Source organism: Momordica charantia (genome assembly GCF_013281855.1).
Source record: "Momordica charantia cultivar OHB3-1 chromosome 9 unlocalized genomic scaffold, Mcharantia_2.0 BLBB01000009.1, whole genome shotgun sequence".
Classification (NCBI taxonomy): Eukaryota; Viridiplantae; Streptophyta; class Magnoliopsida; order Cucurbitales; family Cucurbitaceae; genus Momordica; species Momordica charantia.
The window spans coordinates 7443529-7515617 of NW_028275167.1; the positions used below are offsets into that span (position 1 = coordinate 7443529).

Consider the following 72089-nt stretch of genomic DNA (forward strand, 5'->3'; position numbering starts at 1 on the left):
TCCCCACAGACGGCGTAAGTTGTTTATGCTTGGATTTTGGTAGACCGATTCACTCCGAAATCTACACCAAACTCGATTATCAAGGGACCAGATACCTGCAAAACCGAACAATCCTAAACCGATGTGACTTGAGTCACACTGGCTCCGATGCCTAAGTCAGCTATGGGAGAAATCACTAAGCAAGTAAGGCACTTGAAAGTGTAATTTGGCTTATCTTCAATGGGTGGTTCCCTCTCTATTTATGGTTGATCTTCCTCCTAGGGTTTCACGAACTCCAACCCTAGGTCTTCTCCAGATAGTCGGGCTCACTGGGTCGTGACACTTATGGGCGCTTTAATCGAGGCTTGGGCTCGAACATCATTTGATTGGCACAGGGACCGAGAGAGAGAGAGAGAGAGAGAAAGGTCAAGAACCTGTTCGACCTAAGGCCGAGAAGGGCTCGAGCCTCGGCATCGAGGTGGGATCGCCTCTCAAGTGGGCCGACCCCAACTGTCGGTGGTCTCGGTTGTCCTTCTTGTATGGTCCATACCTCTATCGTCATATGAACCGTATTGCTCCATATAACATATGATAATGTGTAGTCATGTATTGGAGTTATATAGGTTTGTTGATATTAGTGTTGGGTGGATATTAGGTAACAAAATGATAATTGTTTCAGCATAAAAATGTGAGGCCAACCGAGCCGAGCGATTCAAAATTAACCCGACGAGTAGTGAACATGATAAGGACAAGATTTTGACCTAGATAAAATTGAGGTAGGCGATAACCTGCATATAGAGAGAGAAAAGACACCAGTATGGTGCCACCCTACAACACTCTGATGCTTAAGTTGGTGAATGAGCTGAAGAGGAGAGAAGATAAAGGAAATACTTGGGAGAAATTTTATCCACTCAAAGGTTGTGCCCTCTTGTATTTATAGGCTCATAAAGGTGGTGAAATTCCTTCCGGCCCAAGGCATCTCTTGTGGAATCAAACTGGCCGAGGATGAGGTGACTAGCATGGCCAACCTGCCTTGGTTGAGGTGTGCCAGCTATGGCCGACATGTGTGTCAGCTTGGTCGAGGTGCCTTGTTGGCCGAGGTGCCGACTTGTCTCATAGCCGAGGGTAAGGTGCTGTGGTCGTGTTCGAGGCCGAGGTGGCCACCTTGTCATTGAGGCCAAGGTGCCATGACGTAGTCAAGGATGAATTGACATTGGCCATCGGCCGACCGCATTTGTGGTTGAGGTTGAGGTGAGTTCCTTAGCTTTGTGGTCGTGACAGAGGCGAGTTCTGCACTTATCTGCTCAAGGGAAGACCGCGTGAACTCGAGCTCTTCGAATAAGCTCATCCTCTCTAAGAGAAGGCCTCACGTGAGTGAGCTTTTTGTTCAGGTAACCCCAACAATAATAGTAACTAAAATAGTTCTATTTTGAAAATTCAAAACACTAAAATAGTTATTTTTAAAAGGTTTAACGATTGGAATATACATTTTATAACTTTAAGAAGATTATAGTTTTTTTTTAAGACAAAATAGATCAGACTTAAAGGTATGAATTAGTGAAATTTAAACATTGATTTTAAAATCATTCATAAACCAGAAAAAAAGGAAAAAATCTATAAAATTGTATATTCTCCATTTCTAGGAAGATTGTCTCTAAGATTCAGTAATCTAAGCATTGTTTCTTCTAGCTTGCTCGTATTAATTTGTGCTTTATTACAGGTAGTCATTCCTCTATTCTTCTAAATCATTTCAATGATACTTGAATCTTAAGTTGCAATCATGTCTCGCTGCCCAATATAGTGATTGGTTCTATGTTTCTCCTATATTTCATAATTTTCGGGTTCAAGTGCATGTTCATCCATATGTTGGATTTTGGCTAAATATTATAAGAGGAAATTGTACCATAGTAAAAAAGTACAAGGAGGGAGTGTACTTCAAGTGCTTTAAAAAAGAGGCTCATGCCTTTGAGTTTTATTCATTTCAATTGAAACACTTTTAGATTGGTATACTAACTCTAGTTAACTGAGTGATATTTGCTATAAAAGAATATTTTATGTAATTGGGGTCGGGGACAGAAATTTGTGTAATTGTAATAATTTTTCACATAGTGGATATTTCTTTTGTTAGTAGTAGTTTTTCTCCAGTTTGGAGTATTTTACGTAAATTTTTGTGTTTTCTTTGTTGTTGTGCTTTCTTTTAATTTTTCAGATATTTTTAGCTTATTCCTGTGATAGAAATAGATGGTTTTTCCCCATAAAGTAGTATTAGAGGTTTAAGTTTGTAGTTTCTTGAATTTCTGAGTATACTATGTGGTTGCAGCATTTTCTAAACTTTCACATCATAAAAGATTTCTTGAAACGAGCTACGGTTCTATGAACAGTGTGAGTTGTTCACTATTTGCAAATTCGTTAAGAGTGTGAAGCAAATATGTTATTCTTTATGAGTCCAGTGAAGATTGGAGTAGAGAAAGTCTACAGAAGAATCAACTTTGGCTTATGGCAAGTGCAAGTTAATGATGTACAGATACAATTTGGATTACACAATGCGTTGAAGGGAAGACCGAGTGATGATACAGTGGAGTCCAACAGAGGTTCTAAGAAATCCAGCCTGAATGATGAAGATTGAGAGGAAATGGATTTGAGGGTTGCAAGTGCAATACAAACAGGTTTAGCTAAGACTATCGTTGAAAATGTGTATGAAATTTTGACAACCAAAAAACTTTGGAAGAAGCTCGAAGCGTTGTATCAGACAAAGAGCATCTCAAATCAGATGTACCTGAAGGAGCGTTTCACACATTATGAATGAAGGAAGGTACGAGAATCTCATATCATTTAAGTCTTCTCATTAACATTTTTTTGAGCTGGAGTCGATCAAAGTGAAAATCGATGACAAAAATAAGGCACTCAAGCTCATCTTGTCACTTCAATCTTCTTATGAACACATGAAGCCAATCTTAATATACGGGAAGGAGACTTTTAATTTTTTAAAGGCTACTTAGTAAACTTTTTAAAAGTGACAATTTTAGTCCCTATTTTCAAAACTTTAACACAAATTCTATACATAATGAAAACTCTTTAATATAAAGTCATGGTTACATTTTGAAGAAATATATTAAATATAGTTTCATACTGACATTGTGATAGAAATGAGATTCAAAATAAAATTAAAGGATCAAATAGTCATTTTTAAATAATACAAGAATCAAAATCAACATTATAAAAGTATAGGACCAAATGGAGTAAAGTTAAATGGACAAGACAAACTAATGCTTAAACCTAAATAAAAGGAGCTAGACTTTAAAATCACTTTGGTCACTAATCTTTTAAAACTCTCCTTTTGCTCGCAATGAACTAAAAAATTCTCAATTAAGTCATCGGGTAGAAACATCATAAACTTTGTATACAAATGGTTTATTTTTCTTTAAATCATTATTTTGTTAACATATTTAAACACTTAAATATAAAAAAAAACAACCAAACAGACACATAGACATGCTACTAGAAATAAAAACCTACTCACGAGCAAAATTTGACCAATCAAAAGTTTCAATACTACTCTTACCTTTTATAAACATTTCAAAACTATCATTCGAGCAAACATCTGATAATATTTTGAATAAAAAATTGATATGACAGAATCTGAAACGACGTGATTATTAACATGGTAATTAATGTCCCAAATTTGTCTTAAAAGGTCTTATTTCTCTATTTTCAAAAGAGTTTGCTTTTTTTATTGTCTACTCTAATTTTCCTTTAAAAAAGAATCTTAAGCTTCCACGTTAATCGGTACATTGTTTAATATCAAAATATTAACGAATGTTTGCACAAAGCATAGAATATTTTTGAGCTTCCACATTTATTACTATATTGTTTCGCGTCAACTTTCAATTCAAAATATTAACGAAGGGTCACAATATTTTTGAATTTTTGAAACGTTTATGAGATGATAACGTTGTTTAGGGGTAACTTTCGTAATTTTGCCCAATTTCTAAAACTTGATTAGAAAACATAAAAATACATTTTTTTTATTACTTTTGTTTTAAAGAAAAAAGGAATTAAATATGTCGTCATGGTGTGAAGCCTTTGTATGATTCGGCTATATTCTCAACGCCGCTTATGGAAACGCCCGCCAAAAGTGGGCCCCACGTCATTGTCCCCGAGGAAAGTGAAACAGAGTAGCCGTTGTAAAAGCAATCCAATCACAACGTGCCACGTCGGCTATTGGCCTTTTAAGAGGGTGACACGTTGCCCAAAGCTCAGTTTTTGTTTTTATTTATTTTATATTTTTACTGCCGTGCTTAAAAAAAAACACTTTTTTCTTTTTTTCTTTTTTGGGTGAAAAAAAAGAATTTTGCTAACTTGCGCATTGGTGAGGAAAGTAGTCGGTGACTGACTGACAGTGTGTGGGGTCCACAGGGTCCCAAAAATGGTTGACTTTAACAATTTATCTAATAAAATCGGATGGACTCTCCTTCGTTAAATACCCAATTTTTGTTCATATTTAGTAAATTTTATGTGTAATTTTTTTCTTCTTTTGATTTAAATATTATTTAAGTCGTTTTATATTTTAATTTGATTCATTTTAGTTCGTGTATTTTGGAAGAGATTATTTTGGTCTCATATTTTTTAGTTTTTGTTTATTTTTAGTCTTTATATTTTTAAAATGTTCGTTTTCGTCCATGTATTTTAAAAAATTGATTAATTTTGTCTCTATTTTAGCATAAATTTTTATGCACAATTGAAGCCCTTCGATACAAAATTATGGTTGGTTGTATTTCAACGAATTTAAGCGTCTGATAACCATTTTGTTTTCTATTATTCCTTTTTTGTTTTTATTTTTGAATTTTTTTTATAATCAATTCAATTTTTTAAAACATTTTTAAAATTTTAAGTGTTATGGGACGACAAAACTAGACCCGACAGACAAAATAATTCACAAGTCCATGGCCCAAAGCATGACCACATCCAAGACATGACCAGATTCAGGGCCTGACCAAGTCTAGGACATGACCAGCCCAAGGCGTGACCAGATCCAGGACATGATCAGATCCAGGACATGATTAGATCCAAGACATGACCAGATTTAGGGCATAACTAGATCCAGGGCATCACTAGACCCAAGACATGACTAGATCCAAAGCATGACCAAATCCAGGGCATGATCAGATCTAGCGCACGACCAAGTCAAGGGCCCCGCACGGTCTCGGAGTTAAAGGTACGCTGAAAACCTTATTTTCAATACTCGACAAACTTTCGATTCTAACTTAGATATCAGAGTTTGTGTAGCTAGCAACACACCGGTGTCCAATGCTATTTATTTTGCAGGCTGACGTCTATTCTCGATTTCATAATTAACAACTTGTGAGAATTTGGCGGAATCTTGAGAGGTCAAATTTTTGCATCAACAATTGGCGCCGTCTGTGGGAACAACTAAAATCTAAAAGCCAAAACAATCAACATGAATTCTTAGGAGGATAAGCACTGCTCCGACGATGAATGTTATTCAAGGAAGAAGGTGAATCGAGAACTGCTCATGCTCAAGGAGGTCCTAGGTGAAACAAATCGACGAATTGCGGAATAAAAAGAACCAGGCGAGAGCCAGGAGCAACAAGGGAGCAAATTAGCCTCTTTGAAAGATAATGTCAAGATAATGCAATAGGATATATATCTACTTCTGATCAGGCTCGAACAGTAGGAGTTGAGACAACAATATGGTGTGAGACAATCTATGCTAATCCGAGATCCGCAAAAAGTTAAAGCTCCAGAAGCCGAAGATGTTGAAGAGTCGACAAACCATCCACCAAATCAAAGCAAATTGAAGATGGGAGGAAACGACAAGCCGCGAGATGATGTTTTCAATCGACTAGGTCCAGCGACCATGCAGCAACAGAAGTTTGTGGCGTGCATCGGGAGCAAAAGTGACCAGGATGGCAGAGTAGATCTTAAACACACCTTTATTGACAAAAGATTGTAGCATTGTAGACAGGAACGGACTGAGAAGTCGCAGAAGCCCAAAGAAAAACGAAAATACAAAGGGTGTGACCAAGAAAAGATCGTAGATCAGGCGGACTAAACGTTCACGGAGGAAATTATGAAGGAAAAAGTCCCACCGAAGTTCTAACTTCCAGCCATCAAACAATACAATGGTTCGACAAATCCTATCGATCACCTCGACGCATATAGAAAATGGATGGACATTTACGGGGTGACAGAATTCATCAGGTGCAGGGTGTTTTCCTTCACATTGACTAGTTCAGCCCGCATATGGTTTCAACAATTGAAGAGGAAGTCAATCTTCTCCTTCAAAGAACTTGCAAGCGCCTTCGTCATACAGTTCGTTGGAGGGCGGAACAGAAACCGACCCATGGCATGTCTTCTCACCATAAAACAGAAGTCAACACTTAAAGAATACGTGGCTTGATTCAACAAGAAAAAGTTGCAGGTCGAGGGTGTTACTGATGGAGTGTCCCTTCTCGCTTTCATGTTCGGTGTGAAAGACGAGAAGTTGTTATTCTCCTTTAGAAAAACGACCCCAGCTCCTTCTCAGAAGCATCAAGTCGTTCCCAGAAATATATGAGTGTAGAGGAGCTACTCCATTCAAAGCAAGATTACGACGGGAAGCACGGTCAAGCAGAGCACAGTAGGTCTAGAGAAAAGCAACCCAGATCAAAGTGGAAAAGAACTAACAGTACTCAGGATTAGTCGGGTCAACGGGACCCTCCATAAAGGTTTGAAAAAATATACCTCGACGACAGTTCCACTTGAGCAGGTTCTAATGGAGATAGTAGACAATAAGCTACTTAGATGGCTTAAAAAGATAGAAGGACCATCTCACAAGAGGACTAGAGGGAGATACTGTCTCTTCCATCGAGATCATTGTTATTCAATACAAGACTGTTATGTTCTCAAAGAAGAAGTAGAAGATCTCATTTGAAAGCCTACCTCAAAGAATTCGTGGAGGACCCTAAAGTAACTACGAGTTGCGACCAGGACGACAAGCCCCCCAGGGAGGTAAGAACAATACTAGGTGGACCGGTAGGAGGAGAATCCGGCAAAATGAGAAAGACATGTGTCAAGGAGGCTAGGGTAGACCCGGGAGGTTATGAGATTTACTAAACCATTTTTGCAGGACAAATACCAAATATCGAGTTTTCCAAAGGTGAAGTAGCCAATTTGCATTGCCTGCATAATGAAGCATTGGTCATCACTTTAAAGATAGCCAATGTTAAAGTTCATTGAATCTTGGTGGATAGAGGCAGTTCTGCAGATATATTGTCCCTGAGTGCATACGAAGCTTTGAGACTGAGCGATGGGAGGTTAAAAAACAGCCCAACACCATTGATTGGGTTTGACGGAGAACATGTCATACTTGAAGGGAGCATAGAACTACCTGTGACGTTTGACAACAGATCAAGGAGCATTAGAAAAATGGTCGAGTTCCTTGTCATTAACTACGCCTCATCTTACAATGCGATATTGGGTAGACCCATCATACACATGTTGAAGGCAATACCCTCCACATATCATCAATCCATCAAATCTCCAACACCCAGAGGGGTGGGTGGAGTTAAGGGGGAACAACGCGTGGCACGAGAGTGTGCTACCACTACTACCTTAAAGAGCAATAAAACAAAGTGATGAGCATTTTTCAAACTTTCTTTTTCATAGCAACATTTAGTTTTCTTTTGCATTTAGTTATTGATTGCTTAGGTTACATCTATTTTCTGATAATTGCATGTTCGTTTCATGATAGGTTAGATTTTATGTTTCTAAAATTATTTGCTTGTTTCTGGTTTGAATGAATTTCTTGCCTTTAAAATTTGGTCAATTATCTTTCTACAATTACTTGAGCAGTTTTTCTTTATTTAAAATATACACTCCTCAAGTGAGGGGTTGGGTAAGTTAATCAACGACAAAAGCTGATCAAGGAACTTGAATAGGGACGAACCAGAAGCAAGCCAATAAGCTAGAAGCAAGTCAAGGAAACAATAGAACATCAATGACAAATTAAGCCTCAATGATAAAAAAACCCAAAGGTATTGAAAAATGCATGCGAACGAGCTTAGCAAGGTTAAAACTGAAAGCGGGCGAATGAGTCAAGCCAATCAACGAAACCCATGGTATAAAAACATTGGTAAAAAGCCAAAATAGATTCAGAGACTCAAGTGTGTTGAAGGCGAGCAAACCAACCTAGCTAAATTAGAGTCCAAGGCCAACAAACGACTAACGGTTAAAACCAATCGTACAGTAGAGCCTAAGAGACTTGATTAAAAGCTAATTACGACAAAAAAAATATGGGGGTTGTTCCATAAAAATGGTCAGCCCATGAACAACAAAGCCTTCGAAAACCAAACAATAAGTACTCTCAATATAGAAGTCTAGCACTTTACATATGCTTATTATCTTCTATTTTGAGAGTGGAGGCTACTGTTATGGGAAGACAAAGCCAGACTCGACAGGTGAACTACATCACAGGTCCATGACCCAAACCATGACCAGATCCAAGGGATAACTAGATTAAGGGCATGACCAGGCCGAAGGCGTGACAGATCCAAGGCATGACCAGGTCCAGGACATGATTAGATCCAAGGCATGACTAGAACTAAGACATTACCAGATCCAAGGCATGACCAAATACATGGCATGACAAGATCTAGGGCATAACCAAGTCCAAGGTCCTACAGGGTCTCAGTCGACCAAGTCTTGGCTGTCCAGGTCCTGGCCGACCAGGTTTCGACTGACCAGGTCCTGACCGACTAGGTCTCGGCTGACCAGGTCCGACTACTAGAAAGTCTACTGCAGGCCACCGGTCCCTTGGTTCAACATTCAGCCCACAAGATGCCTACGGATAAACATGATATGTTTCCTAAAGGCATTAGAATTCGACCTCTATAAATATAACAGTAAGTTAAACCCTAAAGATACGCTGAAAACTTTATTCTCAATACTCGACAAACTTTGATTCTAACTTAGACATCGAAGCCTGTGTGGCTAGCACCAGCACCATACCGGTGTTCAATGCTGTTTGTTTTCTAGGTTGATGCCGATTCCCAATTTTATTAATAATTGGTATGAATTTAGCAGAATTTTGAGAGGTCAAATTTCTTCATCTACGTTAACTAAATTTTAAAAACTCAAAAAAGTAGTTTTTAAAAATATATTTCTTTTTTTTTTATTAATTTTCAACTTTTTTCTTGGACATATTTCTCTATAATAAATTTCTTTGTTACTTTAAAATTTTTTCTCCCTTAAATATATCTCTCTACAAATTTTACTTTTTCTTTCTAAAATTCTCATCTATTATGATATTTTATATATTTCTCTATCTTCAAAATTTTCATCTCCATCAAAGGTATTACTCTCGTTTTTCTCTCTCTCAGAATTTAATATTGTTCCAAACTTTTTTCTCCAACAAATTTACCTTTTTTTATTTTTATTTCTCTTTCTAATATATTTTTCTACATAAAATATATCTCAAACTTTTTTCTCTATCAATTTTTTTTTACTATAACTTTTACTTCTCTTTTCAATTATTTATTTTCACTTTTATCCATCTATTTTTTTCGCTATAATTTTTCTTTCTTTCTCTAACATGTTTTTTATTTCCTCAAATTTATTATTTTTCTCTAAAATTTTCTATTTTTGTCTTTAACTTTTCTCTCACTATTTTTTTTCTCTAAAACTTTTTATTCATTTCTCTAAATTTACTCTCTTCAAAACAATTATCTTTAAAAAGTTTTCTTTTTATCTCTCTAAACTTTTATTTTCATATCTCTATATTAGAGATGACAAAAATCTCCACTTCAAGAATACGGAATGCATTTTCCACCATGCCCCAACCTTGTTCCGGTTCTGTGTTAGATTGATCCGAAATCTTATTCAAATCCAATATAACACCTATGGATATATAAGAAATGTATTGAATCTTTTAAATAGTGAATATATTTTTTATGAACTATTTTACTAAATTATGAATAAAATATTTAATATTTATTATAACTAATTATTTATACTAGTAAATAATAATTTGTATATCCTTATTACTCTTTTTTTATTTTTCTAAGTTCTAAAAATAATTAAAATTAATTAGTAAATCGGTAATCTTTTCCACGAAGATCTCTGTCCCCGGACAAGGATTCCTCGACTTAGACCTTTATTCTCAAAATCAGAGAATGAAGTGGGGTCGGGAACTAAAAATTTTCATGAAGACAAGGGTGGGAACGCATGTCCGGCTCCCACCCCATCTCGTTGTCATATTTAGTCTACTCTCTAACTTTCTCAAAATAGACAACTAAACATGATTATCAAACATGTTTCTTCTTCTTTTTTTTTTGAAAAACAAAAAACAAAAAACAGTTACCAAACATATATGATTTTTGTTTTTCAAAACTAAAAACAAAAAACAAAAAACATAAATCGTTATCAAACGGGCTTTAGTAAGTCAAGTGTCAAGCTAAAAGTATGATCACAAGAAATGAGATAAAAATAAAAATGAAGGGACCAAAATGAACGTTTCAAAAGTATTGGAACTAAAACATACAAAAATTAGGACTAAAGTGAACACTTTGAAAATAGAACAAAATAAACTAGAGTCAAAAGTACAATAACCAAAATAGTTTTATTTATTTTTGGAAAGGGAACCAAAATAGTATTTAAATCTTGTTTTTCTCAAATTTTTTTTTTTTTTACCCATGTACTTAGGGATGTGCATCAATTTTTATACTAAACTTTAAATTTAGTCTACTTGTCAAAGCGAGGAGCTAAACGGTAATTGACATATATCTCCATCGAGGAGAAAAATTGCATTGTTTATCTAAATTTAAAATTTAATTAGATAAAATTGAAAACCTATGGTAAAAATTGATATATATTATCAAGTTTAAGACTTATTTTTATGCCCAAAATTAGTTTTAATTCCTTAAAAATGAGGTCATTTTTATCAATTACTCGAAAAGGAAGTTGTGAGAAATTAAATTCTTTTTTTTTTTTGATAAATGAGAAATTAAATTCTAGTGGATGACATCCGCATAAGGTTCTGTCTCAACTTATCTTATTGGTGTGGGTTAAATTTGTAAGACCTACTCAATATTGGGTTGTTTTCTTTTATAGAAATCTATAATTTATAATTTAATCGGTGTAAATCTTATTTTGGTCCTTGTAATTCTCGTTCTGATATTTTGAAGTGTCAATTTTGATATTTGTACTTTTAAAAGGATGTCCATTTTAGTTATGTAAATTTAAAATATCTATTTTGGTCAATTTTGATATTTGTACTTTTAAAAGGATGTCCATTTTAGTTATGTAAATTTAAAATATCTATTTTGGTCATGTATTTTTTTGACATTATATTTTCAAAACATCAATTTTGGTTCGTTTTTTTTTATCTTATTTTTCAAGAACAATTTCAACACAACACTACACTCAATAAATTTATAGAAATATTGTCAAAGATTTATAATAAAGAATTTTCAATGTAGATAAAATTTGGGTTAAGAATTTTCACCAAAATGATAACTTTTTAAAAATATATATACCAAAATAGATATTTTAAGAACTTAAAAAAACAAAATAGATTTTCGAAGTTTTAGAAACAAAATAGAATTCAAAACCAATGTTAAATTATAAATTCACTTTGTTAAATTAAGTGGTATCCATTATATAATTAAATTTCTAAAAAAAATGAGATAGATCCATGAATTTCAATTTTAATTTTATCAAGTCTCTACCATCAACATCATTACTTAACACGCTAATTAAACAATTGAGTAATGATTTGGCATGAAGTGACAATAAATGACTGAAGAGATGAGATGAAGCAAAAAATATCAATTGGGTAAGTAGTTGTTGGTCATGATCGTTCTAAACTAAATTTGTCCAATTAGTATGTCATGTCAATATTTAAGTAACCGTATTACTTTTACGGATAATAAAAATTATTATAACGAAAATAATAAAAATAGAAAGCCAAATTAAATTTTTTAAAATTACGTCAACCCGAACATAATTCAACAAATTAAAATACCTACCTCAAATCATAAGATCGTGAGTTCGAACTCTCACCCGATGTAGTAAAAAATGATAATCACACACATTATATAAACAATAAGTTTACAATTACAAAGCCTCATCAAAACACTACCACACATCACGTTTCTTTCTTCTATCCTAATTTTTGTTGATAAATAAATTTAAAAAAAGGTTGAGAAATCAAAAAAATTAAAAAAAGTCTCTTAAAAACCCTCATCAATTTTATCAAACATTTTCTTTATTAATTGTTCGACTTCGAGACCTTGAATATTTCAATATTTTTAGAAATGAATATTTGTCCTCTGTTAAGGATCCCACATTGAAAAGAAAAATGACCTTACAATTGTTTATAACAGACATGAGCTACTCCTCATAGTCAAGTGGAAGACCGATGAGCCAAAAGAGCCACGATTTTGAGGGGACATGTTAAGGATCCCACTCTTCACCATTGGAAGAATTTTCACCTCTTCCATGAATTCTTTGCTTCTATTGTAATAAAAGATTCCCTTTTTATGTGGAAAAGGCCCGTATCAATAATTATCCAGGGTGTCTCGAGATGATATGTGGCCTTAGGCGGCAAAATTTTGAAACGAAAATCTTAATATGACTAATTTTTCTGTGTAACTTTATATGATTAGATGCTTCATTTTCAAAAATATCATTATCTACCGTTTTTGTATATGCTTTGATTTATCTATACCTATTATTTCTTCTATTATTTTATCATTTTTATTACTTTTACTTCTACTAAAAAAATTTATTCATAACATTTTTTTCATATTCAATCCGTTTTTGTAGCACATTTTTTAGATTCAATAAGTTTTTATATTTTATGTTTTCTTAAGCTTTTCATATCCATATTCATTTTTTTTTATAGACATCTTAATATTTTATATTGAAACAAGTAAACAAACATAAACAAATCTCAAATATTTATGTACTGAACAATATGAAATACATTTTCAAAAAAGTAAAAGAAATGGAACGAAAAAGCTTAAGATAATAAATTTGAAGCTTTGTTTTCTATTATTGACAAAATTAAGTTAAAATTAGTATAACCTACCAAATATATTTGAGTCTTTTTTTAAGAGAATCTGAAAATGTTTAATTGTGAAAAAAATAAATAAAAAGAGAAAGAATACAGATGTTCTAAAATTGGGGAGAGTTTTGAAGGATTATGTTTTTTTTTTCTTTTTTGAATGAAGTTTGAAATGTTTTAAACATAAAGAAAAAGATAAAACTAACAAATTTTGAAGGTATCAAATTAGAATTGAGAGTTCTTTTGTATATGGTTTTAAATATTTAGAACCTCATTTTTGGAGAATGGAGTGTTAGTATCCGACAAATTTATCGTGAAGTCGATTCTTGTGTAGATTTGTTTGCTAGTCAAATAGTGTTTATTCCCTTATGTTTACATATTTGTGAAGTGCCTCCTAATAATTTCTTTTTCCCTATTGATTACATATGTAATTTGGTCTTCATGCCCTTTTTTCGTCTTATTATTATGGGCTTTAGTCTCATTTTCTTCCCAAAAATTTAAAAATTAAAATCTAGAGAAAATTTAAAATCTAGAGAAATTTATATGACAGATTGATTATGGGTTTTATATTTAATTAAAGATTTTTTTAAAGAGAATTATATTTATTATTGGTTTGTATTTTCAATATTATAAAAACAAAACCTATGAAAAATATATTATTTTATATTCCAAAGTATATTTACAAGTAAAAACTAAAATAAATAGATAAAAATATTATATTATATTATATTATATATACTAATACATGAAAAATATGAGGTCCCATTTGTGCAATTCAAAGAGACTATGTATGCTCTCACAATCCTAGTTAATTTAGGCAAAGTTATCGATGTCGAAGACTGAAACTAAATTATTGCATCAACCAGGCATATTTTATATTTCATTACTACTATAAGCAGATTCGTGACATGATTCAACATTTTTCTCTTCCACTTGTTTCCTTAAGCTTAGTTGATATATTTCATTACTACCATAAAGCAGATTCATGACATGATTCATTCTTCCACTCGTTCCCTTAGCTTCAAGAGTTTATATATGCATTTTATTCTAATATGAAATTCTTCTGGGGAATTAAGACACGAAGTTGTAAGTTCAAATCATCACCTCCCCTTGTTTCCTCAAACTAAAAAAAATCACACTTCGAAACAGGATTCTAATAATCACCAAAAGGGACCCTAGTAAATATTATATATCTTATTCTTATTCTGATTTCAGAACGTTTTGGCAAACATCAACAAGATTCTAATTTCGATTCCAAAAAACATCTGGTAAACATCAAGGAAATATATCATTCCAATTTCTACTACTAAGTAAATGGGATCTAAGTGATTTAATTTATTATGTTACTTTATGGACACAAAAAATGAAGGTGAGAAAATTTTTTCATACTACTTTATTACTAGAAATTTAACCCAACAATATTGCAAGCCAGAGCACAGACATAATAGTACAATAACAGCATTACAATGAATTTCTGGTGGCTCAACCTGAGCTTCAGACCATTATTACAGTGAATTTCTACCAATCTGAGAATAAATAAATTTAAAAAAAATGCTAATCAGGTCTTAATCATCAAGATTAATATCTATCTATCCATAGTGGCTCTTCCTCCGCAATGCTTGCTACTGACAATTGTTCGCTAGTTTTCTCGGCCTCTCGAAAAGATGGGGGAGGTCAAAACTTCGCAAGTATTCTTTAGGGATAATCATTTACCGAAGTACACAAAATCTATATTATACTGCTTTCATGAGACCAAACACCACACGACCATTTGAAATTCAAGGCAATGCAGAGTGACAATCTTGTTGTAGAAAATTGGAGGGCAGGTATCTGCTACAGTCAAGTACTACAAGGGCAGGTCCTCGAAAAAAGTTTAATGTTAAGCAATCGAATCGAAGCGTACCAAATTGTTGTATATAGAGGTATTGAACTAAGTGTTGGTGAGTTCTGTTGAAGGGCAACCCCCATTCATGTTGGCGGCTGCCATGTTCCTGGTCTGAATGTTTGGCCAGATCCCACAGGCTCGGAGGACCTGAAAATAAAATCATGGGAACTTTTTTATACATAATTAACGTATGTTATTTTTTCTTTAGCCATATAAAACACAAGCCAATTGTAAGAATTTCTTATATATATCTAATATTGAAATGATTTCTATGTACCTAATATTGACATATATGAGTCGTGAGTGTGAGCTTTTGACAAATGACAAGCATGTATCCTGACAAAAATGAAAAATCAACTTACTCTGGAATTGGTTTCTCTTTGACGGCTTCTTTTTCTTTGGAGTTTCTGTGGTTGAAGCAAAGATAAATCCACATTATAAGAGGAACGGTTAATTGGATTTAAACACATTGCATTAGAAATTAAATACATTGCAGCAAAAATCTTAAGATGCTTTAACCCCAATCAATGCCTAAAAACATCATAATATCGATTACCTAGCAAATCTCGAGACAAATAACACCTGATTTGGCCCATTTCAAACTATTAAAATTGAACTCCTAACATACTACTGAAACAACTTGAGGAGTAATGAGAAGAAAATAAAATAGAGAAATGGCAGAGGAGAGCTACATGGAAAAGAACATCTAAGAGATTTCTACCAATGGAGTGACTATAAAATTGAGTAAAAGAATATAAGAAAGAGCAAAAAAAATTAACTAATATTTATCTCATTCAACAAGAAAGATTAATTCAAAATGAATGACTCACCTTGGGCTATTCCTTGCAGCCGATCCTTCTTCATCTTGGGCACCTTTTTGTGCAAGAAGTACCAAAATAAATGAACCATCGTTAGCATCCAATCAATAAAATATACTCTGATCCAAAAGAAATGACAACCATCAATTTTGGAGAGAGTACCAGAAAATAATCATCAAACAAAAGAAGAAAAAAATTAGCTCATTCTAAGTTCTTCTGGTAAATCAAATACTTTTTTGCAAGTGCTATAAATGAGAAGTCCGGATTTCAATCTCAATAGCCTTTTAACAAAATCAAATTTGTTGAGACAAAGGCATTGCCTTTTTCTCTTGAGGATGGAGGGGGAAGGAGAGTAAAGGGATAAGAAAATACATTATTAAATCATATGATACCTTCTGAACCAGTTGGAAATTGTCGAATAAAGCTGTTCAAGTCAGGACCTGCAACTTGATCTATGGAGCAAAAGAGTGTTAGCATGGCAATATGCGGCAAATGAAGAAAGCACTTTGAGTTTGTCAACGAGCAACTGACCAGCGCTGATGACTTTCCGTAAATTGCCTTCTCTAGAGTTTCTTTCCATCTCTTGTTTCTTGAGAACTAAATTAAACATAGATAACCACCAATAAGACCTTGTTAAATCAAAGAATACGAATGACATGATTCTTCTCCCAGAATCAAATAAAATTCAATTTGAACTACTAATCATATGTTGATCACTTCAATACCTCATAGTAAAATTAGGAATGGGATGGTTAACAGAAAAAGAGTGGAGCTAGATGAATGTCCATTAGAATCTTAAAGCATCTCATAAGAAGATCTACTAAGGCAGATAAAAAAAATTTTTGGAAAGAATATCTCAAATAAGATTATTAAGTGGATCATCTGGCAATTTCAAGTACAATGCATCCCTTTCTGCCTTTACATGAGTCACAATTTTGACAGAGAAAAGTTGACAATTCTAAATACATAATGTGGAAAACATGTTTTGCCATGAACAATCCAAGGAATAAAAAGAGGATTATATTAAAGTGTCAACATACGGGTAACATTTTGTCGCACACGTTCACGCCTAGCTTCCAGCTCCATCATTTCCTGAAGACAATGGCAAAAGGACCATCTAAATATCAAATCATGAGTAGCACACCAATTGCCAATCTTTTGATCAATCAAGGGGATGGAAAAGAGATTCAGTTGGTCTTGGAAGAATCTATTGAGTTACCTCTGGGGTTGGAGCCTTTTTACGCTGCCCATTTAACCAACATATCCATTCCACTACAGAAATAAACATATACGCAATCATCATTCCTCCAAAACTACATATCCAGCACATCTGAATAACCATTCAAGTTTCCAAAATTGGTATTTATATATTAAACCCCGATTTACAAAATGACACAATCAGATGATTCAAATAAAAGAAGTGTCCAAGATGAAAGATCTTGAGCTAGAAATGGTTACCTGGAATAGACGTTGGATCATCCTCACCCTTAAACACCACCCATCTCTTCTCTTTCACTAGCAAACCAATGAGTGAAAGTAGTATGAGCTGTATACGTACAGTGATAAAGGTTCATCATATAAGTAACAAACGCAAGTATTTTCTCTCTATATCCCTAGAATATCGTCCATTTTAGTTTCAAATAATAAAAGCCCAATTGATTATACAATCCAATATTCCAATTCAAAGGCATACACAGAGCTCAACACTTAGTGGAGCATAAAAACTCGGCTGAAATCTAGCTAGAGCAAGAACCTCATTCCAATCATGTGCAGTGTGTGTTTGAAGAATGTGCAATTTAAGGGGATATAGAACTACTTACTTAAACCATCGATTTCTTCTTTTCTGAAGAAGTATTTGTTTCCTGATTTGTCCACTCCCGCCATAGTTCTACTGCTGAAGAAGCTGGCAATTTTCCCGAAAAGCTTCGACATTATCTTCCTTCCGAGCACAGTTTTCACGAAAATTACAGAGCACTCATACCCTAAAAGATCTCCTCTTCCGCGTCGAGAAAGATTGTGATCTCGGTTGGAAGGTTGTAAAGGAAACAAACGCAAATTTGGGTTCCGATCGCGCTCTCTCTCAGTTAAAAACCTTGAAAGATCCCTCGAATTCGTTAGTCTTGTTCCCAGAGATGACAACGAAGAAGAAGAAAGAAAGTGGGAAATTGACTCAAATGACCCTTCAAGTTTATGGAAGGTTCAAATGACCCATCCGTTCAAAATGTGCACAAATGATCCACTTGAATATTTAATTAAATTTAAAAGGAAGCAAAATTACAGTACTACCCCTAAGTTCAAAAAATCAAAATGTTATGCTCTCCTTTTCTCTCTGTTTTCGCTTCCCCTTTTTCTTGGCAATTTGTATTGAAACAAAGTGAAAGAAATTGATTTAATCATCGAGGTAAGTTTCGTTTCTTTTACATTGCTCCGTTGATTTGAATGGTTAGGGCTTCGTTTTTTGCATGTTGAGGAGTTGAATGGTTTTTTTCAGTCGATTCTGTTTTCATATGTGTAGATGAACGAATACATGAATGTTAATGAATATATTAGGTATTTTCCATCGATTTCGTTGTCCGATTTTACTTTTTTTTTCGTTCCATGTTATTTGTTGATTTTTCCTTTGTTATTGTTCTGTTGAAATTGAGGTCTGTGAGATGTTACGTTGATAGTAGTTCAGTTGTGTGGTGGAAGGTTGAAGAAGAAGAAGAAGAAACGTCACTCTTGTTAATTCTCTGTTATTTTTCTCGGGTTCGACCTCGGGCGAGGTTCAGCCCAAGGTATTTGAAGAGGCTCAACCTCGAGGTTCAGACTCTTCCCAATACCTCTGGCTCAACCTCGCCCAAGGTCGAACCCAAGAAAAATACCAGTAAGCATAAACTCTTGAGCGACTTTCAAATTTCAATCCTTGCTCGAGGTTTCTAAGCATCTGGAAAAGTCCTCGGTTTCAACCTCGGGCGAGATTGCACCCGGGAAAATTTTCAGAGGCCTACTAGAACCTCGAACAAGGTTTGAAATTTCTTCCAAACATCGCTCGAGGTTGAGTGTCTTACAATTACCTCGGGCTCAACCTCACCCGAGGTCATTCCCGAGAATTTTGACAGAAACTTAACAAACCTTGAGCGAAAGAACAAATTTTTTCAACCTCGCTCGAGGTCCATCTCACTTCGCGCCAGTTTGTCCTTCTTCTTCAACCTCCCACCACAAATATTATAAATAAACCTCACATCCCCACACACAGAGACTAGAGACCTCAAAATTGACATAATAATATACTCAAGAATCAAGAACAAGGAACACACAAATAGTAATCAGTTTTCCTATTTTTCAAAACATGAAAGACACAAGAAACAAACTTAAATCGATGCAATGTAATTCTTGTATTCGTTCGTCCAAACACCGGAAAACAGAATCGATGGAAAAATAAAACATTAAACTCCTCAACAGCGATGAAAATCGAAGCCCTAGCATTCAAATCAATGGAAAAGAACAAAAATTAACAGAGAAGGAGATGGAACGAAAGTGATTTCAAACGGAGAAGACGATGGAACAAAAGCGATTTTGAACAGAGAAGGAAAAGAGAAAGAGACGTTCGATAAATGGTTTGATTTTTTGAACAGAGGGGTAATTGTGTAATTTCATTTCTTTTTAAATTCAATTAAATATAAAACTGGGTCATCCAAGCACATTTTGAAAGAGGAGGTCTGAGCATTCCAAAAACTTATGAAGGTCATTTGAGCCAATTTCCCGAAGAAAATGTAGAATTAGTTAAACCTCAAATGGTAAAATTAAAGTTAAAATTATAGAAAATACCTTAATATTAAATATTGTTATAATAAATAAAAGAAATTAAATTTTGTTAATTTTTAATTAAAAAACATTATCGCAGTGAGGAATTTATAATTAGCTAAAAAAAAAGGGTATACATATATGATTTCTATTTCAATTCTATATATTTTTAGTAAACAAATTTTTACTTCCAATTCTAGAAATTCATGGTAAACGTTAAAGGAATAGCATTTTTATTTCGATTGATTCCATTGATGGCAGGTGGCAAGCGTTTTTAAGTCTCTTCCCAGTGTTTGATTTCTATATAAATTCAATATTATAATTTTAAGCACTTTTGGATTTTTTTTTTCCATTTCAATGTTCTTCCAATTTTCTATATATGGTGAAACTTCTTCGGTTTTTTTGGTTGAATGGCCCTTTCCCATAGTCCCAATTATAGGTGTAAGTTGGTCGGTTCGAGTCGGTTTCCGTAAAAACCCGACCCGACCCGAAAATGTTCGGTTTTTAATTGGTTTGGGTCGAATTGGGTCGGTCTGATTTCGGTTTTTTTTTTCTTCTTCTTCACACTTTGGGTTTCTCCTCATGAGCAATAGAATGACAAAAAAGCAAAAAACAAAAAACAAAAAAAACCATTCAAATAAAACTTTCCATCTTCAAACCTTGAAAATAAAAATCCATATTCCAATCTAACCAAAACCTAGCTTCAAAACCCACCTTCTACAAAATACATCAAAACTCATCTTCAAAATCAAAATCACCTTCAATATACAAAAAAAACCCAACTTCAAAATCAAAATCACCTTCAATATACAACAAAAACCCAACTTCAAAATCAAACCCACCTTCAAAATATAACAAAAATACACAAAAATCCACCTTCAAAATAAATAAATAAAGACCTCCATCAAAACCCATCTTCAAAATCAAAAGAAGATATATAAAAAAAAAAATCAAAACAAGAGAAGAAAGAAAATGGAGGTTTTCCCACCGTCGTGAATCTTTGTCACTGTCGCCTCTAATTTGTGTTGAGGGGGGAGGAAGAGGATTCAAGGGAGGGAGGGAGAAGTGGGAGAGAAGTGGGAGGCGACTGATTGAATAAAGAAAGAGGATGAAGAAATAGGGTAAGCGGGGTTAGTTTTTAAAACCCTCGGTTGGTTGGAACTGAACCGAACCGAACCGACATTTGAAATAATCGAATCGAATCCAATCGGTTCGGGTTCTTTCACCCCTAGTCCCGATATATGTTTCCACCTCAAAAACTTATGTTTTTTAACCACTTGCTGACATCATTTTCATGTGAAATGATGTATTTGTCATCTTTTTTTCTTGAATTTCTCTACTTTCTTTATCCTTTTCGTCTCATCTCTCCTCACTCCTCTCCATTTTTTTCTCTCTCTTTTATTGGTAGAAGAAAGATGAAGAAAAAAAATCTCTCTAGCTTTGCTCAATCCATTTCCCTCTTCTCCATTTTTTGCTCTTGTTATTTCTGATATCTCGTTTTCCCCATCTCCTCTCCCTACTGTTGAGAATGACAATTGAATTGGAATAAGTCAAGGAAATGTGGATGGTTTAGCATACGTTGTGGAAAGTTAAAGGAGAAGAAACTTGCCAAATGACATATTGATGGCCCAAACTTTTGTGGATTTTTTATTTTTTAGATTCAAAATCTATTTTTGGCCACTCCCATAGTATAAATATGGATCATTTCCTTCCAAATCAATCATCCCCAATTCATCACATCTCTCATATGCTATCCCTCCATTACATTGTTTTGCATCTTTCTACTACCTTAAATTGAGCATGAAATTGATTCCACTCCCATTCCGACGAGTGCACGTATACGTGGGAGGTTGTGTTAACCTTGTTGGATGTGTTGTCCTAAACTCGTAGTTTGTATTCATGTTAAAACAAATTTATATTCAATAAAGTTTTATTCAGTCAATTTTTTGTTGAATTCATAACAATGCATTATCTAAATCCAATAAACTAAACATCCAAGGTTATTGTCATGTAACTGGGACAGTATATATACTGGGTATATATTTGATAAACCCTCGATATACAAGTGAATAATGTCCCGGGAATAACCTAAACGGTTTATAGTATATGGATAAGGTTGTGTACCTTATCTTGGCAACACTATGGATATGACCCACTTTGTAAATGTTATAGACGACCCGATCCAGGTCGTTCGTGTGGAGACATGCAAGTGGGGGTATCCTATACAATGAGTTTGTATAAGACCGGACCACGAAATAACGATCTTTAGATGTAACACCATTGACTAACAGATTGCTATTTCATAGGATGACCAGACAACTCATTCTCAATCGTGAGTGAGTTATGGACTCCTGCCGTGAGGGCTCGTTCTTTAGTCTGTATGGGTGAGAGTGGCCCGAGTCACCGACTCAACATTCCTACCATTTTGGGGACGAGACCGAGTGGGGAGCTGGGAACATAACTACACAAGATGGAATTCACTCCTCCCCGACTTTAGGGGAGTAGATGAGTGTTCCATTTAGTGCTGACTCCGGGACTTGAACAAGGGGCCCCACCCTCTCACTAGTCCGAGAGGGACTTTCGGTTATTGGTCGGATCTTAACCGAGTTATTCATTAGAGGATCAGCGATACTTAAGGTACAAGATGTAACATAGGGGTAAAACGGTAATTTGACTCATCTGTGGTTACGAACAGAAGGATTGACTTGCCATTAATGGTCGATATTTGTGGACATAGAAATATTCTACAGTGAGAAGAGTTCAGCTGCGGGTTTTTAGTGGAGTAACCCGTAGTTAACGTATGTTGATTAAGGGGGTTAATGAGTTTAACCAATTAATCTCGTAACGTTGGAGCTTCTGATCTATAGGTCCATTAGGTCCCCTTGCTAGCTCGTAAAGGGTGATTAAGAATATTAATAATTGGGAGGAATTTGAATTGTTCAAATTTAATTAAAGAGAATTTGAGTTAATTGTGTATAACACAATTTAATATAATGTATGATGATACATTATAAAACTATATATTATGAGAGAATAATGTGAATATTAAAACTAGGTTAAAGTTTAATGTGAATTAGATTCATATTAAATACTATAGGTCACGAGGAAAATGTATATTTGAATATGATTCAAATATTTATTGGTTTAATTAAATATGGTTTAATTTAATTATATTTAATTAATTAATTAAATAAGGTTTAATTAATTATTAATTAAATTAAATATATTTAAATAAATAAACATATATATATACACACACGTTAATTATGTTGATAAGACTTGATTAAAGGCTAAAAAGAGTAGTTTTCCCTGCTTAGTTGGGAGTTAATTATGATGGAAAATGTATGTTAATACATATAATTCATGGAAAATGTGCATATTTCGTTATTAAGGACTAAGGCAAGTAGTTAGAAGCAAATAGAGGCTAATTGATGAAAATTTGTTTACTTTGTAAGGAAAATTGAAAATTGATGATTGCAATGCGTCATCGCACGCCAAGTATTTCCAGATTATTAGAGGGATGCGCCAGCCACATTCGATGCGTAGATTGCCAAAACGGGAATAACAACTTTTGACCAAATTATTGATCCAAGATTTAGTTTTACTCCTAATATCTCTTCAACAACTAGTGGTTGTCAACTTCCCTTGAATTTCTCAAATCCTTGTTACTTCCATGACCCGTAAAGGTTACTTCCATGACCCGTAAAAGGATCCTCCAAGCATCACTTCAAACTTCTCATTTTTGATTCCATGTTTTAGTTCTTCCTTTCCAATTGTTATCAACTTTAGTTTTTGAGTTTTTATTCTAGCATTTCAGTTTTGTTCTTTATTTAATTTTCTGCAATTATTCTTTGTTTATTTTATTTCAATTCTATTTGTTCTAATTTTGTACTTTCATTTCCATTTCAATGAAAATGCATCATTTTGTTATCTTCTCTTGTTTTGTTATTTATTTTACTTCCATGAGTAGCTAAATTGTTTCTTCAACCCTCCTACGAATGCTTTAGTTCTTATCATTATAAATTACATCTATGAGTGAGCACGGCGTATTACGCTCCTTTTGCTTATCTTGATTGATACAATTTATCCAATTGATTTTCTTGTTTACCACTTGTTTAAATCACATTAGTTTGAATTTAATTCTGAAAATGTTAGAGTCAAACGGATATCAAGGTAAAACGGAAAATTACTTAGAAATAAGAACTAAAACAAGATCCTAGACATAGGCTCTCTTACCCGTTAAATATAAGTTGGAACTTGATTTATTTAGGATTCTAGAGTTGTATAGACATATGTAAACACTAGCCTAAGCTTCTAAACCAACCAAAAATGGTATGGAATAGAAGTTGAACTAGTTTGCATAAAATGAATTTACTTACGGGCACATTTGGTAGATATAATTCATCATTTTAGAACTAAAATAAATGGGAGTTAATATCATTCCAATTGCCATTACCAAAGTAATTAGTATTTTTGTCATTAAAAGATATTTGTGGCTGGTAATTATTCCAAAAAAGACTATTAATTCTGCAACAAAACCGCTCATACCCGGCAATGCAAGGGAAGTCATCGATAAGATACTGAAAGTCGTGAATATTTTTGGAATTGGAATAGCCATTCCGCCCATTTCATCGAGATAAACAAGACGTATTCTATCATAACTTGTTCCCGCCAAGAAAAAAAGCGCAGCGCCAATAAATCCATGAGATATTATTTGTAAAATAGCTCCATTGAGTCCCGTCTCGCTTATAGAGGTAATAGGGGTTGGCCTTTTAAATTCTATTATTTTCTTGTCTTTTTCGTGTTCAACCAATTTCACCAATTTTTATCACAACCTCGATTGCTCATTCCAGCATTTTACAAATTCAATTTTAAAAGAAAACTTCCTTATGAAGACGAACTTGGAATATTTCCAAATTATTACTTGCGACAGTGTGCACTTGCACTTACCCTCTAACTATTAAGCAGAGGCACAACATACGTTAACATAATTAACCACTCCCCAACATTTTTTGCTGGGAAGTGGTGAGGTGGAGAGTGGGAATTCTCTCTCTCTTCACTCATACGTTAAAACCATTGTGGCTTTGTGGTTTTGGTTGGTGGTTCTACTATGGAAATTTTTGCATAGAACACAGAGAATCCCTCTCTCTCAATACCTTTTTTTTTTGGTTTTTCCGTGTACATTTTCTTCCCCAAAAGAAAGGATCTCACAATCCGTTCTTGATCTTTGAGGATAGCAAGGTTGCTACGTGGTAGTGTCCAACTTTTGAGTTCGTGCGTTCGGGAATGCTTGTTCGTGCTGTCACAAGATCCGTGCTCAGGGAAAACCATTTGCCAATGGTCTTCAAATGTGAGTTTTTCTCTTCCGCAAGAGGCTTAACCTCATTATTAATAGAAATGCTATGTTTTTTAAAACTGGTATCGTTCCTTTTCTAATTCGAGTTGAATCACAAGCGATCAACCGCTTCTTCTGGGGATTCGATCCCTTCAAAACTTGGGGAGCGTACCGACAATAAAACAATTTAGCACCAAGGTCATGCTGATTTTGCTTTCGAGGCAGTGGTTCCGCCCACGGCATAACGTTTTTAACTCCCGGTTCAATTTTGGCCTTTATGTCCCAACTATTTGAAAGCAAAACTCCATCTACCCATGGCTGCTACCCGATCTGGAAAGGTCCTGCCAGACTTGTCAAATTGGAACCACACGACGGATCCAACTACTGCCAGTGGTCACAGAAGTTACTAATTTTCTTTGAGCAGTTGGAGATCGACTACATTTTCACTACCAAGGACGATGCAGGTAGGAGAAAACACGTTATCGGTAAATGACTGCAATTTCAAATGTCGGACGACAAATCAGTGATGGATCAGGTTCATCAATATGAGAACCTAGTGGCAAGTGTGTTGTCTGAAGGCATGGACATGTGCGAGATTCTTCAGGCCAATGTATTGCTCGAGAAATTTCCTCCTTCCTGGAGTGATTATCGCAACCGCTTGAAATATAAGAAGAAGGACCTGACTCTGCAAGAGCTTATCAGTCACGTACGGATGAAGCCAACAAGCTAAAGGATAAGCTCTCTTCTCAATTTCTAAATTCAGTTAAAGCAAATTTAGTTGAATCTTCTAGTGCTTCCAATGACAGGTTCCAAAACAAGGGGAAGCAAATTTCAAGGGATAGAGCTCAAAAGAACAAAGGTCTTCAACCCAAAAATACTGGTGGAAGAACCGAGAAATTGAAACTGGAAAACCCGGGCACAAATCCTATCAGTGCACCCAGAGGAAAGATAGGAAAGATCAAAGGACTGCTCCACAAGCCAACCTTACAGAGATAGACGATATCATTATCGCTGTGGTTGTGGAAGTAAATCTGGTGGACAACAAATCTGACTGGATTCTTGACACAGGAGCGTCTGCTCGAATCGTGACCGAGGTCATTTTCTTCCTTTCTCGTATTTTGTTCTATTTTTCAATTCAATTTAATGTATATTTTCAAAATTTTTGTTTACTTATTTAATTCAATTTAATGTATATTTCCCCAAATTTTGTTTTTTGTATTCAAATTAATTAAATATATATTTTCCTAAATTGTGTTTCATTTTAATTCAATTTAATGTCCAAATTTTGTTTCCTTTTATTCAATTCAATTTAATATATATGACATTAGGATTAAAATTAGAAATAAAAATTGTAATTTATTATCTAACATCGTGATTCATCAGCTGTTGCAGAATCTTGCCGCCATCGCAATGAGTGAAACAAATCTCTATCTAAGTAATTATTTTAACAAATGAAACAAATATCTATCATTTAATCTATCCCTAATGGAATTCAAATTTAAACTTTAATCCATTTATGTAAAAATAATATATCTCTCATTGAATCTCTCCCATAATATTAATTATAATTCAAATTCAAATTTAAAATTTGAATGGTGAAAAAACAATCTCTCTCTCTCGTTTTCCCTAAACCTCTTCCCAAAAATCTGCCCCATTTTCGTTCATCTCTCTGCTTCTCCCCCCACCGTATCACGTGTTCTTCTTCCTCTCTGTTATTCACGGCGATGGTCGAAGCAATGAAGGGCGGTGACGACATGGACGCAAACTGTTTTTCCGACCGAAGATCTCTCTCGCTTCGAATCTCACTCTCGCTCTCGCTCTCGCTCTAGATCTCATGACGGGGCGGTGAAATTGGGTGGTGAGGTGGGAGCGTAATGTATTTTTAGAGGGGGCATGAAAAAAAACTGTCGTGGTACGGTCTGTAACTAGAACAAAGGCGTGGGGGGCGGCAGGGATTTTAGATAGAGAGAGAAAAACCCTATTTTTAGGGGGAGAGGGTGAGACATTTTTTTTTAATTGTAATATATTGAGATAGAAGAGCGAAAACGAAAAAAATAAGTAGAAGAGAGGAAGAACATATGCAATTTTTTATTTCACCTCCAAGCTACTTCTGACCTACCATATGCAACTTTCTGTAACTGTATAACCACAATGACTTATTCATATCAGACATTTTCTTAATTAAGTTCGGAGTATTTGTTATTTTTGTGCAAGTCACTCATGGCGTAGTTTGTTCAACTAGATGGAAGGATTTTAAATTTATAGCTAACATAATTCGACATCAACATAACGTATGTTGAATTATAAACTCAAACCGATAGAACCAATCTAAAAAAGTGAGCTAATTTAAAAATTAGTTTTTGCTAGAACTTTTAACATCTCCCATTCTCCTATTTTTGCCATAGGATTTCTCATTCCCTCGTCCTAGCAACTAGAAAAATGTTGGCTTTTTCACCAACAATTCGGTCACGTTCTAGGTTCACAAATCAACAATTTAAGTGTCGCATCATTTTAATATTAGTAAACCAAAATGAATTTAGGGACCATTTATTAAGAGCAAAAATGTCTATTTTGAAACTTCAATGATCATACGAACACTTATTATGAATCTTAGGGACGAAAAATGTTCCCTTTGAAACGGGACCAAATAATAAATAGACACCCGTCTAAAATCTCACGGTGATAAAAAAGAAAAAAAAAAAGAGAGTGTATTTTTAGAGAATTAAATATTTCTTCTATTCTCCCAAAAAAATGAAAGAAAGAAAAAAAGGAAAAAATCTTAGAAATCCGTCTCCGGCGAGTTCTTACCCACCCGAGCAGCGGCAGCGATTTCTCTGCGCGGTGGAGATTGAATCAATTTTGAACCCTCAAATCCCATCTTCAGATGTTCATCCCCCTTCGAAAAATAGCAACTCCATTGAAATCCATCCTTTCAACTTCCTTCAACAAACTCTACTCCGATCTGCCATTGAAGCATTCCCCTCCTCTGCACAATTTTCCCTTTCAACATTCTACAGAAACCCTCACATGGCCCGAACTCAAGGCTCTAGTTCTCAGCCGATTCACCCATGGCAAGTTCCTCGACCTCCTTCAAAATGTCGTCGCCTCTCCCTCTGTTCTTCTGACCGCCTCCCAAAATCTCATCACTCCACCACCCCCCAGCAATGGCCTCAATGCGCCGGACCCGTTACCCATTCTCGATTTGGTCTCCAAGTGCTTTTCCGTTGAGGAGATGGCTCGGGAGCTCTACGAAGATCGTTTCGATGTTGGAGCCTGCTGTGTTCGGATGGACCAGAAAGGTCAGTCTCTGGTCTTACCTAACTTGAAATTGAAGGTCTTAATTGAGGCTATTAGGATGGTGTTGGAAATTGTTTATGACGAACGATTTGTGACATTCTCTTATGGCGGCCGTGTCGGTATGGGGCGACATACTGCGATTAGGTACCTGAAGAACTCGGTGCAAAACCCTAGTTGGTGGTTTACTGTCGCATTTCGTCGCAAAAAGTTTGATTCTGTACATGTACATAAGTTGTGCTTATTGGTAGAAGAGAAAATTAAGGATCATCTTTTGATTTGTATGTTGAAGAAACTGTTTGAATTGGAGGCAATTCAAATTGAATTGGGTGCTTGTTATTTAGGAAGGGGTTTTCCTCAGGAAAGTGGGTTGTGTTCAATCTTGTGTAATATATTCTTCAATGGCTTTGATAAAGACATTCAACAGATACGTCTTCAAAAGAATGAAGAAAATCCCAAGTTCAGTCTGGACGAGATTGTTTCGTTTCATAGTCCGGTGAAAATATATGCTGTTAGGTATCTGGATGAGATATTGGTCATAACATCGGGGTCAAAGATGCTAACAATGGATTTGAAAAGCCAGGTGCTAAAGTATTTAGAAGGGAATTTGGAACTGGAAGTGGATCGAATGAATACTGCAATTCATAGTGCTGTCTCGGAGAAAATTAGTTTTTTAGGAATGGAACTACAGGCAGTGCCACCTTCAGTTTTGCATCCACCAATGTCAGAAAAGGCAATTAGGGCTCGAAAGAAGTATATTAGACAGAAGGAAGTTAGAGTTATAGAATTGAGAAATGCCCGCGAGAGAAACAGGAAAAAATTGGGATTGAAAATATTGAGTCATGTGTTCAAAAAATTAAAGCAAACTGATGGGTTTAAATTCGAATTCCAAATAGAGAAGGAAGTTAGAGAAATCTTCAGAAACTGGGCTGATGAAGTGGCGCAACATTTCTTTGAGTCTTTGGAAAATCATGCAGAGTGGCACCATGCGCTGTCAGCGGGTGATTTTCTCTCCTTAAAACACATAAGAAATCAATTGCCAGAAGATCTTGTGAATGCTTATGATAGGTTTCAAGATCAGGTAGACAAACACTTGAATCCTGTAAAGGTAAAATATGTAAAGGCTAGGGAGGATGAAGAGAAAAGAGTGGAGGAAGAACAAAAATATGCTAGAAGGACAGTCGAGGACTTAACAAGGCTATGCATCAAAGTTGATGCTCCTATAGAGCTTGTTAGGAAGGCAGTCAAGATGGTTGGGTTTACAAATAAAATGGGTCGTCCCCAGCCCATCAGCTTGCTCGTTGCTCTTGAAGATATTGATATTATCAAGTGGTATGCTGGCGTAGGAAGAAGGTGGTTGGATTTCTTTTGCTGCTGTCATAACTATAAGATGGTAAAAACGGTTGTAACTTACCATTTGAGGTTTTCTTGTATTTTGACATTAGCAGAAAAGCATGAATCGACCAAACGGGAAGCCATGAAACATTTCAGTAAAGATCTGAAAGTCTTTGATTTGAATGGCGACGAAGAAATCCACTTTCCAACAGAAAGAGAAGTGAAGATGTTGGGAGATAGAATGCTTGCAGACCCATACCCTGTGGATGGGACTTTATCTTTGTTTCTGATAAGATTAGCCATTGATGAACCTTCATGTCCTTGTATTGCTCATTTTTGCAATAGAACAGACTCTATTTTATACCGGGTCCGATTGTTGCAAAGGACTCTTAATGTGAATTCATGTGATGGAGAGAAATGGGTGCGAGGGATGGGAGTGATTCATGAAAGTTTAAATCAGAGATGCCTTCCTCTCTGTGCTGATCACATCAGTGACTTATACATGGGGAGAATCAACCTTCAAGACTTGGATTGTACCTTATCATTGGATATGGACTGAGTGTAACTCATTTGACTTCTGAGTTTGTTTCATCCTCCATGTCGGCAAGATGGTAATGAGATATTTTATTCTTAGCCACTCACTTGTTTTACTTTCCCGGAATGCAGTCAAGTTATTCAGTTTTACAAATATCAGCGAAGCACTACCCAAATCAAGGAAAGGAAAAGGGGGTGCAAACAGTTTGGGTCTGAAAGAGAAACCAGATGAGAGACACTGAGAAAGAAGACGTGACAAGATAATGTGGTTTGCTCTTCTCGAATCAACGTGACAGAGACAAGGTAGACAAAGCTTATGTGACTGGAAATTTTTTTGTTTCAGATAATGGGGTTCGATCTTCTTGAATCGATGGGCGTTACAAAATTTAAATAATTGAAGATGAATTTGTATCACTAGGAAAAAATTCAAGGATTATTTAAATATTTGATTGACTATTTTATATCCCAAAATAATATTTATAATTATTAACTGTAAGAAATAGATAATTGTTTTTTAAAAAAAGGTTTTGCTTAACATCTCCCTCTCCTCCTTTTCGCCCCAGGCTTCACTCGCACCAGCAACCAGAAAAATCTAGGCTTCTTCCTCGCCTCTGAAACCTTTCTCACTCGACAGCTCTCTGGAACTCTCTCTCCTTTTGCTCTCGAAATAGCCGCCCTTCGTTATCTCAGGCATTCGATTGAGGTCGAAGTAGTTTGCCCTCGCTCTTGTTTGCCAGGTATGTGAATGACATTCTTCATTAATTACTAATTGATCGATCTTTGTTGTTCATATATGATGCTATTTTTTATTTTAAACGATTTGGTTATATTTGATATATTAGAAAGGGTCCAGAAATTTGCTGTGTGAAAGCAAGTTTTCAGTAATTGGTAACAAGGAGCTTTTGTTTCTTCCCTCGACAGGAATCAAGAACACAATGGAAAGGACTCAATGCTAAGTTATCAGCTAATGGTTGCAAGAAGAGGCATGCAATTAGAGGTGTTTTTCTATTCTACTTTATTTGTTTTTGGTTGCTCAGAACTGGACAAAGAAAAGAAAAAAGGAAAAAAAGAAAAGAAAAGAAGTGGAATACACAAATTTGATTTCACATTTCTCTGTAGTAGTTTTAGTTACTTGATTTTGGTTGTTATGCAGAAAAATATTTGAACAGAGAAAGTCACTTTCAATACCTTCTGGTATTAACCAAAGTTCTTTTTGCGTTCTGTTTCAAGTTGTTTTTTTCCCCTTCACAATAAAAAATCTAAATTTTTCTGGTCGTTGTCTCTTTTCTTCTGTGCTAAGTTGAAAAACTGCTCATCCAAAGGGTGCATAGTAATGATACATTGATTATTGTCGGTGATACTGGAAGTGGAAAAACTGACACATGAGATTCTATCTTGTCTATTTGAAAGTTACAATAACATTTTAGTACCTTGTTTTGCTGAACTATTTTGTAATGAGATATAATATAGATACCGTAGTTCCTATTTAATGCTGGATTTTATAGAGATAGGAGAGCTATTGGGGCGACCCAACCTCGCGGCGTGTTGCTGCTGTAACTGTAGCCAAAAGAGTTGCTGAGGAACGTGGCATCGAGGTGGGCCAAAAGGTTGGGTATTCTATCAGGTTCGAGGATCTAGTTCCACAAGAAATCAAGTACATGACCGATGGTCTACTCCTAAGGTAGAGTATAGAAACTCCATAAACCTCATTTTCAAAATGCCATTTCAATGTACACCCAATGAGATGAAGTCATTACTATTTTCATTTGATCCCATTTTTCCTATGCACGTATCACGTATGTATATTTTGAAAGTGATACTTGATTTCGAATTTATGTTATTTCCCACTTTTTTCATCAGCATTTGGTCATGAGTGATAAATAAATGGTTGAATTACAAGTTTAGTCTTTGAACTTAGAGTGTGTCTAACAAGTCTTAAAAATGAGACATATTAGACACAATTTAAAAGTTCAAAAATTTATTAAATACCTTTTAGAGTTCAAGGACAATTTTACTTGAATATGATTTGTTCTATAGGCTGTACTACTGCGTCCTTTGAGTCCTAACTTCTAAAAAGACTGATCTATTGGACGAAACTCTAAAAGTCTAGGACTAAACTTGTAATTTTAAGATAAATTTGTTTGGTGATAAAAGCATGGGGTAGATATCCTTTCTAAAATTCTAACTGTGTTGTGTCTTTTTGAGATTTAGAGAAGTCATGGTAAATATATATATGGTGCAATTTTCTAACCAATGTATCATGTTACTTTTATACACTTCCATAGAAGCATTGTTGGACCCTTGTCTTTAAAGATATTCGGTTGTCATTGTCGATTAAGCTCCACGAGAGAACGGTTAATACTGATGTATTGCTAGGAGTTTAGAAAAAGGTGCAGAGAGCAGGATTTATTTCATGGGTATTATTTTTCAAGTTTGTTTTTGAATGTACACCCAAATCTACTTTTATATATAGTTTGAACACCCTTTGAATATGTTCTTAGACAAATTCATCTGACAATTTCATTATATTGCCACACATATCTTGTTAACTAGATTCATATCATATGCAGGAGAGTCCTGGTGGTATACTTGCATTTTTGACTGGTCAAGAACAGATAGAGTCTACGGAAAATCTTGTAAAGAATAAGATTCAGAAGTTAGCTGAAGGCAAAAGGAATTCAGCACTCATTCCCACCTGGAGTTGGTAAGGTAGTTTAAGTATACATTTATGATAATCTCTCCAAAAGTTCTCACCATATTTTCTCTCTGATACTTCCATTGTTCTTCATCTTTCGAAGATTCAATGTTGTTATTATTTCTTGTGAGAAAATTTTTAGTTTGAGAGATTTATGTACTTCAATTTCATCCTCCATTCGAGGGTTTTTGTTTGTAAGATTTTTTCTTATAATCTTGTAAGCTTATATTTATAAATCCATTCTTTGAGAGTTTGTGAGATGTACCGATTGGACTTTAAGTTGTGGAAAGAGTCGGTTCTTCAATCGAACACCCAAGAAAAGCTTGGGAAGTGGAGTAAGCTGGTGTTGCCCAACCACTATAAATTTTCGGTGTCAAATTTCTCCAACCCTGTCATATTTAATTTTTGTAATTAATTTTATCTATTATATTATGCATGAAATTAATTTTTATAATTTGGTCTTCATGTTTATGGTTAATCTTTATATTGGAATTGATTAGAGTGCTTGAAATGTATTTTTAATTTATTAATTAAGTTATGTTAAAGTAATTTATTTGTAGAAAGTGTGTTAATTTGTTTAATTGGGCCTATTGTGTTACAAAAATTTGTTACAAAAATTTATTAAATTTCATTAAATCTTATTCACGTCCCTCTAGGATTACTATATCGATCGAACACTTATTTTTATTACTTTGCATATATGGTTAACTTTGGAAATCAAATGATTTTTATGGTATAAATAATTTAAAATTAAATATTATTTAATTTCATAAGTTAAAAATGAAATATCCTTTACTGTTTTCAATTTGAATATAGCTAATTCGAGAATTAGATTGTTTTTTTTTTTAAATTTAAATATGATAGCTACAAATTAAATATAAATCGAACAAGTCCAAAATAAATTAATATTCTTATCCTAAAATTACATATTAAAAATTAAATATATATTTTGAACTATTACTTTTAAATAGGGATGAATGAAGATAATAAGATATTTTAAAGAAAGTTATATTTTTATTTGTTGTAAAAAGATTAATTTAAATAAAATATTGTAAGGGGCAGGAAGTAGTAAGAAAAGTATTTTCTGTTAAAAGAAAAAAAACACCGAGAAAAAAAGAGAAAACCAAGAAAAAAAAAAAGAAGAAAGAAAGAAAAAGAAAATGAGAATGTGTTAAGAAAAAATAAAGAATTCCAACCACTCTCCTCAAAGACTCTTGAATACTTAATTAGTTCGAGCATAACGCAATAGTTAAGACATTAGTAACCTTTCTACCGGTCAAATATTCGAAACTTACATAGACATTTACTCATATAAATGAACGCCAATAATCACGTGTTGTTAACTTTCTATTAAAAAATTTACCAAAAATGCTAATGAATGATAAGATCTAAAATAAATATTTACAATTTAGGGACAAAAATAGAATAAGAGTCAAAATTAAGACAGAAAGATAATTCATGTAGCATACACAACTACAGTAATAAGATCTTTAATATAATATTTGGATTACAATCTCTTTCAAACAACAATCATTTTGCTATTTCACATTCTCAAAATATGAATGGACATATTTTGATATTTGATCACACTCTATATAGAATATCCAATACTAAAAATGATCTTATTATCATGCCTTAATTACTATATAGGCTTAATTAAGATAGTCGGTTTTGGTTAGTATTGCCTATTATATTCTTAATATATAGAATAGACAATACTAAAAATTATCTTTGAGGCGGGAAAAACTTTATTTCTTGTAGTGTTTCAATTTTTTGTTGTGCTTTTTAGAGGGTAATTTCACATCGGTTGCAAGTCCAATAGCTCGAAGAAATATAATAAAATACCAACCAAAGTCAATCTGCCACCATTTATGACCATGTCTTGCTGAATACTCGAAAGCATGATGGTTATTATGCCATCCTTCACCAAATGTAACCAAAGCTACCATCCTGAAAAAAAAAAGGGAAAAAAAAACTTTTAAGAGTTCAAAATCAATATTTTACTTTCTTATTTTGTGTTGATCTTTATAAAAATTTTATTTTGACTCATTTATGTTCATTTTATTTGATCAATAGATCTCTACAAAAATAATTTTGAACCACATGTAGTATATTTTAGGTAGGAAGTTTCATGATAGATTTGAGTTTTAGTTAAATTATTTAACAATTAAAGATTAAAATATTTTGTTTTACGAAAAATTTAGAGGCTAAAAGTAGACCTAAAACGGGACATTTAAAAATTTAAGAAACAAAGCAAAATAAATATCAAAGCCAAGTGATAAAAAATAGGACTTAAATACCATATTAGATCATCCTTTTAACTTCCGCATCAAGAATTAGGTTTGACCCAATTTAGTAAAGTAAAAATATTACACGACATGTTGTCTTTTCCATTCATTCCTTTTAGGATCAGTTGCGGTCTTACAAACTTTACCGATAGTATGAATGAATATGTTACTTCATATAAATGTATAAAAGATGCTAGCTACACTTAAAAGTCGAGTACTCTACCATTGAGTTAGCAACCCAAAATATATATATAAAAAATTCCTCTCTAGATACAATTGAAATCAAAATGAAAAAAAGAAATTAAATTACACGATGTAAATCAAAATATTTCAATTAAAAAAATCACACAAAAGTAACTTTTTATATTACAGAAAATACAATCAGACCATCATGTGAAAAAGAGGGGAAAAAAGGTTACCAATTGTTCTTAGACAAATCGCCTGTGTCCCACTGTTGCTCTCCCCATATATGGCATACCGAATTCACCATAAATGTTATATGTAAGCTTACTGTAATCCTCACACACTAAAACATTAAGGAGTTTAAGTAAACAAATTATTTGATCGAAGGAATTACATAAATATTATATATCATAGAAATAACATAATTGAGATAAAATATATATTACAACAATAATAGTTAAACAAAATTACAAATATAACAAAAGATAGCACATATTTATAATGTCTTTTAAAAAAAGGGTGAATAATTTAATGTAAGATAAGTTTTTGGAAATTATTATTATAAATTATAGTTACATTCATAAAAAGTACCATGTTTGAAAATATTTTAGAAAATAGAGTTATCCAATTCAAATTTTCCAACTATGTCATATTTATAATGACTAATTTTCAAATTTATAAAAGGAAAATGCAAAACAAAAATCAGTCACAATATCTTACATGTTAGGTTTAAAAATTATATATTGAAATATTTTTGTAAAAATTTAAATTTCTTACACATTAATAACAAAAGAGGAAAAAAGGAGTGATTTTATTTTACCATTCCCCAAATAATAAAAGGAACTCCTCCAACTGCGTACAACAAGACTGCAAGAGCAATTGGATGAAGAAAGTACGTTTTCTGCATAAATCTATAGAAGACTTGCTTCTCCAAATCTGGGACATTATCTGGATTCCATGCTTCAAGAACAACATAAAAATGTTTTTCTCGATCTTTCCAAAACCATTGGAATAGTTTGGACAAACTTTTTTAGTCAAAGTATAGGAGTCAAACAACCATGTTATATGGCTGAACCAAAATCCTTGAGTTGGACTGTGTGGATCTCTTTCAGTATCAACATATCGATGATGACATCTGTGTGTGCTCACCCAATCAATTGGATCACCCTAAAATTTATAAAACAACCCATTATTTCAAAACATATTAATAAATGTTATTGTGAAATTTGGTAATGTTCTATAAATAGCCAACCTAACTCATTCTTGCATGTTTTGGCAAGTTTAAGTACTTCCCCAATTACGGTTGGATAGTAATTTGAAATATAATTTAAAAAATTTTCTCATGCATTTAGTTGTGTAGAATTATCCACTATATTATATCACCATGGCAGATGGCGGCATAGTTAGTTTGTGGTCAAATCGGGATACCCACCTCCTCGGTTTGAGCTCGTAGAGCATGTAGTCAGGATTTCCCTCCATTCGAGGACGAGTCCTGCAATGTCGGTTATAGTATGGATGATCGTCGATACCTCTCGATTACAGGAAATCTCTAGTGTTAATCTACATAACATCAATTCCGAATTATAAAAAAAAAACCCATCATATTATTCCAGCTTTCTCAAATAATTTCTTTTGAATTACTTTTTTCCCCGCAATCTCTCTCTCTCATTAATGCCCTTCTTCTTCCTGCATTCTCTTCCTCCCCCTCCATTAATATGCCATATGCAAATGCATATGCATTCCTCTCGTTCATTAATGCATCTCTCTCTCCATATTCTCCCTCTCTTCCCTCCCATGAATTATCACAATTCACAATTATCTCTCTTTTTTAGTCTCTCTCAATGTCCATAACACAATCGAAACATCTATAGACTGATTGATCGATCGGTCGGTCCATCAACTTAAAATAATTGGTTTTTAAACCCTTTCTAATTGGTCGATGTCGGGGTTGGTTCAAGTTCAATTACAGTTGATATCGATCAACTTTCACTCCTAGATGCCTGAGTTTTAATGTGTTATGTAAATAATTGCATATATAATCATTTATAAACTACAAGATAGGGGTAGAGTGAAAATTTTTCTTAGGAAAGGGTAAAATTGTAGATTATACCTTTTAATTTTAAAAATTTAGGGGCAAATTAGAGAAAAACTACCTCCTCTTGAAAAATGGAGCAATAATAGATGAATTTGCAATTTATATTAAATTGCTAGGGGTTAGAGGTGTAAAAGAATCCCACTACTTTAAAAGTAAGATCAAACCAATCCAATTCGGTTCAAATAAATTGAAACGTTTACAGTAAGGTCTAGATATCGAACCTGGAATGCATGAGCTGCACAATAAACAAGCAAATATTCAAGCCATTTGGGAAGCTTGAAGCTTCTATGTGCAAGATTTCTATGGTACGAAACACTAATCATTAAACCCGTAGTAGTAGCTAATCCAAATGCAACCCAAAAGGCTTTCCAATTGAAATGGAATGGTGCCAAAATACAAAGGAGGTGCAAGAGGATAAAAGGGGCAAAAACTGTCCTCCTCCTCAACATCCTCCTCTCAAAGGGGCTTGGAGGAGGCTTCACCATCTCCTTTGGTTCTTCTTTTGAGGCTTCCATTAGAAGTGCTTGTGTAAAATAATATTTGAGTTGAGAGTTCCACCATGAATTTATAGGCCTCTTCCCACCTCATTTTCTTGGCAAAGTGGACTAAATTTCTAGAACAAATAGAGATTCATACATTAATAATCCATTTAAAATTGTAACATGATAAAAAAATAACAACACCAACCACATTTCTAAACTTTAAATTTTGATAAAAAAATAACAACACCAACCACATTTCTAAACTTTAAATTTTGAGACAAAAATAACAACACCAACCACATTTCTAAACTTTAAATTTTGTTTGTGATATATACTAACCTATCAATTTTTTTCTTTTGAAATTTAAGAACTTATTAGATATTATATTGAATGTTTAAGGATCTATTATAGATATTTTTCAAGGTTTAGGGACCCGTGAGACAACTTTAAAATTCGAAGACCTACTAGAATCAACTTAAAGTCCAAAGACATTTAACTCTAGAGCACGTCCATCTCTTTTTTTTAGGTACAACAAATTGGGAGTATGTGAATTTGAACCTCCGACTTCAAAGGAAGGAGTAAGTGCCAATTATCGTTGAGCTATGCTCATGTTGGTTATGAAATTTAAATAAAATAAGGAGTCTTTATGTCACATTACAGAGGGACTTATTTAAAAAAAATACGTCATCTGGGGACTTTACTGGGACCGACTTCTTTGAATGGAATAATGAACTACTGTAACAAATGTTGGCTTTTGGACACAATATAAAAGATCTTTTAAAAGCATATATTTCGTCGGGGATGATTCAGGCGAATAGAATAACTCGGTTGAAGCGTACTGATCATAAGACCGAATTGATTATCTTAATGCATAGAACACGTCCATCTTGTGTTAGGTAAATAATTACACCACATATAAATAATGATTATTCTAAGGTTTAAATGAGAAGTGATTTTTATATAAATTATTTTAAGGTTTACTAACACATTTTTTCCAATGATTTTCATATAACTCAAAGTTATTTTGAAGGACTAATATTTTATTTCAAAAGTAATTTTAAAATAACTAAATTATAACCTACATTTGAAAAATTATTTAACACAAATTCATTAAAGTAATTATGACGAAAAAAATGATATATATAACTAAATAATCAATCTCAATAGTTTAGTTATAGAAGGTGAGAGACAAAAATTTTAAAAAGAGAAATAAATTTAGAAAGTGATGGGTTCAAATTTAGAGAGATTATAGAAATTTTAGAGAACAAGCCAAATTAAAGATAAATAAAGTAAAAATTTTAGAAAGGAAAAAAGAGACTTTTATACAAAATTTTAGGTGAAAATAGAGTGAAATACAAACAAATTTGAAATTTAGAACCATAACTAATTTAAAAACTAATTCCTTCTTATTATTATTTTACTAAAGATGACAGGGAGATCACCACAATAGTTATTGATCCTGAAATCACTTATAATTATTGCCAAACATGTCTATTTTAAAATAAAAATGAATTTAACATCAGTGAAAGTGATTATAATAATATCAAAGTTACCCTTATTTTTTTAATTTTAATATACAACAAATATGGAGATGAGAGACATCTTTAAAAAAGAAATATTACATGCGTTAAAGTCGAGTTATGCTCATGTTAACAATAATGAATATTGATTAACATTTAATACACTCAATTTTGACACAATCAACGCAAAAGACGTACGTAAGACAGGAAAAAAACTTCAAATCAACACTTTATATTGGAGTAACTATAAAATCTAACTAGTATTTAGAAATATTGTATTCAAATCCTATTTTCATTCTAAATTTTAATGCTTATTTTATTTTAGTTAGAGCTCGTTTCTCTATTTCTGATTTCTAAGTTTTTTGTTTCTAATATTTTAGAGGGTGGTTAGTAATTGTTTCTATTTCTCGTTTCTCATTTTAGAAACATTTATAACATAAAGAATTTGAATATTTAATATGAAATTTTGATTTATATGTATATATATATATATTTTTCTTTTCTTTTTCAAATTTAAAATTCTAGAGAAAAAAAAGAAAAAATAGTTATCAAACATATATTTTAATTTCTTTTTATAATAAGAACAAAAGATAAAAAATAATTACCAAATACAGTTATATATATTTTCTTTTATTAAAAAGAAGAAACGACAGACATGAAACGAAAAGTAAGAAACAAAATAGGAAGGGTACTTGAGGAGACTTTAACTTTCACACATTTTGTTTTTTAGTTCTTTAAGATTTATAAGAAAATATTTTAATATTTGTCATTAAATTTTTAATAATTTATTTTATAGAGATCTGATTTTTTGGTTTTTGTTTTTATTTACCTATAATCCATAGATACGTTACATGGACAACTTTTTAAAGCCACATATAGGAAAGTTAGGTTTCAAGTTTTCAAATGTGTTTATATTTGAAGTATTAATGAGAAATAATGAATGTAAGACAAAAAAAAAAAAACTTTTAAGGCACAAAACAAAATACCTAAAAGTTGAGAGACTAAAATAGAAAATTGAAAAGTTCGAAGATCAAAATGAATATGAAAATAACACAATTTAAACCATAATCGATTCATAGGAAATTTTTTACACTTTTTTCATATACGTCATCTTACTCTTACTACAATATCTAAAATAAATACTAAGATATGTACCCAATCTCATCTACTCTCTTCCCGACCTCTTGTCACAAGTGGAGACAACATAAACAATAGCTTAACAGTCAAGACAACTACTTATTCCTTTAAGAACGGAGTTTTGGTTGTATTCAAACAAAAAAATATTAACAAGTGGGAATCTCTTATTGAAGCACGGAGAAATGTGGAGGTGAGGATCGAACCTTTGATTTTAGAGAAGATATAGACACCTTTAAGTACCTATGTGATTATTGTAATTTGAGCATCATGAGTTTCTTCTAGTTAAGGAGATTCGAATCCTTCGACTTTTAGAGAGGTAAATAATGTCGGGACTAATTGATATTTTTTACAATAATATCACTCGTAGAAGCCTACCCAAAAGGAGGTTTTCATATGGTTTATAGCTTAGTCCATCTAATAGAGAAAATGAAATATATCTAGAGGGAAAAATGAAAAAGGTGACAAGTGACTTGTCCACAATTATAATTAAATACATTTAAAATCTGCATCCAGACTCATTACTTCAACTAGTTCCAATGTTGTTCGAATGGATCTCTTAGTCGTTGAGATTGTTGCCTCAAGTGACAGAAAAAGAAAAAAAAAACATTTAATGATTAATTATTTGGCTGTGGATTTTCTGTATCAAATCCCATTTTTTAATGCTTTCTGTGAGCTTACTTTCGTTTTCCCTTTAATTTTCATGCTAAGAAATAATACCTTTCCATTCGTTTTGTTTTTCTTCTCATATTCGTTCCATGAGGAGATTATATAGCTATCCGCTGAGTAGATGGAAAAATTATCGAAAGAGGCTACAACAATATGTGGTTAGTAGTTCTATGCAACGACGGTTATATATGTCAAAAGAGAAATTATAAATTATATTTTTAAATTGTAAGCATAAAAATTTTGAATATACATCTCATAGTTATTAAGGATAATCATATTATGCGGCCTCATTCAATACTTTTTCGATGGGATGAGGTGCTAACTTCTTAGATGAAACTAGGAAAGAAATTTTATACTAGAACACGTAGTTTGGGCACATGGGGTGTTGGGAAATTTGTTAGTTAGATTGCCTAAAACATCACTATAAGTACTAGATGACATGTTTACTTTAAATATAGCAAAGAAAGTGATGCATTAGTATTCTATACGTGAAAGTTAAAATGACCAACTATGTTAACGGTTGAACTTAGTAAAAAAAAAACCGAATCAGACGGGAGCTTTTAAGTCGAAACTCAAAGCTAATGCATTAAGCAAGCTTTTTTGTTGTAGAAAAAAATTTAAGGACACGTACCCCAAGTATCTCTGTAATGATATGATATTGTTTGCTTTGGGTATAGCTGTCACCGATTTGCTTTTGGCTTCACCTAAAATGCCTCGTATAAAAGAAGATAATTATCCTTCCCTAGATCACTCTCTTCTCTAATCAATGTGAGATTTTGTTTTGCAAACCTTGCAACCCCAACCAAAAAAATGGTCTTACCGTACATTTTCAAGAACCTTAATCTTCAAAGATATCTTTACTCTTTGTCATGTCTAAAGAAAATATTATCACAGAACAAAATTACTATGATTGGACAAAAAAAAAAATTTAGAAATAACATTTGAAAGTTTAGAGACGAATGCGATCCGATGTTTATTTGATAAGCAGTTGGGTTGAGTTATAAAGATATAGAATGAATCCCAAATAGTGGGACTAGTAAAGGTTGGGTGGACATTTCCAAGAAAAACCAACAGCAAGTTAGTAAAGCAAATGTGCTTTTGACCATTCCTAATAGGGAAATTTGAAGTAATAACTTATTTAGATTTTTGTTGGAAAAGATATGCAATGCGATGCAACCCAGTTTTGACTGTAGTCATTTTTTTCTCACCGAATGACAGGGTATGTCACTACAACAAATATCACATACGATAGTGTCTAAAAAACGCTATCGTAGACTTTCCATAACGTTTTTGAGAGTGGTGGTAGGCGATGTTGTGGAAAGTCAGACTTTCCATAGCGTTTTTTTCATACTATGTCAAATATTATAGAAAGTCTAGTTTTATTGTATAATTTTAATGTTATAAAATTTTTCAATAGAAAACATTAGTGGTTCTCCCGATGAAAAATCCTCATATAGTTGATAATTCCTAAGTTTTCCTAACAAAAATCTTTCGTTGGGAAAAGTTCCATTACTAGAAATAGACATTCTTGTAGTGTACTCTAAGAGTGGACTCATGGAAGGAGGAGAAGCTTAATACAATTTTTAGATGGTGGAGCAACATAAAGAAATGGACTAAGACACTCTTTACTTCCGATGAATCGAAATAGGAATAAATTTGAATGAAAATCAATCCGATTGAGAATCTTATTTATTTGATGTTGGTTATCATAAATTTTCGTTGGTTATCATAAATTTTCTTGAATCAGAATCAGAATTCATTTAGTGTTGTTTACTAAAATTGTTTGAAATCGAAATCAGATATATACGAACTAATTAAAAATATATTATTGTACTAATTTTTTTAATAACAGTAATAATAAATTTTAATTTATTTTATTACTATATTATTGATAGCAAATTTTTTTGTTATAATAATTTATTTAATATTAATAAATAATGAATAATTTAAAAAAATTATATCAACTAAAATGAACCATTATCATTTACTATACAATATTATTAGATTTTATTATTCTATATTTAACAATACTGAATTCTATTTTAAAAATTATATTGATATTAATTAATAATAACAAAGTGGTATTAAAAAAATGTAAAAATTAAATATAAATGTAGAATATTTTATAATAAAATCACATCAGCTAATCAAAAGAAAAATTATTAGTAGTATAAATGAAAAGAAAAAATAAAAGTATAAAAGAATTAATTAAAAACGTACGAGTCCGAGAGAAAGGGTAAAAGTTGCAAACTAAGTATAATAAATATGTAGGACATACGTAATAAGGAAAGAAATTGAGATTGATTAGGTGGTAGGAGGGAAATAAGATTAGGAAATTGAATTACGGATCCCATTATTTGACTGCATTTCTATAATTTGGTAAACACATCATTAATGAAAAAATAGATTTTCATTCTTTATTCTCATTCCCTCGAGTAAACATGGTCTAAAAGAATTTACACCTGAAGGGCCGAAATAAACTATATATTGAGAGGCCCGTATGTAACCTAACTTTTGGACTTTCTTATCTCTTTTATAACTTGTGTCGCAACGTCATCGCGACGCGGAGCAGTCGACGTCATCCCTTGACGGGTCTCTTTCGAGATTAGGGTTTGGAGTCGCCACCAATCATCTACAAGGTGTGATTGGTCACCTATTTTAAAAAAAAACTTGGTCTACGAAAACAGAATTTTGGTTCGGGAATCAGTTGAGCGTAGGGAAGGTGTTAGTACCCTACGACAACAGTTTGAAAACGGTACCATATTTTATCGAAAATTATCCTATTATATTTGGTCCAAAAAAATATTTTTGTGTTTGATTTTAAATGTTCCAAATTTATTGGTTCATATTTTACATAAAATATGAATCAACGGACATGAGTGGCGCAAAGACCATTAGAAAAACAAATTATCATGTCTTGCCAATGTGCAAACACCTTAAGATGCAACTTAAAATTCTTTTTTATAAATCAAACTTTTTGTAGTCAATACCCAATGCTTTTGCCACTATGCCATACACTAACATATGTTATTTAAAGTCTTTTTAAACAACAAAGTTTATTTTCGAAATTTGTATTAAAAAAAAAAAAAAAATACTAACGAAAATTAAAAAAAAACCTTTTATTTTAGGGATTTGAAATTCGTTCTAAAAAAAATCTCCTATTTAAAAACAAATTGGTTTTAAAAGAAATCTCATTCACTTTTTCCAAAACTTAAATAACAAATCTTCACTTACTTTTTAAAAATATTATTTAAAACGTAAAATAAGATCTTTAAAATAAAAATCATACTGGAGAGAAGAAAACAAATCTAACTATTTTAAATAACAATTTCAATTTTAAAAATCTTTTATTTTCTTTCCTTTAAAAAAAAATTTTATTAAAAAAAAACTCTCTTTCCAAAACAACGTTTGTTTAAAGCTAAAAGTTTTCTTTTTTCTATTTCCGAACTCACCTTCTCACCTAGACAGTTTTAAACAGAGGTTCCCAGAATTTTGCGGGTCGATGAGGTGCATATTCGAACCAGTTCGCTGAAATTAATTTGCGCCACTGCCGGAGTTGATCGTGGTCGAAGGTTGCCGTGTAGGTGAAGAAGAAGAGAAGATAATGGTAAAAAAAAGGAAGTGAATGATTTGATTTTTTCTCCTCTCTGTCTGGGTTTTCTCTGTTGCTCCTCCTCTCCACTGCAGCCCTCTTTAAATACACCTAAACATAACGGTAAAAAAGAAAAAAAGATAACGGTAGACGGAGGAGGCCACGTTAGAGAAAAAGTAGGGGAGTAAAAGGGGAGGAAGCCACGTACGTGCTTTGACGAGGAAAAAAATCCAAGAGAAAAATGGTTAAAAATCAAAGGTTTTGTTAAAATAAAATCCTTATTTAATTAAAACAAAATCTTTTTAAAATAAAATTATTTACTTAAAAACAAATCATATTTATTTATCTATTTTTTATTTTAATAATAAAACAAAATATAAACAAACCATTTTTATTTTCTTATTAATAAAATTAAACATTTAAATAAATCTAACATTTTAATTTTTGTTAATTTAAACTTTATATTAAAACTACTAATAAAGTAAACCTATGTTATTCTTTAATTAAAATAAAACTCAATAAAGTAAAATACAATAATATAAATTATTAAAATTAAAAATAAGTCGGACCAAATACGGTGTCTACAACTTGAACTCATATAATTTGGACTCATAATTGGTGGACTTATATTATTAATAATCTGTTGTCAAAAGCGAGCATAACTCAATGGTAATTGACATATATCTCAATTAAAGAGGTTGTGAGCTCGATCTCTCCACCCTATATATTGTACTTATATTTAGAGTTTCACTTTATAAGCTTCCATTTTGGATTCATGTTTTAGTTGGGAAAGTAACACTACTAGAAAATTGGGTTTTCGTGACGCTCATGAACAGTAAAATACTGTTCAAAATAAAAATATGCGTCACGATAGGCAAAAACAACATTTTTGGAGGGAAAAAACGGAGATTTCCGGATATTTGACCTTTCGTGACATTTTTTAACTGTCACAAAATGGTGGTAAAAAAGTTGGTTTTTTGTGACGATTAAAAAACGTCACGAAACGTTGAGGCGCGTTTTTGGCGGGAAATGATGGAGTGTTCCGAATTTTTGACTTTTTGTGACGTTTTTCTAACCGTCACGAAATGGTCATCAAAAAGTTGGTTTTTCGTGACATTTAAAAAATGTCACAAAAGGTTGAGGCGCGTTTTTGGCGGGGAATGACGGAGTGTTCCGAATTTTTTACTTTCCGTGACGTTTTTCTAAGTGTCACGAAATGGTGGTCAAAAAGTTGGTTTTTCGTGACGTTTAAGAAACATAGAGAAAAAATAGATAGAAAAAAGTAATTAATTAACTTAAAGATCTTTAAAGCTAATTTGATGAAATATACTATTTTTTTTAGGGATTGTTAGGATTTAAGTTAACAAAGCATAACAATTTAGGTGGTAGAAATTCCCACTAAGTAAATTTTGAATCCCATTAAAAATAAATATTATTTTTGTATTTCTATTTAATTTTAAAAGAAAAAATATTTAGCAATGAGTCAATTTTCATTATTTTATATTATTTTTCACCTAAATGTAACGACCCGCGTTCTCGGGTTAGTTTGCTTTTAAGATTTAATTTATGCTTTCGGATTTTCCCATAATTTAAATCCTTCAATTTTCTAAATTTAGGGTTCTATTTTTGGGTAAGTTAGGATTTAAATTAGTTTAAGTTTAATTTTGTTGGACCAAAATAAATTAAGTTAGCGAATTTTACAAAAAGAATTTTAATCAATTCTAGACGAAGGATTTTAATCAAGAGAATTTTACAAAGAGAATTTCATAGATTTTTTTTTCTTCCAACGAAAAAGATTTAATTAATGCTTATAATTTCAATACTAAGGATTGCAATTTGAAATTACAAATCTTGGAAAAATGAAAATACAAATTTTCTTTTTCAAATTTAATTACAAAGTAGAGAAAAAGAATAGAGAAAAAGAGTTAAATTAACTTAAAAGATTTTGGTAAATACGTGGGGAAGATAGTATTTTAAAAATAATCCCCAAATTCATTTCTCTCTCCCATTCATTCCCACCCCCAAATCGATTTTTCATCGCCATCGCCCAAGCATAGCCGCTCCTCGCTGTTCGTCTGTTCGTAGACCTGCACTGCCGCCGCCATCCGTCGTCAGCCGTCTGTGGCTACTACTCTTCACCCTCCACCATTCTACCTCATTTGCGCCCACCCTCCAAATCGACTTTCCTATCCCTACTATCGTCGTTCCTCGTTCATTGCTCGCCATCCGCCGTCTGTGGCCGCCGCTCCTAGCCGTCAGTCGCTCGTGAGGTAAATATTTTCTTTAAACATTTTTCCTCCTCCTTTTGTACTTGAAACCGGGTTAGTTGATTTCTTATGCTTCTCTCTAGGGTTTGGGTGAGAAGTAGGAAGGGAAAATTTTGTTGGACTTGAAATTACATATACGTGGGGTGGGGGATTCAGAGGAAGTCCAGTTGTTTCACTATTTTGTAGACTCCGACTCTCTCCTTCTCTGGCTCATCGGTGGACCCGGTTGCTCTACTCTTTCTAAACTTGCATTTGAAATTGGTAATTATTCATTTCATCATAAATATTTTATTTGATTGTTTGGTGCTTTGTCCCATTGCATTTAGTTTTTATTTCGTTTCATCAACAAATTTTTATCTCCATTGACTCTTCCGTGCTTTGCCCCATTGATTGATTGACAACTTTGATTGCAATGATTTTTGTATTGCATTTATTTAAAGGTCTATATGTTTTAAAAAAAGAGTTATACAATGCTGCCCAACTCTTGAGATTTTGACACAATTGTTGAGATTTTGACATAAGGGAGTGGAGACACTAAAGAGGGAGAGACAAAAACTTTTTCTTTTTTCAAACACATTTGAAAATCTCCAAAATGGGCAATCAGTAGGCAAGTTTTGTCCTTAAGAAGATTAGTTTTTAACTTCTTGATGGTATCTCATCCATTGTTAGACTAACTTTTATTGTTGTAAATAATCCTTTGTGTACCTGGATCACAAAATGAAAACAAGTGCACAAGAAGGTAATTGATGTAGACTTTTGATTCATCATGTTAAAGTCTTTTACTCCGAAGATTTAATTGATGACTATTTAGTAATTATGAAGCATATTTGCATTGGTTTGAGACCATAAAGTGTAATTTATTGGTGAGCCTAATTAGTTGTATGCATATTGTAGGTGTAACAGTTAGTTTTTCATTGTTAACTTGAAATCTAGAGATACCTATATTTTTAACTATTATACAAATCTTCCTATTTAAACTATTCCTAGTTCTTCTAGCTTGCTTAATTAATTTTATTTTATTTTCTTTCCTAAATAGGAAGTTGGGTGGTTAATAAAAGACTAAGCCGTCAAGATGTGTCCCTATTAAATTCATAGTTAATTTTGTGTGAGAAAATTCAAAAAAATTGTGCAGCTTTGGATAATAATGTAATGGTTCTTGAGAATATCTCAAGCCTTGAAATTTTAACCAAGTTCACATGCGCTTCAATTTTTGAGGAAGGTACGAATTATTTCTATCGACATGGTTTTCATTAAACTGGATTAATCACTATTCCTAATTTTTTTTAATGTTATAGAAAATAACTTGTGACTTGTTTGAGGTTTGTTTTTAAGTTATTTTTAGGACGATTATCAAACATTACGGAATAAACTTTTCATGACGTTTAAACACCGTCACGAAATACACTTTTCGTGACGTTTAAACACCGTCACGAAAGGATGTCACGTGACATCTCCTCCCCTGTTCAAGGTCTTTCCGTGACATTCTATAACCGTCACGAAATCATTTTTCATGACGGTTTATGAACGTCGTGGAAGTCCATGTCTTTCATGACGCTAATAAACCGTCACGTGTGCTAATTTTTGTGACGTTTTTTAAACATCTCGTATACCTTTCGTGATGGGCGTATACGTGACGGTGTTAAAAACGTCACGAAAGCTTTTTGTGACGCCAAAAAAACGTCACGGTAGACCGAATTTCTAGTAGTTATAACCAAAGCACTATATTAGTTAAATAAGGAGAAGATTATCGATATAAAAGTATGAGACGACAATATACCTATTAGTATGAGGCTTTTTGGGTGATTTCAAAATCAAAACCATGAGAGCCTATGCCCAAAGTTAAAAATATCATACATTGTAGGAAATATAGAGGTTTCGTTGTCCTAATAATTTCATTAAAAGAATAAGCCAAAACCCTAAACCAAAATAGTTACCAAACGAGTTCTTGTATGCTTGATTGTTGGCCTTAACATTCTAAACGACGTTATCGATAGAAATGTTGAGGTCTTAATTTTATGAAAAGTTCGATGGAAATATTGGTAAAATGTACACGCCAATGGATATTTCTAGAAAAATTCATAACAAATATAATTTAAATTTATAAATAAACATTTCACTCCTTTTAACTAAATAATATTTATATCATGTTCATATTAGTATATTTTGTTGATAATTTTTCTTTTATAATTTGTCGAATTTTTTTGCAATAATATAAAAATGTAGATTCATCTCTCATGTCGATATCACATCGGACATCAAAATGTTAACAAAAAATTCATACATGGTTGGCCTTGATGAACATAAGGGTTTGCTCCACCATGGAAATGTTGAAAAAAACTAATATTCTGGTTGGCCTCCATGAATATAAGGGATCGTTTGGTTGGATATTTCAAAAAGTAGCTCGAGATAAAGATCACTTGGAATCAAGATAACTCTGTTTGGAAGGAGAGTAAATCATTAATATGTTTGATGTTGAGGGAAATGATATCAAATTTGTATTAAAATAAATCAAAATAATAAGCTTCCAACCATTTATTTACCATAGATAATTTTAAATATATAATTGGCAGTCAATTTTTTTATTAAGTTAAATTATTTAAAAATAATTCTCTAAACAATTTATTTTTTAAAAGAAAAGTTGCTCCAGTTCTTCAAAATTTCCGTTCTAAAATTTACTTTTGACTTTTTGAAGTGGTAAAGTTAATTTGTTGCTCAGTGCGTAGGAAAGAAAATTGAGTTTTTGATAAGAACCAAAGAAAACAAATAACAAAAGGATAAAAAAACGAACGAAACAAATAATAACAAAACACCAAAGAAAAAACAAATACCATAAAAAAGTAACGAAGAAAAGAATGCATAAACCAAAGAAAAAACCAATAGTAAAAAAGAAAAAGGAAAAAAATAAATGAAAGATCGTAGAAAATAAATGGAAAAATGACATAAATGACCCTCCTAAAGAAATTGTTTGTTCAAATAACCCGCCTAAAAATTTGTTTTGAATGGCCCACCATATTATTTTAATGAATTTTAAAAATGATGAAATTACGTTTATGCCCGTGGTGCTTCTTCGTTTCCCTCCCTACATCTTTCTCGTGCTTTTCAAATTCTTCCCCTTCTTTCTCTCTTCATCTTTCTCGTCTGTGCTGTTTCAAGTTCTTCTTCCTTCTTCCTTCTTTCTCTCTTCATCTTTCTTGTTCGTGCGCTTCTTCCTCTTCGTTTCCCCCTTTTTCTCTTATTGTGCGTGCGACTCAACGCTTCTTCGCAGATTGTTTAACGCCTTCGCTTGCGCCTCGCCCACTAAAATCAAGGTTAGGATTTCACTAAACTTACACTTAATCACTGTGGGGTTCTTGTTTGACGTTGTGGGTTTAGGGTTTAAGTTTGAACGTTTATGTGAAAGATTTATGGGTTCCAGGCGATTTAGGGCGAATTGATTAGGTTTTTGAAATTATTTAGGGCGAATTGATTTGGTTTTGACAAGTTTTTGAACTGGGTTTAACTGTCGAGGTGATTTTGGGCGAGATTGATTTGGTTTTTGAAATTATTTAGGAGTTGTTGGACATTCGGGCGAATTCGGGTTTCTGGGTTTCTTTCTCGTGGAAATTTCTCAGGGTATCTCGGGCGTGATTCAACGAGAAACGAACATCGAAGAATCTCGTTCGAGGTACCCCGGGAAATTTAGATGTGGTGTATTGTTTCTGTTAAATTTCTCAGGGTATTCTCGGGCGAAGATAACCTGAGAAATTTAACAGAAACAATATTTCTATCCCATGCTTTCTCGTTTTATCTCGCACGCTAAGTTTTATATGTTATTTCTCGGGGGTATCTCGCCTTGGGATTGACACGAGAAATTGAATATTCATCTATGGTTTTTTTTTTGGCACGAGAAATTGAAGATAACCCGATCTCGATCGAGATGCCCCCAAGAATTAAGACAGAACATTGCTTGACCACTGGTTTTTTTTTGTTTTTTATTTCTTGCTTATGTTTGTATGACTATCGTATTCAATTATGTTTTTACTCATATTCAGGTTTGAAGTATGGAAATGAGACCGAAAATTAACCCTGCAATCTATGCCTCTACAAACATTACCTGTCTATCCCACGTAGCGAAGACCAGCACTAAGATTAAGGAAAAACTCACCCCTAGACAGCTAGCTATGTTTAGGAAAATTATTTTCGGTCATATGCTAGATGTGGATCTCGTTTGTAACGGGCCGTGAATACACAATATCTTACTTAGGGAGGTTGAAGATAGTACACCGAACACGATTAGTTTCAACCTTTTTGGGAGGAAGGTGTCGTTTGGACGGAGGGAGTTTGACCTTATTAGTGGCCTACACTATGACAGGAACTCAGTTAGGAAAGTTATACATCCTCATAGATTGAAGGCCCTACACTTTAACGTTTGGATGGACATTGTCTTGAGTGATTTTGAAAAACTGTACATAGCCACCCAGTTTGAGGATGACTTCGATGCAGTCAAGGTATCGATTGTTTACATGGTAGAATTGGTATTGCTGGGGAGGGAGGGAACTGTGAAGTTTGTGAAGGGATGTGAATCCCGGAGCGGAAGCGGACCGTTGTTCGTGAAATTTGGGAAACAAAATCTATGTATAGGGGAAATATACCATATCTTGGGAGCCCATATATAGGGGAAATTGCAATAAATAGGTATTTACCGAGTATTGTTTTTTAGTCAACTCTTTTCAAAACCTATGTTTTCTAATGCTGGCTGACATCACCTTGTATATCGAATGACTTTCCCTACCCTTCTCCTCTCTCTCTCTCCCCTCTCTCTCTCCTATCGCTCTTTCCTCTCTCTCATCTCTCCTCTTTATCTCCTCTCTCCTCTCTCTTCTCTCTCTTCTATTTCTCTCGCTCTCGCTCTCTCTCTCTCCCTCTCACTCTAAAATTGGGTTGGTAACTAGGTGATGTTAGAAAAAAATCAGAAAATATTAGTGGAAGGATAGTGAAGTCATTTGATATCTATGTGATGTCAGCAAATGCTTATAAAACATAGGTTTTGAAAACTGTAGCTAAAAAATAATACTCATTGTGTAGGAAGCCCATTTATCCGATTTTCCCATATATAGCCTAACTTTTGGATTTTCTTATCTCTTGTACACTTGAACTCATGTAATAGAACTCATAATTGTTGGACTCATATTTAGAGTTTCACTTCATTAGCTTCAATTTTTTATTATGTTTCAGTTGGAAATCTAACCAAAGTTCTACATTAGCTAAATAAGGAGAAGATCATAGATATATAAATATGATACAATATCTTCATTAGTGTTATGGATGAGAAAATCTCTATTTTCTACAATTCGAAAATACTCATAATAAAGGTACGCTACAAGTCCCTACTATTTGCTATGCTGAAATACCATACTCTCTATACTCGACAACTCCGATTCTGACTTAACCAGGAGGACTGGTCTTTAGTACTATTCTGTTTTGTAGGTCTCGTCGATCCCTTTTATACTAGAAGATTGGTGCGAATTTGGCCGAATCCCAGAAGGCCAAATATCTGCATTAACAATTGGCGTCGTCTGTGGGGATGACTAAGATCTAAAAGTCAAGACGATTGACAATGAATTGACCAAGAACTGCTTGGATCTGAGGAGATCTTGGGAGAAACAAATCGACATGGATTATTGAGGCTGACCACAACTCTCTAACGACGAATGCCATAAGACTCGGAGGCTTGCCCTATTTAAGGTAGCCAAGGGAAAAGCAAATCAATAAGTTCTAAGGCAGAACCCAGAACAAATGAATCAACAAATTACAGGACAGATCTTGGGTAAGTTAATCAACAGCTGGTCAAAGAACTCAAATTGGGACAAACCTAAAAGCAGGTCGATAACGTAAAAACTAGTCAGTGAAACTGGGGAAGAGAATCCCAAAGGTACTAAAAGGCATGCGTAGAGGCCCAACAAGGTTAAAATAGAAAGTAGACATGTCAAACCAATCAACGAAACCCAGGGTATAAAATCATTTGGCAAAAGAAAAAATAGATTAGAAACCTAAGGGTATTGATTAAACTTAGGGTTAAAAACGGACAGAAGCCAAATATGTTAGAAATCCAAGGGTGTCAACTAAACTCAGGGTATAAAACCATTGGCGAAAGCCAAATATGTTAGAAACCCAACAGTAAAATCTGGGTATAAAACTATGGACAAAAGCCAAATAGGTTAGAAACCCAAAGGAAGTACTACTGGCCTTGCTGAAAGTTAGATCTAACGGTTAAAACTAACCGTATAGCAGAGCCCAAGAGACTTGATTGCAGTCAACTACAACAAAAGAGAATTGGGGCTAGAAAATTTAAGTTTCCAACTAATGATTATCTATCGTATTAGATTATGGAATTAAACCCAGGTCCTATCGATCGATCTGTATTGTATGACCAAGCTCGACACCGATCAAAGCTAGTTTGGCAAGGTCAGTGTAACGAAGAGTTGCACTGCCGACGTAGAGAGGCAGTAATTGATCCCACCATCCCATTGCATCCTTTAATTGAACCTACATTACGCGCTTCTGGATTTTACGGATTTGCCAGATTGGGATTCATCCAATTAGATTGGCATTTAATTACTGCGCTTGTGGAACGGTGGAGGCCATAGACTCATACATTCCACATGCCTGATGGAGAGTGTACTATCACTTTACAAGATGTAGCGGTGCAGTTTAGGTTACTAGTAGATGGCGAGCCTGTTACTAGTCGCGTTGATTATGATTGGAGAGGCACCTGTCATGCATTACTTGGGGTGACTCCAGGTGCTGCGCACATCAGAGGCTCTAGGCTAAGTCTACCTTGGCTAGCTTCTCAATTTCGTAATCTAGGCCGACGATGCTGATGAGAAAACCATTGCCAGATACGCTCGTGCCTATATTATGCAGCTTATCGGTGGTAGTCTATTTGCCGATAAGTCTAACATCTTGGTGCATTTAATGTTCCTCCCACTATTAGTAGATTTCGAGGTAGTTGGACGTTTCAATTGGGGTAGAGCATGTTGGCATAGTTGTATCGAAATCTGTGCAAAGCGTGTCGCTTTGATTCACGTGACATTGCCAGTCCAATTATACTTCTTCAAGTATGGGCTTGGGATCGATTCCCCACGATGGCTCCACAGCGTCGTCACAGCTCAGATCACGAGCTCATGGGTCGACCATTAGCTGCCTTGTACGTCGATATAAATATTGTCCTATTTTTCTCTTAAAATTTTTTTACGCATTCAATTGTTGTACTAACCTATAATATTATTGTAGGTGGAGAGATCAATTTTGTGTTACAGAAGTAGCTACACATGTTTTGATCCAGTACAGATACATGTTGGACCTCTTGTCACCAGGCTTGGTACGATTTTAAGTGTTAGAATACAAAAATATATATTGATTTATAATTAATTACACAGTTTTTTATTACAATTTTAGATAAACTGGAAGCCATATGATAAGGAATTTGCCAACCTACCCGACTTTTGTGTCAATGGACATAACGTCTGATGCACTGTGAGTCCACTCATATGCTTTCATATTGTGGAGTGGCATTATCCTGATAGAGTTACAAGACAATTTGGTATGAAACAAGCAATTCCAGAGGTGCCATGCTGGGATAAGAGGATACATGACATCGACATTCGGGATAGCACCTGGCAGGATCAGATGACACATTTTGTGGCGAGGTGGAACATACGTAGAGATTTTCTTGTTATCAATCCTCCAGTGACGACGTTGGTGCTTGCGATCCAGGATACATGAGCTGGTATACGTTAATCACCAGACGATATATAACTCGAGAATGAGCAGCATTTGGTGCTACGGTACAATCTTTTATTTTGTTATAACAATTATTCAAATTAATCAATACATATTTATTAATTTTTTTTCATGTAGGCTGCGTGTTTCGAGAAAATCAGTGTTCTCTCGTCATCAGACGAAATTAATACGTTGTGCAACGTTGACGGAGACATTTTCAGAGCCTTAATCAAATGTACAAAGTACCTACTCCTGCTCGTGGCCCTAGGCGTAGAGGACGACGTCAAGTAGACCAAGATGCTCCAGTAGGGCTTGAAGATCCCGTATCTGAAGTTATCTATCATAGGGTTGAAGACATTCCACCATTTACACAGACACATGATGATGCTAGTCCGTCCACGCCTATGGTCATGATACCGACTCCCGGTTCTAGTCAGTATCACACACCATCTTTGTCGCCGCAATATGGCTATGGAGGGGGCCATGGACGTGGACGTGGAGAGCATGGACAATACTTCAACCCTACGGAGGATCGACATCCTACATAGAGTCAGGAGACACTAGCGGCACCACTAGTTCGTCGTCAGCCACATCGTAACCGGCGATGTCCCCATTGTGGAATGGATTAAATCGATAGACTGTAAAATGACAGACTTCAAACATTTTTCTCTAATTTATAATATTAATTTCCAATTTTGAACTACCATGGACAACTTCATGATTCTATAAGAAAAATAAAATATAAATTTTTGTTTATACAGTCTAGGAATAGAATACAGTTTAAATAAAAAATTTTGTTAAATTAAAATGAAAATTAATAAATTTTGATAAATTAATAAAATATAAAAAATTTAATAAAATATAATAAAAAAAATTAATGTGGTCGTCTCTTCAAGAGATGACCACGATTGATACAAAAAAAAAAAAACAAGAGATGGTCGTCATACGTGGTGCCACGTTGCATGCGACCATCCTTCACTTTTTTAAAACAAACAATATTTTTAAAAAAAGTTTCAAAACCTACCATATTTTAAATATTTTTAAATAAATTACAATATTTTAAAAATAAGTTTTATTTACAACTATATTAATAAAAAAGCCTCCAAAATAAAAACTAATCACCCAATTTCACAATACATTCTCTCTCTTCATTTAAAATCACCACTTCTTCTCTTTCCTACTACCTCACAAGTAGATCCCACAATAACCATTCAACCTAAGAGTGTTCACGGATTGGGTTGGATCGCATTAGGGGTACTTTTGAGACCAACCCGAATTTTAGGATTAGCCATACGTGGGAACCGACGTGTTAAAAATTGATGGCCAAGCCAACCCATTTTTGGGTTGGGTCGGGTTGAGTTGTCGGTTTGTCACTTCTTTTTTTAATTTAAATTTTATTTTGTTTATAACCTAGACCAAAAAGTGTAAAAAAATTAAACAAGAGAATCGTTTCCTCTGCTATTCAATTTCGGCCATTCTAATCCGAAGACATAATAAATCTTCTTTCCAAATCTTCCAAATCTTCCAAATCTCCCAAATCTCCCAAACTTGTAGTTTGAAATATAAAGCAAAAGAGAGAGAAAAAAAAAACATATGCGGTGAGGGAGGTCTGCGATGGAAGATCTTGTACGTGAAAAGAAATGAATGAGATGATTCATTCCTCCCCTACTTCAAATTAGTGGTGAAGACGACGATTGCGACAGGATGTAAGGGCGGCGGCAGCTGCAAGTGTAGTGGGCAGTAGGCGGTGGCGGCCACGGATGCAGCGGGCAGTGGGCAGCGACAGAACTGCAACAGAACTGCAGGGGCGGTGATGGGTGCAACGAGAAGCTTGAGTAAGGAGATGTTACGAATCCCACATTTAAAATAAAAGGGACCTTACAATGGTTTATTATAGACATAAGCTACTCCGATGGAACACCATGAATATATGGTATCAAAGTCCAAAAAGCTGAAATGAACAACCGGTCAAAAAATGAGATTCGACCAAGATCGATGAGACAGAAGAGTCGAGAGGGCATGTTAAGGATCCCACATTGAAAATAAAAGAGACAACAATAGAGAAGAGAAAACTTAAGGATGAGATTAATCAAAATGAGGGAGGAAGGAAGATGAGAAAATAAAAGTGAAAAACCCTAAATAGGGTTGAGATAAAAACTCAACAAACAGCCGTTATGGAAGATAATAAATGTATTATATATTTATTATAAAAATATATATATATATTAAATAAGGCTAATTCGGGTTGAGTTGTTCAATTAAACCTCGATTTGGGTTGGGTTGAGAATTTTCCAACTCGATCGAGGTTGTCAGATTCATCGAATTGTCGGGTTTTTTGAACACCTCTAATTCAACCCACAATAAACTATTCAATTTCTTATCATTTCCAAAGCCCATGTGAATCTCTTTTTCCTTTAAGCATTTTTTTTCTTTCTTGCTTAATTTTAAACCACAGATTTCTCTCTCTCTTCCATCGATAACTCCTCTTCTCCTTATTTCTTATCCCTTCAAAGCCATGAATTTTCTCATTTTCTCTACCATTTCTTCTTCCTTACTCCTCTGTGTTTTCATTCTTTTTCTCAACGAAGAAACCCCTTTCCACTTAATTTTTGTTGCACCTTCAATCCCCTCAAGAAAACTCATAAGCTCGACCCTCTTTATTCTTTTCATCTTCTTTCTTCAATAGTCCCAACAAATTCTCACTTCTCCCTCAGGTTTCTACCATAAACCTAAAAAATAAAACCTACCTCCTCTGTATAATCGATTTTTAAGGCGGAAAATATGTTGTCTTTAACTTGAATTCTTAAACATATAAACTGATTGAAAGAGTAACGCACGCGACTAAATTCTAATTTCCACAATCTCAAGCATAATTACTTACCAATTTCACTCATTCCTCTGAAAAATCTCAAAATGTCTCAAAATATGCCAAAACTAAACTTGAATCTTCCTCCCTCCTCACTCCTGAGGTCTAACCCCTTCTGTCCTTTGTTTTTCTTCTCCCATTTCTTCTCTTCTCTTTGCTTCCCTTCACTTTTCTTCTCTTCTCTTCTCTTTTCTTTCTTCCCTTATGCCATCTCTCCACACCATCACATGTACCTATGGATTCCCAAAACGAAATTCCTTTTGTTTTTGTTTTTGTTTTTAAGCTAAAGGACCAAAATGTCCTTATTCCAAATTTATTTATTTATTATTTTTTTTTTACAAAACACTAAACAGTCCTTACAGTGATATTTTTCTGATTTTTTAAAATATATTTATTCAATTTTTTGCAATAGTATAGATATGTTAATTTACCCATCATGTCGATGTCAAACTAAAGACATATAGAAATGTCACATATTGATGAAAATTTAATATCCTCCTTATCATATAATTTTGATTATTATCCTTTCAAGACAATGAATAATATTAATATAAAAATTGACTGAAAAATACTTTTCCTACTAATGTATTGGAGACGTGGGATTGAACCTCCAACAAAGGAGTAATGTATACTTAATCACTGAAATGTAGGCGATTGAAAAATAGTTAAATTGAAAGCATACACACACAAAATCATACTATAACAAGGACCATACATAATTAGTATAATATTTTGTATTAAACCATCTAGCAAACAACAATCATATTTTTTTCATAGGAACAACAATAACTTCATTTATTGCACATCATAAATTGTGCATAAGAGACATATATTTGCACTCTAAAGGTGTAGAATAAGCATAATATTAAAAGTTTTTATGTTATCATATATGTATCTTGATGATGGGTAGGGTCTTAAGATGGCTGAGTTTTGGCTAGTCTTTGCTTTTGCTTCTCAGAGGGAAGTTTGACATCAGTGGCCAATCCAATGGCTTGAAAAAGCATAATAAGATACCAACCATAGTCAATTTGCCACCATTCAAGACCATGTCTCGCTGAATACTCGAAAGCGTGATGATTATTGTGCCATCCTTCTCCAAATGTTAATAAAGCCACCAACCTTAAAAAAAATAAAAATAATGATAATAATAAAATACTTAACTTTCTAAACTTTTTTTTGTCATCTTCAATCTAGCTGATAACTGTTAACCCATAAACAACGTTCCTATAAGTTAAAGAATCTCGACCCTCACAACATTTTATTTTAATGTATTATTTACTGGAAAACTTGACAAAGATATATCTTTTGTTCATTCAATCTTATCAATATACATGTGTACAAGGACAAGTGTTTAAAGCACATATGGTAGGTTTAAGTGTTTGATTTCCGAACAAATTTTACAAGAAGATGAATGGTAATTAAGACTAAAATAGTTTTTTTTTTTTTGGTTGAGTACAGACCTTGAATAAAAGCATTTGGAAATAATTTTAAGGGGAAATAAATAAATAATATCAAAGTTTAGGTATCAAAGTTTGATTTGAACTCTATTTAAATCATGTTTCACTTGTGAATGGCAGAGAAAATGAAAGAGAGAAAAATACATTACCAGTTGTTCTTGGACAAATCACGTGTGTTCCATTGTTGCTTTCCCCATATATGGCATACCGAATTCACCATGAATGTTAAATGTAAGGTCACTACGATCCTCATGCACTATGTGTAGGTTCAATATAAAAAAAAACATTAAGGACTTTAGTAAGTAAAATATTTGATAGAAGAAATTGAAAAATTAGCATATAGTAGGGAGTGACTAACATAACATAATTGGATTAAAATAGGGTGACATGCCCAACTCATTAAATTAAAACATAGTTATCACAAGTTAGTTAATAAAATGGTACAGCAATGAAAAATCATCACTTATTAATCAATTTTAATCTTATATTTAGCGGGATGGCAAGAACTTTTTCGGAAAAGAATAAATAAATACATCAAAGATGAAATTAAAATTTTAAGTTTAAAAAACTCTAGAGTAGAAATATAGAGAGAATGTCTTTATATACGTAGTTAAACGATTAAGACATCTTGTACTTTTCTATTGAGGTTGAAGGCTTCAAATTTCACTCTTACACATTTGTTGTACTAAAAATATATAGAAAGGGTGTGAATATATGAATTATAACTTTGTAATAAAAGAGAGAAAACAAATGAGCGGTGATTTCACTTTACCATTCCCCAGATAATATAAGGAACTCCTCCGACAAAATAGAGCAAGATTGCAAGAGCAAATATATGAAGAAGATATGTCTTTTGCATAAACCTATAAAAGGCTTGCTTCTCCAAGTCGTGGACATTACTAGGATTTCCATGCTTCAAGTACGTCATAAAGATGTTTCTTTCTATCTCTTGAAAATCATTAAAATAGTTTGGACAAACCCTTTTGGTCAAAGTATAAGAATCGAATAACCATATTATATGGCTAAACCAAAATCCATTAGTAGGACTATGTGGGTCTCTTTCAGTATCAACATATTGATGATGAGACCGGTGTGTGCTTACCCAATCAATTGGATCACCCTACAAATTCAAAAAACAATCATTTATTAAAAAACACACAATAAATATCTACAAACAAATTATTAATGAACTTTTGGAATATTGTAGAGCTTCTCCCTTAAATTAGGCAAGTTGACGTTCCATAGTTCAATGAAAATAAATGTTTTCCACGTGGGGCTCATTTCAATGCTTGACCCCTGTGATTGATATAATATTGTAAAAGCAAGTCCTATGATTTGATGTCTAAGCAATGTGTGTTATTTAAGGCCATTACTTGCATGGTAAAAAAAATAAATCATTTTTAAGCTATTAGGTATTGAATAATGTGCCGTTTGAACTAAACTACTCAAGTTTAATTTACATATTCCTTTTGGATCCAAACAACAAACCTGAAATGCATGAGCTGCGTAGTAAGCAAGCAAATATTCAAGCCATTTTGGAAGCTTGAAGCTCCGATGTGCAAGATTTTTATGATACGAGACACTAATCGCAATACCTGTCAAATTGGTTAATACCAAAAAAATCCAAAAAGCACCCCAATTGAAATGGAACGGTGCCAAAATACAAAGTAGATGCAACAGGAAAAGGGAAGAAGCAATATTTTTATCCAACTTGGTCCACGTTTTCCTATCAAATGGCCTTAGAGGAAGCTTCACCATCTCCTTAGGTTCTTGCTTTGAAGCTTCCATTAGAAGGGCCTGTAAGTTGTTGACCATTTGAGGGTCCATGCATCTTCAATTTATAAAATGCAAAAACTAGTTGCTTTTTTTTTTTTTTTTGGTAAATCTTCTTACCTTTTTCAATTGAACACCACAAGCTTATAAACAAAGTACCACATTTATTTCTTTTCCAAGTAGTTGAATCTCCCTAATTTAATGCAGAAGTTAACGTAATATTTGCTTTCATCATCTAAGGGAAATCCAACCACTTGCCAAAATTTAAATATGGTACTTTGTTTAACATGCCGTGTTAAATTGAAAAAAGTAAGAAGATTTTACAAACTAAATCTCATTTGAAATATGTAAAATGTAATATAAAGACAAACTTACAAAAATCTTTTATGATTAAACTTTAGCGCACAAATTCTACTTTTTGTGGTTTTTTTTTCTTTAAATATTACATTACAAATGAAGGGTAGGAATTTCAATGCACGACGTATAGTAAAAACGTTTCTAATATCTGACCAATTATGTTATGCATAGAACTAAATATAAAAATGGGAGTTTTTTTTTTCTTTTTTTTTTTGGTTAGAAATAAAGAAATAAGGTTGATTGCTACTCCCACGTTGTGTGTTCCAACCATAGGCTTTCTCCCTTTGTAATTGGGTTAGATGAATTGGATTGTACACATGGATAAAGTACGATAAAAATCATAGCGATTAGACTTCAATTTATTGTAGTGTACCAAATCTTCACTCGGTTAAAGCATTAGAAACCTTCTTCACACGATGAAGGTGTTAATCTCTACCCTACATTCCCAACATTGTACTTGTTTAAAGCATTAATAAGATGATCTCAAATAAGATTCGAAGATGATTGATGATCTAGTTAGCATTCCAGAGCTCTTGTCAATATAGGATTCTCCAAAGTGAATTCTTAAATCAAAATGTTTGAGTACGTAACTCTTTCTTTCACTTTTTGGATATTTATTTAAAAGGGGGGAGATAACTGTTTGAACAATGTGTTCAACTCAAGGGTTACCTTTGTGATTTTGGCCTAGAAGATGCTATGAGATAGGGATGCAGTTAAGTAGTTACCCTTCAAACATTAACGATGAGTTGCTCAAGTTCGGAAGTTCCTCTATGGGACGCGCGCAAAGTGGATAGTTATCTCAATGATGACGTGTTTTCTAGTCTAATTCGGCCCTCATCATTACTCTCGAAGAGAAAACCAATTTAGTTTTGTTTGACATCAAATTATTATTATTATTATTATTATTTGTAACTTTTTCAAGATTAATCTCTACCTTACTCCCGCTCCCCTCACTGTCATCTTACTCTACATAAATTTTTCTCTCCCTACATACCTCTTCAACCCTCTAACTTTTAAAACATTAGAAAATAAAAAAATAGTTATCAAACATCTTTGGTTTTCTACTTTTTAAAAATAAACAACAAAAATAATTATTAAATATATATGGGTTTTAAAAACTAGAAAATAGAATACATAAAACTAAAAACCAAAAATAGAAATGTTCTTTAAAAAGTCAATCTCTTGGTCGATTTAATCAAGCCTTCTTAAGATAGGTTCTATTTCATTGGCTAGTCAGGACCTATCTGTTAAAGATCCCATATTGAAAAGATAACGAATCTAACAAAGATTTACAATATAGGTGGAGTACTTCTCTCGTTACAAAAAATATTAATGATTCTGTCAATTGAGTAAGTAATCGCCCCTTCCTATTATCCTCGGCTCGTTTTTTAGTTGAGTTTAGGGCCCACTGACACAATTAACCTTGGCCTTCCGCTATGTTATACTCTCCCCTAGATTTTTTTTGTTTAAATTTAACAAAATTCGTAGGTTTTTTTTTTTAGTTTAAAAAATAAATTAGAACTTTTTGTTTTTGTAAAAGAGTACAATTTTTACTTCTTAGGGTGTTGACATAGTGGTAAGATGTTTGGTTTTTAATATACAGACTCAAGTTCGAGTCTTTGCATGCCTCTTTTTATCATTGTTTTTACTAAATAATTATTTTAGATAAAAGATTTCGTTTAGAGTTTTTCTTTTTTTTTAACAAAATTTAAAAATACAAAGTTTGTATTTTCAAAAAGAACATAGGTTACATCCTAAGGTGGTGGCACATTGGTGAGATGTTGGAATGTCAATGCTTAAGTCACTAGCTCAAGTCTTAATGTTCCTTAAAATGAAAAATTTTTTGTTATTATTTTTTTTTACTAAAATAATTATTTTGAAAACTCCGATGACGGGAATTGCAACCCTCCAATTTACTCGAGGTGCTTAATTTTTCTAATGGCCTTCGTGTCACTCATACATATTAATTCATATCTTATAACAGAGTGTGAATCAATATAACATGGGACATTTCGATCAAAACAAAAATATTTTTTTTCTTGGACCAAATAAAATAATAGGATAATTTATGATAAAATGTGGTACCGTTTTCGAACGGGTGTCATAGGGTGCTAACACCTTCCCTACGCTCAGTCGACTCCCGAACCAAAATCTGTTTTTCGTAGACCAAGTTTTTCAAATAGGTGACCAATCACACCTCGTAGATGATTGGTGGCGACTCCAAACCCTTATCTCGAAAGAGACCCTTCAAGGGATGACGTCGGCCGCTCCGCGTCGCGATGACGTTGCGACATACCCTATTTATTTAGTACCAAGTTGAATGCATATTAACTACACAATATATGTCAAAAAAAAATTAAATAAATAAGAAAAAAAACTACATAATAGAACAGAAGTAAAATATTTAGTAGGTTTTTTAAATCTATTAGAACTAGTGTAATAAAATTTTGTCAAACATAATTCCTAGGCCATAATTCAAACTGGTTAAGGATATATCCTCGACTAAAAAATCGTGGATTCAATTCATTCCCACCCCAATGGTGTTGCGCTAAAAAAAAAATTATTGACATATTGACATTGTCATTGATATTTTCATACGTCTATGTATTGGATATTAACATAAGAGGTAAATCGATATTTCTAAAATATTGTTTAAAAAATCGACAAAATATAAAAAATATATCAACAAATTATCACTAGCTCGTATGGACATAATTAATATTAATATTAATAATTTTTATCTTATTTAAAAATAGTGAAATGTTTTTTTATGCCTAGTGAAATATTTATTTGTTAATTTAAATATTTATTATGAATTTTATATTTTTATAATTCTTCTAAAAATGTCTATCGACATTAACATTTTATAAATATTTTCATTAACATTTCTATAGAATTGAAATCTCGATATTTCCATTAGTATCTATATATGAACCTTGATTAGAGTAGAAAAATATTTTTTATAGCTAGAGAAAACTTCAGCAGTTTTTAAAAAGAAAAAAGAAACGTTTTTACCCTTTTCCATCAATATACAACTCAAAAAGGTGTTAAATATTTGAAACAATAAATAAAAAAACTATAAAACTAATAAATATCATCTATAAATTAAATGATTAAATACCAGAGTATTAAATTTTCGTCTATATAAAAAATTTAATCAACATTTCCATATGTATGGATATTAACACGAGAGGTGAACTGATATTTGTATAATATCAAAAAAATTCGATAAAATATTAAAAAATATATACCAACAAATTATATATCACTAATATGAACATAATATTAATATTAATAAATTTGAATCTATTTAAAAATAGTGAAGACTTATTTGTTAATTTATAGATTTGTTTTCATCCACATTTCCATAAAATTGAGACACATTTAAAATCTTGTTAAAAATACTTATATTTTCATCATTTTCTATTTCCGAAAGCTTTATAGATAAAATTTAAATTTATTAAAAGAAAATATGATTTATAATTTACATTTTAAAAAATAAAGGATCTAAATTATTTACTTTAATTTTTTTAAAAATGGCTTTTTTTTTAATTTTCCAAAAATAGAAAGAAAAGACCAACAACATTTTCTTTAAAAATTAGAAAGTAGTAATACGGATGAGGTTGGTCATTGTGTGTGCTCCACCACTGCAAATGAATTCGAGATATAGTTTTTGAGAAAATTAGTCTCAGCATATAATTATTTCCAAATACATCCATTCAACGATAGAATTTTAAGTAAATCAATTTGCTAGAAAATATTAGAATATCTTTGTGCCAAAATCACTTTTATCATTATCAAAATCACTTACCTTTTCATTGATATGTTTCGTAAATTAAAAAATTGATTTATTAAAAAAGTTTTAAAATCAACGATTTTTGGAAATTCGTCGACTAGAATACGTTTAGCTCGACGGTTAGTGAACCATCATGCTAACCTGGTCGATGATTTATAAGCATTGGACAAAATAGGTTTGGTCCGTAAATCGTCGGGCTAAACCGGTCTAGCCTGACGGTTTCTGTACCATCAAGCAAAATTGATTTGGTCTAACGATTATCCAATCGTCGGGGAAAATGAAGTTGGCCCAACGGTTTTTCAACAACCACTTGAAAAACCAGTCTGGCCCGACCATTTTGCGAGATTTCTATAATATAAAATACTAATTGTCATACCCTCAAAAATGGCTAATGGAAAAAGGAAGAAGCAACATGTTATATCCATCTTCATCCCTTTTAGTTGTTGTTTTAAAGCTTCCATTAACTACAAGGGCTTTCTTTTAAGTTGGAGTCTAAGGCTTCATCATGTATTGATAAGGCTCTCTCTCCCAACCATAGTGCACACAACAAATGAGTTAAATATGTAAAACGGCAATGAAAGAATAAATGATTTAAGGTTTCACCTTTCGATAACCATTGAAGGAGAAAACGTCTAGTTTCTACATTTTTTCTGAAGTTTATCATAAGTATTAAGCCCTCTCGGGCGTGTTCAAAATAGGCCTCGAATTTGTTAGACTTAGAAGCATACCTTATGGAGAAAAATTCGATTTGATCTAAGGACCATATATATGACCTTGTCGTTTCCCTCTCGAGAGCTCCAAGCTGGATGAAGTCTATCATGCTAATCAAACCCAACAAGTTCTCCCCAACCGATCAAAAGTTCAAATTCTCATCTCATATCTAAACCGTAATACTCTCAAATGAAAGAAACAAGGAAGAAATTAACAAAAATAAAATTCAAGAAAGTAATGATAGAATAACAAGTACCAAATGATTAAATGATTACTTTTAAAAGTTAAATAGTATATATATGAGTGTGACAGATCATGGATTAAGCTACGAAACTTAGATCAGACTAATTTTAATTCCTCAAGCCCAATAAAAACAACGGCTTTCCTCTTGCTTTTAGCGATGTGGGACATGAATTCCCAAACTTTTATTTATTGTTTTTCTTTCTTTATTTTGAGTTTCTTTTTAATATTGCATCCCAATTTTTACTTTGTATGCAACTATTACTTTTTTAACATTAAAATAAATAAATAATAAAAGAAATCAAGCTATTACAACTAATTTATAAATAGACTACAATTTAATTACAAAATAAATGTATAAAAGCATTATACATGGTAACGGTTTTTATAATAGTAATATAATATTATATATTTTTTCGATTATTATATTTCTTTTTTGATGATTTTTAATAACCTTAGATAAAAGGTTATACATTTTTCGACGGTTTTCAATAACCTTGGATAATAAAAGTAGAGTAATAATCTTTTTTTTTTTGAGGTTTTCAATCAAAAAAAGTAGAGTAATAATCTTTTTCGGAGGTTTTTTTTGTTACTATCGAAGTTAATATTTTTTTTTAAGAGTTGTTGCATAGCTTCTACCTTTTTCCGAAGGTTTTTATCAATCTTCGATTAAAAAAAATCATATATTTTTCAAATGTTTTCAATAACCTTCAATTAAAATAATAATAATAATAATTTTCAAACTTTTTCAAAATACCTTCCATATCATAATTTTAAAAGATTTATAAATGTGTATATTTTTCGAAGGTTTAAAAATGCATAATTTTCGAATATTTTCTAAAAACTTTCTATAAAAGATCATATATTTGTTGATAAATGTACTGTTTTTCGAAGAGTTTCAATAACCTTCAATAAAATAGTGAATAATTTTCCAAGGTCTTCAAAATACCTTCGATAAAAGATAACACAATTTGGTTTATGAAATCTTTTGATAAATGTGTATCTTTTTCGAATGTTTTTAATAACATTCGATAAAAGTTGCATAATTTTCGAATGTCTTCTAAAAACTTTCAAAGATCATACATTTTTTAAATGATTTAAATATTTGTTGATAAATATACTGTTTTTCGAAGCTTTTCAATAACCTTTAATAAAATAGTGAATAACTTCGAACGCCTTAAAAATACCTTGGATAAAATTCCAAAGGTTTGTAAAATATGTTGATAAATGTTTATCTTTTTTTGAAGATTTTTAATATTCTTTGATAAAAAGTGAATAATTTTCAAAAGTTTTTAGAAAACATTCGATAAAGAATCATATATTTTTCAAAGGTTTTAAATATTTGTTGATAAATATACTATTTTTCAAAGGTTCTCAATAACCTTTGTCACAACGTCATCGCGACGCGGAGCGACCAACGTCATCCCCTGAAGGTCTCGAGTCGTCACCAATCATCTACGAGGTGTGATTGTCACCTATTTTAAAATACTTGGTCTGCGAAAAACTGAGCATAGAGGAGGTGTTAGCACCTTACGACACCCGCTACAAAACGGAACCACATTTTGTCAAAAATTATCCTATTATTTTATTTGGTCCAAAAAGAGAAAAATATTTTTTGTGTTTTGATTGAAATGTCTACATTATATTAATTAATACTTTGTTATAAGATATGGATTAATCGGTATGGGTGACCCGAAGACCATTACAAAAATTTTATCACCCGAGAATATTGGAATGTTCCAATTTTCGTCATTGGAGTTTTTAAAGTAATTATTTAGTAAAAAACAATATATAAAAATAAGATATTTTGAAGCATGTAAGGACTTGAATTTGGAGAGTGTATTAATAACACACTAACACTTTGCCACTGTGCCAAGACCTTACGATGCAAATTAAGTTTTTTTTTTAAATACAAAACTTTTATTTTTAAACTAAAAATAAAAATAAAAACTTTTTTTTTATTTATTTTGGGTTTGAAATTGGTTTAAAACTATTCTATTTAAAAAAATTTAAAAAAAAATCTTATATATATGATCAAACTTATTTATAAAATAACTTATTCAAAATTTTCAAAACTTAAATAACAAATCTTTCAAAAATAAAGAGGTGCGGGCTTTTCGAGCAATGCGAGATGAAATAGAAAGAAATAGAAAGAGATAAGACGTGTATTGTGACTGTCAATAAACCATCACGGAAAATCTCTCTATTTCTCTTTTAAACTGGGTGAAAACCCAATAATCCGTCCCATTAAAACTTGCTTATTCTATTGCAAAATCAGGGATTCCTGCTCTCTCCCATCCCCATTTTGTCATCCACTTGCGACAAAAGCAAAAAAAAAAAAAAAAAAGAGAGGAAGAAAAAAACATACTTTCATAGTTGACTGATGTAATCGAAACACGAGCACATGGATTGGAATTTGGGGAGATTTCCACAATGAGAGTGAAGTAAAGTCAGATTTGACGCATAAGCAAATTCGTGAAGTTGTGTGATGCACAAGGAAATTTGAATTTTCAAAGCAAATTTCGATGAGATTTGTGCTGTCACCCTCTCTTAATGTGTGTCATTTGTTTGTGCTGATGAAACATCTTTAAATACTAGAAAATGGTAAGGTAGCATAACATAGTCAAATAGATAATAGAGAGAAAGAGGGAGAAAAAGAAGCAAGAAGAAGAGCCCGGCGTTGGATTTTGATGAAGGAAAAAAACGCTAAAACAGAATAGGTATTTAAAAAACAAATCATTTATTTAAAACAAAATCGCTTTCTAACTTAATAAAATCTAAGTTTATTTAAACAATTTTTAATTTAATTTAATTAAAATTTTATCTCAAAACTGATAATAAAGTAATCTTATAATATTTTGAACCAAAACAATTAAAATACAACTTAATAAAGTAATAATAAAAAAAAAAGATAAATAACAAAAAATAAAAAAAGTTGGACCAAATACGATGTTTACAACCTTCGATAAAAAAAGTGGTCGAAACAGCTCAATCTTCTTGTAGTGAATTTACGGCTACTTTGCTAGAACAAAGTTAAATTTTATTAGCTAATTAAGATTTTTCAACTAAAATATAATGGAAAGAGTTAAATATACAACTCTTTGTTTACATCAGTTTATTTTACATTTGCTTTTTCAGGTTCTTTTGATTTTTCTCTCGGAAGTTATGGAAATTAGAGAAGGTTCATGAAGCCAAAAGCCCCATTGTCTTTCTAGATTAGGTTTAGATTTATGCTATAGTCAAAATTTAGCTTACCTATTATATTTGACTTTCTCTGTACTAGACAAATTGTAAAAGTACTTTTTGTTTAATATAAATCTAAGTTTATAGGATAATTTTGAATGCGTGTGAAGTTTGATTTAAATTTGAATAAATATTTAGGTAACAAGATTAATTAAGCTGCGTGTGCACACAAATTTTAAACAAAGTTGAACCTTTAGTGACCAAATTTGAATCTCTTCGTGAAAGACTTTTGGCAACGAAAAGCATATTTCGTTGCCAGTTTAGTCGTGATAGATTTCTTTTGTGACGAAATCTTAATTTTGTCGCTAAAGACCTTTTGCATCATCAACCTTGCCTGCCTGAAAAAGACGTGCTAGCACGGCATTGTATGTTATCACAGATGGCTCAATTCCCACTTGAAGCATTTCATTGTAAAGCTTCATTTCTTCTTCCACCTTCCAATTTTTGCAATACCCATTGATTAATTATAAACACATTGTAGCTGCTATGAGATAGGAAATGATCAAAGAAATGGGCCTCTACGAATCGGAGAGATCCAACCAAGCAATGATGAAGGAGGAATCGAGGACTCGATCCCGACCCTTGCTCGGCACCAAATAGGGCTCGGCCAATGGGCCAGCCCATCTTCCCTCCTCTCGTGTTGGTTGAGATGCCCGACCCATGACATCCTACGATCCAACAATAAGGAATCATATGGACTTACCAAGAAGGTTCTGGACTTTCTGAATACCTAAAAATAGAACTACTGACTAAATCCTAGAGGTAAGCAAATATACCCTAATTACTTTACTTACTTTACTGAGTGGTTCTCCCATCGCGGACTTAAGCATCGGAGTCCGTGTGACTGAAGTCACACTAATTTAGGGTTGTTCGGTTTTGTAGGTATCCGGTCCTGTGATCATCAAGCTTGGTGCATATTTGACGAGAACCAAGGAGGTCAAACTCTCAATATCAACCATAACAAATAACATGTTGATGTCCATTGACATACCTCCAAACAATATAAAAATAAAATATTTCATAACAAATATTTAGATTAAAACAGTGCCCTTAGCTTTCTAAATAAGTTAAAAAAAAATAATATTAGTGATCTTTTTACTGATTTTCTTTTTTACATATTTCTTCGATTTTTTGACAATATATAATGTGGAGATGTTGATTTACCCATTATGTCGATGTCAAACTATAGAAATATAGAAATGTCAAATGTTGATGGAAATTTAATATCCATCTTATCATAAAATTTTAATTATTATACTATTTCCATACGAATAATATTAATATAAAAATAATTCTTTTTTTAAGCATAAAAAATGTACCAGAGACGGGAGACGTGGGATGAAAGTGTTAGGAAAAAAAATAGAAGTTCTTCAAACAGGAACTATTTGATTTTCCCCTTCCACAGGCTAAAAGCAGATAAGTAATAACAATAACAAAGGAATAAGAGATAGGAATAAAAAAGCTTAACACCACACGGATTATACCGGTTCGCCCCTATCTTGGGACTACGTCCAGTCTTTTGCAAAAAAACATGTTCAACTATAGTTGGGAATATTACAATGGAGCTCTCATCCAAGATATTACTATCTTGCTTCTAAGTACCCTAACAATGGCTACCTAGGATTACACAATTGAAAATACCCTCACTAGAACCCACGGGATACAAACTCCTCCTTTTTCAGGCACTGCCCATAACCACTCAAGTCTCTCTTATTTGGATTTTGTACAAATGAAACCTTAACAAGAGGGTTCTATTTATAAGAGGTCAAATATCTCAATCCTTATAGAAAACAATATTGTAATATTTATAAGACAATAATATCCTACTCCTAGGAATTGGTGGTGGTATTTGAAAATCCTTTTCCTCGTGTCATCTGTTTTGGCTCCATTATCTCAACAGAAAGTCCAACAAAAAAGTAATATGCAGTTAACCACTAATTAGCTCATGTAGTCAAAAAAATCATATTATAACAAGCAAAGTTCAAAATATCAATGTCGATGGATATTGATGCAAATATTTTGAATTAGTGAATAAGACTTTATTCTATTTTAATTAGCTTGTAATTAGTCACTATGGAAATGTCGTCGTGATGCAAATGTCGAAACAAAATCATGGATAGAAATTATTTGAATTAATAAATTAAAGTTTAATATTATTTGGCTAGATAATTTCTAATCCAATCTAATTTTTAGTTAATTACATAATTGAAAAAATAGATAACGGGATGAAATAATGTTTTAAAAATTATATTTAGTTTAAAGTTTAAATGTAAATATTAATTAGATAATTTTATTTTATTTTATTTGTTTGTTTTAAGATTTTGTTGGATAAATTTAATTTTAAATTGATTTTTTTTATATTTTATTTGGATTTTGATAGATTTTTTATAGTTAAAGTTAATTAAAATTTAGATTTTTAATCGTTTTCTTTACTACTTTTTGACAAAAAATCACGTTCAAATCCAGTCAAAATAACTGACTAGGATATCTAAGTGCACTTATTTTATTCCTTGAATTTAAATTTCTTCTTCTTCCGCATTCTCCTTCATTATTAATTTTTTTATTGTGTAACTTTCTCTTTCCTCCAAGTCGGTCTCTTAATGTCATATTCACATATTGGGGGTGGGGCTCTCCCTCTCTTCTGAAAACCCTATTTTTCTTTTGAGCTTGTTTCCAATTTCTCCATCGGAAGCATAGGTTTGTATTTTCTATGCTCAATTTCCATGGATTAATTAATACTAGAAAAATCCAAAAAGCACTCCAATTGAAATGGAATGGTGCCAAAATACAAAGTAGATGCAAAAGGTGAAAGGAAGAAGCAACATTTTTATCCAATTTCGTCCACTTTTTCCTCTCAAATGGCCTCAGGGGGAGCTTCACCATCTCCTTCGGTTCTTGCTTTGAAGCTTCCATTAGAAGGGCTTGTGG

The 72089-nt window shown here is 32.9% G+C and overlaps 3 protein-coding genes and 1 pseudogene across 5 annotated transcripts; 1 reads left to right on the forward strand and 3 right to left on the reverse strand.

Moving 5' to 3' along the window:
* Nucleotides 1–14409: 14409 nt before the first annotated feature.
* Nucleotides 14410–17939, reverse strand: LOC111022834 (NADH:ubiquinone oxidoreductase, 17.2kDa subunit). Its single transcript, XM_022300103.2, has 9 exons — nt 17569–17939; nt 17207–17263; nt 16968–17020; nt 16789–16840; nt 16280–16345; nt 16141–16200; nt 15761–15803; nt 15293–15337; nt 14410–15077 (listed from the first exon to the last, which is right to left on the reverse strand). Exons 1-9 carry the CDS (start codon nt 17678–17680, stop codon nt 15014–15016), a joined length of 552 nt encoding a protein of 183 aa, XP_022155795.1. The 5' UTR covers nt 17681–17939; the 3' UTR covers nt 14410–15013.
* Nucleotides 17940–27580: 9641 nt separating this feature from the next.
* On the forward strand, nt 27581–33091 carry LOC111022853 (RNA-directed DNA polymerase (reverse transcriptase)). Of its 2 annotated transcripts, XM_022300133.2 has the most exons (6): nt 27581–30109; nt 30193–30335; nt 30596–30769; nt 30954–31029; nt 31538–31713; nt 32603–33091. In XM_022300133.2, the coding sequence occupies exon 1, from the start codon at nt 27754–27756 to the stop codon at nt 30055–30057; it is 2304 nt and encodes a 767-aa protein (XP_022155825.1). In that variant the 5' UTR covers nt 27581–27753; the 3' UTR covers nt 30058–30109; nt 30193–30335; nt 30596–30769; nt 30954–31029; nt 31538–31713; nt 32603–33091. The 2 variants fall into 2 exon arrangements, with proteins under 2 accessions (XP_022155825.1, XP_022155823.1); XM_022300131.2 differs by having other exon boundaries at nt 27581–30335.
* A 1074-nt stretch (nt 33092–34165) lies between these two features.
* Nucleotides 34166–37837, reverse strand: LOC111022855 (palmitoyl-monogalactosyldiacylglycerol delta-7 desaturase, chloroplastic-like; annotated as a pseudogene). Its single transcript, XR_015787011.1, has 4 exons — nt 37515–37837; nt 36019–36365; nt 35435–35541; nt 34166–34677 (listed from the first exon to the last, which is right to left on the reverse strand). The product of XR_015787011.1 is annotated as a palmitoyl-monogalactosyldiacylglycerol delta-7 desaturase, chloroplastic-like (transcript).
* A 20530-nt stretch (nt 37838–58367) lies between these two features.
* LOC111022861 (palmitoyl-monogalactosyldiacylglycerol delta-7 desaturase, chloroplastic-like) lies at nt 58368–60829 on the reverse strand. The gene is made up of 4 exons (XM_022300140.1): nt 60530–60829; nt 59814–60161; nt 59191–59297; nt 58368–58703 (listed from the first exon to the last, which is right to left on the reverse strand). The coding sequence occupies exons 1-4, from the start codon at nt 60827–60829 to the stop codon at nt 58499–58501; spliced, it is 960 nt and encodes a 319-aa protein (XP_022155832.1). The 3' UTR covers nt 58368–58498.
* Between the last annotated feature and the right edge of the window lie 11260 nt (nt 60830–72089).

Bases quoted from the DNA above. Each gene is read 5' to 3' on its own strand.
- LOC111022834 (XM_022300103.2), bottom strand. From the start codon at position 17,680: ATGTCGAAGCTTTTCGGGAAAATTGCCAGCTTCTTCAGCAGTAGAACT. The intron at 16,346-16,788 runs GTATGTTGACAC...TGTTTAATTTAG, and splicing joins TGTGCGACAAAATGTTACCC to TTCTCAAGAAACAAGAGATG. The intron at 15,078-15,292 runs GTAAGTTGATTT...TTTTATTTTCAG, and splicing joins AAAGAGAAACCAATTCCAGA to GTCCTCCGAGCCTGTGGGAT.
- LOC111022853 (XM_022300131.2), top strand. From the start codon at position 27,754: ATGTTCATCCCCCTTCGAAAAATAGCAACTCCATTGAAATCCATCCTT.
- LOC111022861 (XM_022300140.1), bottom strand. From the start codon at position 60,829: ATGGAAGCTTCAAAGCAAGAACCTAAGGAGATGGTGAAGCTTCCTCTA. The intron at 60,162-60,529 runs GTTTGTTGTTTG...TTGAATTTGTAG, and splicing joins ACGCAGCTCATGCATTTCAG to GGTGATCCAATTGATTGGGT. The intron at 59,298-59,813 runs GTAAAGTGAAAT...ACCTACACATAG, and splicing joins CTTATATTATCTGGGGAATG to TGCATGAGGATCGTAGTGAC.